Below are 71084 nucleotides of genomic sequence, written 5' to 3' on the forward strand. Positions count from 1 at the left end.
ATGGAATTGCATAGCTGCTATTGTACTGCTGGAATGTTTTCTTAGTTTCTTGTGTAGCATATAGTCATTCCACAATTCCATACATCATCCAGAGCTCATCAGGACAGGTGCACTCCTTAACTCCTTCCCCGCACCCACCTTGCCTCTGCCCACTTTCTCTCAAATAAATAAAATCTTCAAAATAAATAAAAATGAGGAGCACCTGGGTGGCTCAGTGGGTTAAAGCCTCTGCCTTCAGCTCAGGTCATGATCCCAGGGCCCTGGGATCCAGCCCCACATCAGGCTCTCTGCTCAGCGGGGAGCCTACTTCCCTTCCTCTCTACCTGCCTCTCTGCATACTTGTGATCTCTGTCTGTCAAATAAATAAATAAATAAATAATCTTTTAAATAAATAAATAAATATATAAAAATGAAAGTGTAGCTCATTCTAAGCGTGAGTCCTAGCCATGTGCTTCTTCAATAAACTTACTAAGTTGCACCATAAAACATGGCAAGAATTCTTTCTTACCATTGTGAAGTATCCCACAATTTTGTTAAAAAAAAAAAAAGCCAGGGATGCCTGGGTGGCTCAGTTGGTTAAGCAGCAGCCTTCTGCTCTGGTCATGAGCCCAGAATACTGGGATCAAGTCCCACATCAGGCTCCTTCCTCAGCAGGAAGCCTGCTTCTTCCTCTGCCTCTGCCTGTGCTTATTCTCTCTGACAAATAAATAAAATCTTTATTTAAAAAAAAAAAAGCCTATTCCTTCAAAAAGCTAGTGCAGAAGGCATGAGGTGAGTGTTGTGTTTTTTTTTTTTTATTTTTTTAAGATTTTATTTATTTATTTGACAGAGATCACAAGTAGGCAGAGAGGCAGGTGGGGGGGGCAGGCTCCCTGCTGAGCAGAGAGTCCAATGAGGGACTCCATCCCAGACCCTGAAATCATGGCCTGAGCTAAAGGCAGAGGCTTAACCCACTGAGTCACCCAGGCACCCCAAGGCATGAGTTTTGATTGAAAAGAAACATTAGGGGTGCCTGGGTGGCCCAGTCACTGAGTGTCTGCCTTTGGCTCAGGTCATAATCCCAGGGTCCAGGGGATGAGCCCTACATAGGCTCCCTGCTAGGCAGGAGGTCTGCTTCTCCTGCTCCTACTCCCCTCCCCCTGCTTGTGTTCCTTCTCTCTCTGTCAAATAAATAAATAAAATCATAAAAGAAAGGAAAAAAGAAAAGAAAAAAAAATTTTGCTTCATTCAGGAGGCCAGCCAGTAGGAAAAAGACAGACACAAGTCCAAAAAGCAAATCCAAGGACTCCTACAGGCCTGCAGATTTTAAAGGGAAGTTGAGTGTAGTGAAAAAGTAGGAGGGGAGCAGGTCGATCTGTAACACTTCTGGATAGGCTGCAGACTCACTGGTGCCTCCTACTGACATTATGGATGTGCCTGGAGGCTGTGTATGGGTGGCCTGGGGGAGGTTCTACAATAAGGTTTGGTAACCAGTCTTTGTAGGAAACAAGGCATGATGTATAGGTTTACAAAGAAGAGTCTAGTTCATCACTCACACAGGATAAAGATGCACGCTGAAACTTACAGTCTACTCAGTTGGCCAGAGGGGTCAATGCTCGACTTCTCTACAAGTTAAAGAAATGTCCTATAGGTTTATTCCATGGCTGCAAATGGAAATTATTTCCTTCTATGGTGAGTAGGAAATTATTTCCTTCTGTTGATGAGAAGAAGGCAAACTGGGAGCAAAGCATATGCTGATCCCCCTGTAACCCCTCTAACTCCCACTCCCAGGTGGGATAGTGATATTCCTCAGGCACTCCTGACTGTCCTAAGGCTAAGGGAAGGAAAAACAAATAGCTAATTTAACACAGGTGACAGTCCACAAGACCACTGAGTTTCCTTCAGATGACAAATATCTTAGTGATTTACAAGAAAAAGCATTCTTATCCATAACTTTCAGAGGGAAACTCAACTCTCTTAATGTTAATGCTTTAGTAGATGGAAAGACAACCTTAATTTGACAATGGCAGAGCCCAGAGTATTTTGTGGGTCCTCTTTAGAATATGAAAGTTCTTTTAAAAACCTACCTCCCTTTCCCTTATCTCAACTCCAAGTGCATGGGCTCCTTTTGCCTTTGGGTCTTGCCCCTGGGGTTTAATAAGACCATCAATTTTCACCAAAAACCTTTCAAGAATTCTTGCCCATGGGCTCTGGACCTCACCCCACCAATTCTCACCTACATTCCAAAACTCCATCAGAACCAGTCCCCGATTGAATTAAAGCCTAACTGGTAACCATTTCCTAGGAAAGTTGATTGTAAAGACTACATGTGTTTGAATGTCTCTTAGATCATGGTGGATTTCTGTCTTTACTGCTTTCTATTTATGTCCTCTACTAACTACTTAAATTACAAAATTGGGTAATTTCCCATTGTAAAAATTTTCTAGTGTTTTCCATGGATTAAAAATCACAGGGCAATAATGCAGCCTTCGGGGCATGAGCGGCAAGGCATGGTATTTCCATCCATTCAGCTAGTGTCCACTCACCAGGCACACTTCTGTAGCCTAGGATATGATGGCATAGGGCAGTGACACCTGTATCCTTCCTACCTAGACTTTTATGGCTGGAATGCCTCTGTGGTAAGGCAGAATGGTAATCAATTGCGATTTTTGTTTGAGGGACACCTTGTATTGATTTTGACACATGGACACTCTGACATGTCCTGCGTGGGACACCATCTGGGAGTCGGGGGATCTTGTTAAGGGGCCTCCTCTACTTCTCTAGGAGCATGGTGTTAGTCCCTAAGGACTCTCCCATGGGATACTTTTAAACCACTAGAAACCATGTGGGTTGCAAAGTTTAAGAAAGTTACTGCATGGACTTAGTAGGATCTATCAGTTAGATCTCTTTGCAGGAAACTCAGAAAATACATGTAAATACCCTGGCCCATCCCAGGCTTTCAGGGCTCTAAATCAGGGCATGAACCTAAAGGCTTCTTACATAACATGTTTGGTCATAAGCAGAACAGTAAACTTCCCCCTGACCTGCTGGATGGTAATTATCTAAGTAGGCCTCCTCCAAATAAACCCAGGTTATGGGATGAAAGGGGCCATCACGGACAAAGGGGACTCTGACTCTCTCTCTCACTGTTCCTCCTCCTAATAGATGTGGGGGCTTCTCCCTCACTCATTGCCCATTTTAATGGCTCTGAATGGAGGCAGCTGTGGTTGGTCTTCCTCAGGATGGGACATCTTTTTTTTTTTTTTAAGATTTTATTCATTTATTTGACAGACAGAAATCACAAGTAGGCAGAGAGGCAGGCAGAGAGAGAGAGGAGGAAGCAGGCTCCCCACTGAGCAGAGAGCCCAATGCGGGGCTTGAACCCAGAACCCTGGGATCATGACCTGAGCTGAAGGCAGAGGCTTTAACCCACTGAGCCACCCAGGCGCCCCAGGATGGGACATCTTAATGGCATTCCCAAACAACTGCTGAAACGCCCTTTGGTTTGGGGAAATTCTCTGTCATCTCTGGCCTGTCATGGACTGCCTAATTCCCCTGGTTGGTGGAAAATGCACGGCGCTTGATCCTCTGGCCAAGTGGATGATCTTGAGAACTGGAAACCCTCTTTCTGCTTTCTGGGAGCACTTCGCCTCCCCCTCCTCCCATTTCTGAACCACCTGGCGTGGGGCCTGCATTACTGGTTCCTCTACTGGCCTCCCTGCCTCCAGCACCATTGGCTCCTTCTCCTCCTCCTCCTCCTTGTGAGGAGCAAAGAAGACCACCCATGGACTTGGCACTGCCTGGTTCAGATTTCCCACCAGTGTTCCAGGTAAAAATCGGCAATGGGGAGGTACTTTGTTGGTTTAATTAAGATAGACATGTCTTTAAGGTTATTGGCATTAAATGTGAAACTTTTATCCTATTGGGTTTTGCTGAAGGTCAAATAAGCTCATGCTATACATATTCTGTTGCAGTTTGGTGGCAAAAGGATGACTTGAAATGATGGTTAACCTTGTCTGTCGCAAAGTTTTCATGGGCCATTGTTAAGAAACCTTTCAAAGTCTTTGGTAACCTGAAACTTTAGTTTTGCTTAGATGATAAATGGGATTGAATTCATTGGACATCTAGTTTTACTTCAAATGAGATAAAATAGTAAAGCATTGAGTACTGAATGTAGGTCTGTGCTTTTGACTTTTTTTTTTTTTAAGATTTTATTTGTTTATTTGACAGAGAGAGATCACAAGTAGGCAGAGAGGCAGGCAGAGAGAGAGAGGAGGAAGCAGGCTCCCTGCTGAGCAGAGAGCCCAATGTGGGACTCGATCCCAGGACCCTGAGATCATGACCTGAGCCGAAAGCAGCGGCTTAACCCACTGAGCCACCCAGGCACCCCGACTTTCTTTTTTTTTTTCTTTTAAAGACTTACTTGCCACACAGAGACACAGCAAGAGAGGGAACACAAGTGGGGTGGGGATTGGGAGAGTTAGAAAGGGAGAGGCAGGTGTCCCAGCAAGCAAGGAGCCCAATTTGGGGCTCCATCCCAGGACCCTGGGATCACAACCAGAGCCAAAGGCAGATGGTTAAAGGCAGCCATCCAGGTGCCCCTGTGCTTTTGACTTCTTACTGCAAAGGAACAAAGAATATTTGACTCTGTCATTAAACATTCTTTGTGCTTAACTGATTCATAAATTTGCCATCCAAAGAGTTCTGGTGTAACAGTTCACAGTTGATTACTACTCAGTCTTTGCTGGAGACTAAGGTTTTGAAGAGCTAAATGCTGCTAAATGTAATTAAGAGTGATAGAAATATGAAAAGTAACTCTATGCATAAGGAAGATTAGGGAATCTGAATACATTTTTTCTTGAAGGCAGAAGAAGGTACTTTTATCCTTTTTTTTAAAAATATTTTATTTATTTGACAGAGAGATCACAAGTAGGCAGAGAAGAAGGCAGGGAGAGTGGGGGGAAGCAGGCTCCCTGAGCAGGGAGCCTGATGCAGGACTCAATCCCAGGACTCTGAGACCATGACATGAGCCAAAGGCAGAGGCTTAACCCACTGAGCCATCCAGGTGCCCTGGTACTTTTGTCCTAAACTGATTCTTTAGAGAAAAGTGGCCTGGGAAAAATCTGAATGCAAAGGAAAAATTGTAGAAGGTTTTGAAAGGAAATCTTTGGAAAGGAATTTTAGGTGTGGTCAGGACAGACTAAGACTGAAACGCATGGATTTTAAAATACGTTAGTATAAGATTAAATGTGTGTTTTCCTTCTGTTAAAAAAGACAAAATTTTCTTGAATTATTATTCTGCTCTTGATGCGAAAATGTGAACAGTTGTTTTCGTCTTTCCCCACCTGGAAAAAAGTTTCTCTGTTTTGCCTTTATCAGGTATTTAAGGATACCTAATCCTATTTAGGCCGGTGCTTGAAAACTTTCTAAGGTTTTAACAAACTCCTCCAAGATTTAAATTCTAAACAAAGTCTTGTTGACTAACTAGGCTTGTTTGCTTGGTGTGTTACCTTTGGCATAAGGTCATCATCACTTGATACTATGATTACTACTGAAATGTTGTGTCACAGAAGGAACGATTTCCTTGTTAATTTTATAATGAACTCTTATCAGATCATTAACAGTGTCCACTTCTGAGTTCTTGTCATTTCAAATTGTTGCTATTCTCTTGCAAAATAAGTTTCTTCTACAAAGAGGTTCATATAAAGGACTTTTAGGACAAATATAGGTATTCAGTATCTGTAAGGTCACAACTGAAATAGGCAAGTATTTCCAGACCTAACTAAAAAAACTGCATTCAAATTAAATAAGAATTAGTAATATGGGGCTACATGAGCTGAAAAGATGATGATAGTTTTGTGCCTCTTGACACATCCTGGTTCTCTAATGTTTGCTCTTCCAGATTTAGGAAACTTTCTCTTAAGATATCTGTGACTTAAAAAGAATGCAATAAAGTATTGACTTGTGAACATGGAAGCGTTTAACTTTTCTCTCCACCAGAACTCTCTGATACTCAAAAAGTCTCAGTAAGTATTCTTTTTTCCATGCAGTCACCGTCATTTGCTTCAGTTCAGTAGAATGTGTTCTCCTAATGGGACACCACTGGAAACACTGGTTATTTTACCAAGGTTTTGATTGGAATGTCCTATTTGTGAGACACATCTAGACTCAGGTAGAACTGAACGGTTTTAAAGAACTGAGGTCGACTTTATGAAACCTGGAGCCCTAAAGCCCGTTGGAAATATTGGCCTGATCCCTTGCTTTCAGATTTCCCAGCAGCCTCATCAAGTGAGGAAAGATTGTCACTTTCTGGCAGGTGCAGGAACCTCAGGATATATTGGGGACCTTGTGAAGAGGGATATGTCCACATCTACAGGGCTGGCAGGCATGTCGGATGGCAAGTACTTGACGTGGCTTCTGGAGAGGCTGCTAGAGATTCCTTCTAAGAAGTTCCAGCAAAGCAGATTCTAAAAGATCTTTATGATGAGTCATTATTCTTGCTGAACTTATGTAGGCCAAGTTTGTGATAATTTAAGGGTAGAAACTGTTTTGGGGGGTGTGGAATAATGTCGGTAACAAAGGCAGAAGAAAATTTATTGCACTTCCTTAAAATCAACAGCCCACTGTCAAGTCCTTGAAACAGGCAGAGTGACCTTCCTCCAGGGACTCAACTCCCTGCTTAATATTTTGCCAAGGGAAATAGGCAATTTTAGCCCAATCCCAGGATTGGGATCCTGTAAGTCTCCTTTAAGATATAAAAACTCCTTTGGAAGCTTCTGTTATCTCTGCCCCACAAAATATATGTTTGCCTTCATCCTCCAAGCTTATGGCCCACAGATATAAATCTGTTGGGTCTCATGACTGAGATTTTACTCAGCAGTAATAAAGAGGCTTTCCTAACCACAGCTAGCTCCCTCAAGGTATTGGAAACCTTGTTTCCAAAATACCTGGGTGGCTTAAGCTATCTGTAACCACCTTGCCACATGAAAGTATATAATGAGCCACTTCTCATGACCCCAGGGCAGCTCTTTCTGCCCACAGGTCCTGTCTTCTGACTTTAGTGAAACCTCATTTTTGCACCAGAGACAGATTAAGAATTCTTTCTTGGCCATCGTTTTTGAGCCCTAATGTCTTTTCTACAGAGAGATGATACCAGACATTAAACTTTTAAGATCATGGAAAGTTGCCCCAACGGATTGGCAAACCATTGTTGGATATGCATTTCCTATTCCCTGCGAATATATGTCCCCTGTTTGAAATTCTATATCCTCCCTCCTCGCCCTGTCACAGTGGCACGGAAGCTCCAGTCACCTGTCTCTAGCTTCATGTCCTTCCGCTTCCCATAATTAAGATTTTTTTTTTTTTTTAGTTTCCTTAACTGTCTTATATCATTTTCATTATTAACATCTCAAAGAACTCAGAATGGAGCTAGAAAACCAAGTTTTCCTCTCCTAAATTCACTTCTGTTGTATGACCCTGATGAAGTTCTTGAACCTAGGTGAGGTTCGGTGGGGTAAGGTTCGGAGCCGATGGCTAAAGAAAGAATTCTTAAGACGTCTCTGGTGCAAAAAGGTGGTTTATTAGAGCACGGGGACAGGACCCGTGGGCAGGCAGAGATGCGGCTGCCCCGAGCCTGTGAGGAGTGTCTGGTTATATACACAGTTGGGTAGGTGAGGACAAAGGGCTGTTCAGAAGAGCTATTGGGGCAAAGAATACTATCAGGATATTGAAGGCCTGGTTACTATCAAGCCAAGGCCACTTTCCCCCTAATGAGGCACTAACATAAAGACAATTGGGAGTCTCCTGGTGGAATGTTACATTCCTGCTATCAAGCGTCCTTGTTAGTGAGATTTAGATTTTAAAAGAAATTTAACTTTATTTACTTTTCCTTCTACCTCCATCTCCTTCGGTTTTTTATGGAGGGGAGGGTGACGTTAGGGCTTGAGGAACTGAGTTATGTGTCTTTGGAAATTGGGCTATTGATAAGGTAACTTCTTTGTTGTAAATCTCAAGGACATTTGTAAACCAAGAGAGACTCCTGCCTTGCAGGACTGTGATCTCTGCAAGATAACCATTTGCTCTTCTTTTAGGGCAGTCAGGGGTGCCTGTGGAATGTCACACATATTACCAAGAGGAGTGGGTGGAGAGGGGGTGCAAGGCGCCAGCCCCTGCTCCGTTCTCAGCCAGCCTCCTACTCCCTCATCAACCCGACCTCCACATTTTAGACCCCAAATCTAATGTGAACATGGAGCTGGGGATCAAGAGGAACAGCAGCTTCATCGCTTCGCCGGCGAAGGAGACCTCAGCAAGTCAGGCCGGCAAACCTGCAGCACACCCCAAGGAAGGGGCTGGAGCTTGTAGGGCAATAAAGAATGTCACCAGTTTCTGCAGGAATGGTGTCTGTGCTTCCCACCCTGTTCACCATGTTGTCAGGGCAGAACCAGGTTCCTGAAACAAAAAAGGGCTGAGAAGGAGAGAAGGGAGGTTTGCAAAGGGGAGGTTTGGAGAGGAGAGGGAAAGTGTCATTTAGTTTGAAATTGAGTTTCCCTGAATCATTAATGCAGCCATTTTCATTTCTGTTCAGCCTGATGCTCTGAAGTGATTTCCATTTCAGTCACCGTGACAGCTGTAGGAAGACCACTTCATATGTTACAGTGAGAAACTTTTTGGTATTTTTTAGAATGGGTAAAATAACAAAAAAAGGCTAAAAGATGAGACTTCATGGAGAATGTTGAGGAATCCGAATTCCCCTATATTGCTGATGGTATGGTAAAAATACATTCAGTTTGGAATACTATTTTGGAGTTATATATGAAAATAAATATTTATAAAATAAGGGGAGCATTTTGTCCCCCTAAAATACATCTTTGGCCTAAGGGTTATATTATGCTGGTATTTTAAAGGAAGGGTAAAGGAAAAAATCTGAAACCCAGAATTTTTCCCTTTGTGAGAGACTTTGCATTGATAAGGGAAGACATCACTTGTAAGGGTGCTTCCTTCTGTGTAGCAGAAAGATGGAGGAGGTGTCAGTCTCCAGACTGATGACTGGAGAAGCCATGGAGCTAAATGTGGTCACATCCACAGCCTTGGTTTCCCTGCTTTGCGTGCTCTCCTTCCCAACTACTTCCCAATAGCATCATTTTGGAGACCAAGAAAAACAAGACTGTACCCACCTTGGGTCTAGCCCTGAGGTAAGTACAGCCATCTTGACAAAGCAAAAGCTGGCTCCTTGCACCCCCTCTCCACCTGCTCCGCTCTCCTCGACAGTATGTGTGAACAAAAGCTTAACTTGCAGAAATCACAATCCTGCAAGACCAGAGTCTCCATCAGTTTACAAATGTCCTAGAAATTTACAACAAAGAAAGTTAAGTTTCTTCTAAGCCTAAATCTCACTAACAAGGACTCTTGATAAGAGGAATGTGACATTCCACTGATGAAGTCCCAGAACCTAAGTCAGGTTCGGTGGGGTGAGTTTTGGAGCTGATGGCCAAGAAAGAATTCTTAGACGTCTCTGGTGCAAAAAGGTGGTTTATTAAAAGCTCGGGGACAGGACCCATGGGCAGGCAGAAATGCAGCTGCCCCAGGTTGTGAGGGATAGCAGGTTCTGTACCCTGTGGTTGGGGGAAGGTGAGGGGAAGGAAGGTTTCAATGGAGTTTTCATATGCTAAAGAGGGCCTACAAGGTGCCAGGATACCCGAGGCCTACTGGAGGCCTTGCCCTTGTGGCTTGATCAATGTCTTTAGGCCAGCCATTAACATCAAGATACTTTTTGGTGTGATGTCATAATCCTGCTATCAATCGTCTTTGTTAGTGAGATTTAGGACATTTGTAAACCAAGGGAGACTCCTGTCTTGCAGGATTGTGATCTCTGCAAGTTAACTATTTGCTTATTGTTCATGGCAGTCAGGGCTGCCTGAGGAATGTAACACATATGACTGAGGAGGAGCCGATGGAGAGGGGGTGCAAGGTGCCAGCTTTTGCTTTGTCTTTAGTCAGCCTCGTGCTCCCTCATCACCACCATGAAACTCCCAGTTGTCTTCATGTTAGTGCCTCATTAGAGAGGAAAATGGCCTTGGCTTGATAATATTGAGGCCTCCAATATCCTGACAGTCTTCTTTACCCTGATAGCTCTTCTGAACATCCCCTTTGTCCTCACCCACCACCGAGTCCACCCCTACTCTGCCTTTAAAAACTCTGAAACTGGTTCAGCGTCCAAGTCCCTACTCGGCTGTGTGGGGTATACTTGGGCCCAAGCTTAAGCACGTCAAATAAACCCTCGTGCAATTGCATCGGTGTCCTTGGTGGTCTCTCAGATGCGAATACTCGGGCTTAACAATCACCTGTGCAGTTTCAAGAAGGATCTTACCTGCTGCCCCTCCCCCTCACATTCTACCCATCCATTTGGTGGAAACAATAGTGTAGTGTTACTTAAGAGCTGCAGGAGTCCTCAGTGAGGCCAGGATGTGGGGTTATTTCCTTATATTTTTAATTTTTTTCTGAGAGTGGAGAGCAGGCTTTGGTCCACGGGGAGGTAACCAGGTCTCTGCTGCGTCAGTCTGGGAAGGTCAGGCCCATGGAGCGTCCGGTTCCTTTGCTGAAGCTGAATTTGTGGGCATTTGCGGGGAGGCGAGGCCCCCTGAAAGCTGAGAAGGAAAAGCCAAAGATTAGTCTCACGGTAGGAGCTCATTTGAATAGCTCCTGACACAAAGGACTAGGAATTTGGGTCATTTTTGCGTTTCAGTGTACTGCCTTCAGGGAAGCAGTTTTGATAAGAGAAATCTGTGTTCTTAGGAGGCTGACCCTTCCAGCAGGGAATCCCAATTCCGGCCCCGGGCCCATTCCGGGTTTTCCCCCCTGTCCTGCCAGCCATGACCACAAGAATGGCACAGATGCTGAAGTAAAAGTGCTTAAGCTCCCCCCTTTGTGCCCAGGGTCTGAGCCCCTGGGAGAACGGTCACCCACCTCTGTGCCCGCTGGTGTTAATTCCAATCCGCAAGGTCTCCCAGGGCTGCACAGTTCCTCAGCCAGGATCCAGCCCGGTCCTAGAACAGTTTACAGATGCACAAGCTCTGTTGGTGGCCTTAAGGGCATTTTCTCCAGATGCTGCTGTGATTTCTCCGCAGATACCTTGTGGGAAAGAAATCCAGAGGACAAAAGGGAAGGAGAAATGGCCAGTTCTCAGGTAAGCCTGGTGCCCCAGGAGAGGCCATGTCATGTTTTCCTCCTGAAATTCCTCGCTTTTAGAAATTGCAAATGTTAGTTCCTGTAGTTCTGATGTTTCTCCCTTCTGTTTTCACCTGATTTGAAGATCTTTCCAGAAATGATCCTCAAGGCCAGGTCTTCAGAACCCTTCTCCCCCGTATCCCGGAGCCTTCTCTCCCAAGTCTCCAGCCTGCCTTACAATAGGACAGCAGCAGCTGTCACTGGGAGTTAAAGTCCTGGAAGCACTGAAAATAGTTTCTGAGTGATAGACGCACGTGGGCGGGGGGCTTCAGTCTGAGATTCCTGCTGCTGCTGAGGTCTGGTCCAGGGCGGTCAGTGAGGGAAAACCTTTCTCCTTTAGGCCCTGTGTGCTTGCTTTTCTCAGCACTGTGTAGCCCAGGGGTCAGGAAATCAAGAAATAACCTCAATGGATTTGTGTCCAGAATAACTCTAGATGTTCTCTGAGAGAAAGTGTGGGAAGGGGGAGTTCTTGAGACTTCCTCTTTAGAATGTGAAGTAGGTATTTTATGTAAAATATACTGGTTAAAATACACTAGAGGGGAACCTGGGGGTTCAGTCAGTTAAGCCTCAGGACTGTTGATTTCCCCCCTGGGCCACAATCTCTAGGTCCTGGTGATGAAGTTATTGAACCTAGGTGAGGTTTAGTGGGGTGAGGTTTGGAGCCGATGGCTAAGAAAGAATTCTTAAGACGTCTTTGGTGCAAAAAGGTGGTTTATTAGAGCACGGGGATAGGACCTGTGGGCAGACGGAGATGCCGCACCGGGTTGTGAGGGATGGCAGGTTATGTACCCTGTGGTTGGGGGAAGGTGAGGTAAAGGGGGTGATGTTAGTCTCTAAGGAATTTTGGAAGCAAGGTTTCCAGAACCTTGAGGGGCTAGCTATTGTAGGGAGAAGTGTTATTCATTACTAGTAGTAAAAATCTTCTTGTGAGACCCTTTAGATGTGTATCAGTGGGCCATATGCTTGGGAATGATTCTTGACACTATCTTGGAGATTTAGAGATAAAGTTTCCCATTTCTCCTATCAAGTGTCCTTGTTGGTGAGATTTGGGTTTAGAAGAAATTTAACTTTATTTAGGGCTTGAGGAACTGAGTTATTTGCCTCTGGAAATTGTGCTATTGTTAGATAGCTTCTTTGTTGTAAATCTCTAGGACATTGGTAAATGAAGGGAGACTCCTGTCTTGCAGGGCTGTGATCACTGCAAGTTACTATATGTTTTTCTTTTAGGGCAGCCAGAGGTGCCTGAGGAATGTCACACATATTACTGAGGGGAGTGGGTGGAGAGAGGGTGCAAGGTGCCAGCTTTTGTTTTGTCCTCAGCCAGCCTCCTGCTCCCTCATCACTGTGTTGAGCTCTTTCTTTGGCCGCAGGCTCAGCTGGGAACTGCCTTGAGGTTCTGTCCCTCTCCCTCTCCCTGGCCCTTGCACTAAAGTGTAAATGAATCTGTAATTAAGATTATGCTGCCTCATAGGGGACATGGAGACTCTGTTGTCTAAATGTGGTGTCTCTGCTGGTCAGGTGGGGGCCCCCAAACCCGGGTCCATGATTGGGGTGGAGGAAGTCACGTGGCCTTGAAGAGTTCACCTGAGGCAGAACCATGCTCTTTGCAGTTCACAGAATATCCTGCGGGAGGCAGGAGGCAGGTGGCAGAGGAGAGAGAGGCTCTGTGCAAGGAGCAGTGGGTGAGGTGGGGGCTCTTTTTAGTGCGGGAAGGTGAGGAGTTAGGGGGCTCATGGAAGTTTCCCTCTTCTGGGCACTGTCCCTGGTTGTCAGTAGTTCATTGGTTAGTTTGGGCCTGTGGCTCCTTTGAGGTGAGTCCCCAGTGGGCCTGTCTGGGTTCAGCAAGGGGGTCACTGGGCCTGCTCTCCATGCCTTTCCTTAAGTCCCCTTGCCTCAAAGCAGCTGCTACAGAAACTGTAGGTGATTAAACTGTATATATATCCTCTGTTTTCATAATGAGATTCCTATTTCGAATTCCTGTTTCCAGACCACACACACACAAAAAATACCAGTGATGGTGTGTCCTTGGGTGTGCCTTGGTACCGAGATTATTTTCTTTCCTATGCTTGGTGTGAACTGGATTTATTGTGTCGCTGCTCTTTGCGAGATCACTCCCCTGCTATGTTCATATTTTCTCTCCCAGTCATTTGTTGTAGGGAACGTGGATGTACTTAGCAGTACGCAGAGATCATTACAGTTCAACTGGAAATGTCTTTGTCTGAGTTTTCTCTTGCTTGTAGCTTTTTTCTTTTTTTAAGAATTATTATTTGAGAGAGAGGCTGAGAGCGCACATGAGCAGTGGTGGAGCGGGACAGGGAGGAGTAGACTCCCTGCAGAGCGGGGAGAACAATGTGGGGCTCCATCCCAGGTCCCTGGAAACCGGACCTGAGCTGAAGGTGGACGCTTTAACCAAGTGCCCTTGATCGTAGATTCTGAGAAAAACCAAGTCAGAAGAGGTGTGCATAACATTAAATTTCCTTCCATTTGGTGCCTTTGGTAAATACTGAGTAGGGAGAGTAGGACATTCTTCCTGAAATTCACAACTGCCTTCACATATGTTCATGTTTAATTAGAGGAGAAAAGCAACCTTAGCTTCTCAGTAACCAGAGTTCCAGGATTCTGAGAGTTCTCCTTTTGGAATCTTCTTTATCTCCTTCCCCCAAATGCATGTTGGCCATCATCCTCCATGCATGTCCCCCACTGATACAGATCTACAGGGGCCTCCATCCAAGGTTTCACTCAACAGTAGTCACTTACTACTTACTAGTAGTAAGTAGTCACTTACACTAGTCACTTACTACTACTCATCATCACACCAGCTGGGCCTTCAAGGTTCTGGAACCTTGATTTCAGCTTCCTTCATGATGGCTGCCCTCCTGAGCCACACACCATTTTAGTGCAGACTGAGTACCTGCTCACATTCCAGTGCAGCGCCTCTGACCCATGGGGCCTGTGCCTGTGCATCATCAGGAAGACCAGAGCTTTGATACCAAAGACATCTCAGGAATTGTTTCTTCATCATTCACTTCCGCACCCCAAGATTTCACATCAGAAATATCTCATGATTCCTTCTGGAACATTGGTTCTTCTCCTGCATCCCAGCAGTGTGCACTGGACAAGGAGCACGCTCACCTCTCTGTAGTTGGTAGGGTTGACTTCTCGGAGTGGAGGTTGTCAATCAGTCCTGCCCTCTGTCTCATGGGTTTTTCTTTTATTCCACACTCATGTCCTGGAGCAGGGAAAGTCAGGTCTTGCGTTTAGCTGGTGACATTAACTCCCACTTTCATGTTAGGGACCATCGTGCAGTATGTCAATGGCCACTTGGTGACTGTGGTATTTATTGTAGGGACAGCTGGCCTTCAGGGATGTGGCCGTAGAACTCTCTCAGGAGGAGTGGGGATGCCTGACCCACACTCAGCGGCGACTGTACAGGGATGTAATGTTGGAGAACTACGGACACCTCTGCTTCTTGGGTGAGGAAGACTCCTTCTAGACTCCCCAAACCACACTCTGGGTTTTCTGTTTCCTGTGAAGATTGTCTCTTGGACAATTCCTGTTTGAATAACTGGAATTCAGATCCAGACAGAGAGGGGAGTGAGGAGGGGTTTGTACATGTAGAGAAAAGCCATCATCATGTGTCCTTTTCATCTTTAGCTTCTCAAGGTAATACCCCCACTTCTGTAGATGAGTTGCAATTCTAAACACTTAGTGGCAGAGAATGGTGCTGCTCACATGTTAAACTGAAATTTCCCCTTCTTACTATGTCTGTTGCTTGGAAGTGCAGGTCAGGATGTGAACATTGGAAATGCCTCCTCTGTGTTCTTTTTTTTTTTTTTTTAAAGATTTTTTATTTATTTGACAGAGAGAGAGAGATCACAAGTAGGCAAAGAGGCAGGCAGAGAGAGGGGGGAGGAAGCAGGCTCCCTGCAGAGCAGAGAGCCCGATGTGGGGCTCGATCCCAGGACCCTGGGATCATAACCTGAGCCGAAGGCAGAGGCTTTAACCCACTGAGCCACCCAGGCGTCCTGGAAATGCCTCCTCTGTGTTCTAAAGGGACTGTTGGGCAACAGCTTTTGGAAATCATTTTCTAGAATTGTACAGTATCCTCGCTTCTGTGCTGAACACAATCCTGATGGAAAGTTAGAATCTCTGGCGATACTCATTTTCCTTTTCTCTCGTAAACAGGTCTCACTGTGTCAAAGCCAGACCTGATCACTGTTTTGGAGCAAGAGAAGCAGCTCTGGGATGTGGAGAGAAAGGAGAGCGCAGGCTTCCATCCAGGTAGGTGAGGATAAATGAGGCAGATGACAGAAGGGAGGCCCAAGTCTGAAGGAGGAACATAGACCTTAAGCTATGGTTCCACTAGCTGTCCTTGAATGAAAATCAGTTGGAGACATGCCCGGTTTTATTTCTCTCGTGCTCCCAGAGGGACATCTACTCTCCTACATTATCAAGTTCTTGCATCCTATAGGGATTCTCCTTCAGCTCCAGTGATGGTCTGCCACATCCACAGGAAGGGCCAGGAGACTCTCCTTGGAGGGGGAAGCACCCCCCCACCCCCGACCCAGTCTGAGAGCTTCTCCATTGCTTTGAGGGCCCTGGAGAAGGCATCCTGTTTCTGAGGACCTCTATGTAATGGCCTTTGTCAGTTCTGGCTTTCATCATGAGACAAGTAGGTCAGGGTAGTTGTATACACACTGGGTTTTGGTTCAGAAATTCCAAGAATACTGGAGACAGATTTCTAATGTTTTCTGGCTTATGCTTTCTAATGTTACGGAGGCTTTATTCTTATTCTTACAAAACTGACATTTAGTAACTGCATCAGATAACAAACCACCTCCCTAAAATGAGACAATGTGCAGTTCTATTTCCCCCTCTGTGTTCATTCCTCAGTGGTGAAATAATGCAATGTCTCTGTTTCCTAGCCTTCTCACATAAAGAATGTTATTGGGGAACTAGCACATTTAGAACTCAGTACTTGGAACCTTTAAGAAAGTCTCACTTACTATGTAAGTCAAAAAAGGATAAACTTTATGCTTTTTGCCAATAAAATTATGTATATTTGATTGTGTTTGTGTATCATTCATACATGCTCTGATTCCTACTGTTAATTTTTCTCCCTGGGGAGTGGTGAGTGAATGTTATACTATGTCTAGGTGAGTTGTCATCAACATAGAATTAATTTCATCATGTATTTGTGGGTGAATTGTTTTCTTTCGGCATGAGAGAAAAGAGTTTCTGGAATTAAAAGTAATTTTGAAACACTTTATACCGGTGTATCATATCATGTTTTGGTAGGAAATAAGAAAGATTTATTTTAGGGCGCCTGGGTGGCTCAGTGGGTTAAGCCGCTGCCTTTGGCTCAGGTCATGATCTCATGGTCCTGGGATCAAGTCCCACATCGGGCTCTCTGCTCAGCAGAGAGCCTGCTTCCCTCTATCTCTGCCTGCCTCTCTGTCTATTTGTGATCTCTCTCTGTCAAATAAATAAATAAAATCTTAAAAAAAATAAAAAGAAAGATTTATTTTATCTTTAATTATATTACACTATGATGTGCCTTGGTACCTTCCTTATTAACTTTTGTGTCTTCTGTGAGTATTTTCATTGCGCGCTTACCTTAGAGATTCCGTAAAACAACTTAGAGGTAAAACAATGCTTTTGAATCTCAATATTGTGAATTGTACCCAAAACACTTCTTCTTGTCTCCACCCCTGCATCCGCTTTGTTAACCGATGTCACAAATTCTAATATTTATGTTGTGTAGTTTATGACGTACATGAACGATTTTTATACTTTTTTAAAGACAAAATGCTGTGGCAGAAATAAATGTGACCTAGGTAATTCCAACACTACAGTTTTGTATAACTGTCTAAATACTTATGTTTAGTGGAGAACTTTAGGATCCCATCTGGTTCAGTTTCTGGGTAGAATCCTTTTATTTCATTGAGAGAGCGTTCCTTTAATGGTTCTTGTAGGACAGGTCTACCATAAATGTAGAGGGGTCTTTACTTGGGAATGTCTTCATTTCTACATCTGTGGAAAAGAGTTTTGCCTGGTAAAGTATTCTTGGTGGTATTTTTCAATCTTTCAGTAGCTGAGTACATTATGCAGGCCCCATTCTTGTTGGGACTGCTGGGAATCCCACACTGCTTTTCTAGGAGCTCTTCACAAAGTGAAGTGCATTTGCCATGCTGTTTCAAAAGTCTCTTTTCATCTTTTTTTTTTTTTTTTTTTGAATTTTAAATTTTTATTTTTTTAAAAGATTTTATTTATTTATTTGACAGAGAGAGATATCACAAGTAGGCAGAGAGGCAGAGAGAGAGAGGAGGAAGCAGGCTTCCCACTGAGCAGAGAGCCCGATGCGGGGCTCGATCCCAGGACCCTTGGATCATGACCTGAGCCGAAGGCAGAGGCTTAACCCACTGAGCCACCCAGGAGCCCCTCTTTTCATCTTTGATATTTGATGGGTTAATTATAATCTGTCACTGGTTCATGTCTTGACATTTATGCTACTTAGAATTTAGCAAGCTTGAATTGTCTCTTGTACCCTCATCTCCTTATGGGGTCCCCTTAATGTGCATATTGGACCACTTGTTGGTGTCCCACGAGTCCCTTAGACTCTCTCCTTTTCCACCTATTTCTTTGGTCCCCGCATTAGTGAATTTAGAAAAAGTGTTTTTAAGAGTTCTGATTCTTTCTTCTGCTTCATCAAGTCTGTTGCTGATCCCTTAGTGTATTTTTAAATTCAGTAATTGTACTCTGGGGCTCTCAGTTTCTGGTTCCTGGATGTTACACTTTTTGTCTCTCTGGGTTTACATTTTGGTCATGATCTGTTTTCCTGATAACACTTAGTTACCTGTTGTCTTCTCTTTTTCCTCCATGTGGATTTTTATCATTATAACTTGAGGTGCTTGCAGTTTGTTGTTGTTTTGGTTTGGTTTGGTCTGGTTTTGGTTCAGTTTGGGTTTTTGTTGTTGTTGTTGTTGTTTTTGCAATATATGGGTGTTTATTAACTTAGGGCCAGTTTTGGAGATTTATTTTGTTCCTCTGATTGGAACATAGTTTTCTTTTTCTTTGAATGTGTTGTGATCTTGGATTAGTATTTAGGAAATTAAAAAAAAAAGTCTAAGGGCCTAGGATTATAGACTTGTTTTCTTCAGGAGAACACTAATAATAGCAATTCTGGGTTCTGTCACACATGTCCCAGGCATTTGTCAAGTCTGCGTTCCTGTTATTTCCCTGTTTCAGGAAGAGGAGTTACTACTTTAGAATGAGTGATCCCCGACTCTCTCTTTGCCTTCAGCTCTGTTGTCTCTTCCTTGTTTGAGCAGGAGTTCACCTGTCTGAGTAGCCCCCACACTTGCCTCCACAGGTGCCCTGATTCCCCCTCTGTTTCCCGTGTCAGGCACATGAAAAGAAGCCAGATCATAGAATCTGCAAGTCACTCACTTGTCTCTGTTAGTGTCAGATTTAGTAATGAATAAAGGAAATGTGTGTTGTGTATGTTGTGTGTTGTGCATGTTGTGTATGTGTGTCCAGTCAGTACATGACCACAAGCACAGAGGGTTTCTGAGAGTGACTTCTGTGGGGATAACTCACGATTGACCTGTGACTTGGTTCCTGCAGAGGTTGTGCAAATTGTCCTGGGTCAGAATCACTGGGAGCACTTGTAAATATTGGATCGCTGTGCCCAGGCTTACATTACTGTGTCAGTAGCTCTGGGCTCAGCCACCCATCTTTCCTTTCTTACTCCATCTCAGGTGGCTGTGTAGGGACTAGACCTTGAGAATCTATATCTTGGGACACATTCACAGTAGTGTTTCAGGAAAAGTAGTAGCCCATGTGTAATGTAGTGAGATACACAGGTGTGTAGTCTTGGTTCTCCAGACATGAAAGTGGACTGGTGTGTGTTGGGCCTTTCCTGTGTTGTACCTTGGATGCCTGACCTTTGTGTCTACTTCTGAGTATTCAACCAGGAAACCACTCCGGCTACCTATGTGTGGTGTGGGCTGGAATGTTCACTTTGAAGTATCCGTTCATGGAAGCTGTTCTGTGTGAGGACGGCTGTGTGAACGATTGAGTGTCAAGGAGAAAAGGAACAATCCAATCATGGGTCACCTTCTAGAAGGGCATATGTACTGTGTGCTTCCTGTTCCTGTGTAGGGCACCCAGATTCAAACCCTGACTTGACCAATAGTGAGAGGTTCCCTATACCTTTTTTTATCTACGTGATTTCTTTGTGTTAGAAGACAGTAGTATTACCACTGACCCATAAACTCTAGAACATTGAATACATTAATAGCAGATACAGCATCAGTAACCGTGAGACAGACATTGTATGCACTGTGCAGAGGAATGTGTCAGATAATAGTGAATTTTTTTTAATTTATCTTGATCTTAGGAAAAAAATTTTTAAACCATACCACAGAGATAGAATCCCTTGTGTTTCTCTGAACACATCATTATATTTAAAATTTTAGCCAGAAATGTATTAGAAATTAACATATTCTATGGTTTCTTTCGTGATTGAGGTTTTCTTTTCTTTTCTTTTTTTTTTAGATTTTATTTATTCATTTGACAGACAGAGATCACAAGTAGGCAGAGAGAGAGGAAGGCAGAGAGAGAGGAGGAAGCAGGCTCCCCGAGAAGTGGAGAGCCTGATGCGGGGATCGATCCCAGGACTCTGGGATCATGACCTGAGCGGAAGGCAGAGGCTTTAACCCACTGAGCCACCCAGGCGCCCGTGATTGAGGTTTTCTATTTTTATTTCCCCTCTTGGCTAATAAAGTGAAATGTATTCTTAAAATTTGTATTATGCTTTTCATTTCCCTACACAAATCATTTTAAGATTTTGTTTCTTTATTTGAGAGAGGGAGAGAATAAATACAAGTTAGGGGAGGGCCAGAGGCAGAGAGATAAGCAGACTCCCCACTGAGCAGGGACTCCACACAGGGCTTTTTCCCAAGACTCTGTACCAGGACCCAGTTTTTAGTCAGAAGCTTAACTGAATGAGCCACCCAGGCTTCCCTATACAAGTCATGTCTTGTTATAGATTCTCATGGCCATGATCTTGTATCAGACTTCTCTGTTGTTTTATCTTTATGTCTTCCCCATCTAGTGGTGTTAGCAGTCTCCCAGGACCACACACCCAATGTCAGTTGTGATATCAAAGATCTTCCATAGGCCTCTGTGCTCAGATCAATGATTATTCCTCTTTTCCCATAGAAGACATGCCTCCAGGAGCTGGGCAGTTGTCATAATCTTTGTGGTGCAGGCTGTCCCTGCAATCATGGCAACCTGATAGATGTTGTACCACTGTCACTCTTTACTTTGCTGGAGATAGGATAAGTTCTACAGCTTTTATTGCCAGACAGGGGAGCATAGGCAACTCACTGGAGATTGCCTGTAATGTTCTGACCCACACTGACTGCCTTTGGGTGAAAAATTTGTGACATGACGTTGGATGTACACTTCTTTGTTAGGTTGACAGAGTGGCCAGTGATGTGTCCCTGGTGGCACAGTGTGCATCTTGGGGGTCTTCCAGACCTTCACAAGTGGCCCTATGGCTAATTATTGGAAGCATCTTAAAGTCAAACCTTCCAGGTACAATGACTTTGTGATCCACACTGCATGTGACTGTATATCACTGCCAGGTGAGCAGCAAAAGATCATGAAGGAAAATGTATTGGTTGCTGTTGTGGATACCTGCCCCGAACCGTACATTCATATATGTACCTCCTACAGTCTTGTCACTATTCCTTGAAGTCATGTAGTGATGTCATGATCTGTGTGAGCATTTCCTTGGTTGATGTTTTAGTAATACTTGTCATTCCACACGTTTGTGTATAAAAAAGCTTGGGAACATAGTGAACGCATCTGGCTCTTGTGTAGAGGACAGATGAGTTTATTGTACAGGAAAAGAGATGTTTCTTTCTGTGACAAAGGATGTTCCTTGACGATACTAGGGTTTCCTATGCTCAGAGTCTCACAGAAGTGACTCAAACCCACCTCATGTGCAGCGTCTCCCGGTATCAGTTGCGGGTGCGCAAATGGCCAGTGGAATTAGTGTGATGAAGACGTTTATGATGTTTGCTGAGTCACAAGTCATGAGATGCTTAGACTTTGACCTGGGAACCTCTTGTCGTCTGCCAGGATTGGGAAATGGTTACAGGCCACCTGGTCACAGTTTAGAATGTGTGTCATCTTGGGCTTTTCTTATTCTTGTGATTATCCATGGACTTTACTCAAAACAAAACAGATATTCATGAGTGTGTTTCTTGTTTGTTCATTTACATTTACATTACATTACATTACATTTGGGACACATTTACATTACATCAATTACATTACATTTGGGATAGAACAAGGAGGGCACTGGAGTACTCAGTACTACCCCAGGAGTACTGGGGTACTCCTGGAGAGAATGCTGGCAAACAACCTGGGGGCTCACAGCATGGAAACAGCCATCTGAAGAACACCTGGGGTGCACAGTGGGGAGAATATTCAGTAGTCTAGGAGCACATTCCTGAGAGGAAACATTCAGTGACATGTGGCTCCCAGAACATGGGAGTTTGATGACACCATTTCCTTCTCCCATCTTGTAGCATAAAGCAGAGCCCCACTCAGTGAGGACACTGGTTGGCTGCTTTGTTTGCACCAGGCCCCACCCCCTGTGATCTGAGGGGACTGCCCTTCTCAGTGAGGCTTGTCTCAGGCTCAGCAAGGTGTGCCCCTGCCCAAATCAGGTCTCCTGATCAAGGATTCTGCAGGGCGACAGTCCTGGTGGAGTTGATGTCAGGTCTCCTTTCACAAGCAGAGCAGAGCTCACCTAGTTCAAAGTGGCCACATTCAGGCCAGGGACCAAACACTGCCCGTAGCAGGAAAGGAGAGCCTCAGCAGACCCCTGGCCTGAAGGATACGAAGGAGACATTTTTGAGTTTTCTAATGAACAGAAGAAGTTAGAGAGTTAGACAAAAGCCAAGATGAAAGGATTTATCCCAAACAAACCCAGCAGGTAAGGCCAGGGCCAGAGAAGCAATGGAAATAGTAGTAAGGAGCTTGATGGAGAATTTAAGGCAGCAATCATAATGATACTCAAGGAGCTGAGAAAATAGTGAGAACTTTACTACAGGGATAAGAGTTAAAAAAAAAAAAAAAGTTGGTTGTCTGGGTGGCTTACTCTGTTAAGCCCCAGGCTCTTGGTTTCTGCTCAGATCTTGATCTCAGGGTCCTGGAATCCAGGCTCAAGTCTGCCTCTGCACTCAGCATGATGCATACATGTGATTTCATCTCTCTCTAGCTCCCACCCAAACTCTTACGATCCCCATCCCCCAGTATATGTCTTTTTAAAAATCAAACTAAGGTGAACAATGCAATAACCTAGATTAGAAATAGGCTTGATGTTAAGAGAAGGCTGGCAGAAACAGAAGAATGACTTTGTCACATAAAAGGCAAAATGAAGGGAAATACTGAATTGGAACCAAAGGAGGGAAAAGAATCATGCAACATGGGATTTAAAAAAAAAAAAAATATTTATTTATTTGACACACAGTGATTACAGGCAGGCAGAGAGAGAGGTGGGAAAGCAGGATCCCTGCCAAGCAGAGAGCGCTATGCAGGGTTCAATCCCAGGACCTTGGGATCATGACCTGAGCCAAAAGTCAGAGGCTTAACCCCCTGAACCACCCAGGTTCCCCTAACACAAGATTTATTTAGGGAGCTCATTGACACCATCGAAAGTAGTAAGATTCCCAGGTCTAGGGATTTTCTGTGCTTGGAGAGTATTTCTTCTAAATTCAACCCTCAGGCTTCTTATTGGTCTAAGATGATTTCCAAATTCTTTGGTTCAAGGTTAGTAATTCATTCTTAGTAATTTGTCTGTTTTTAGGCATTATCTTTCTTTAGTTCTAAATTACCCTATTGTTTTTGTTTTGTTTTTTTATGATTTTGTTTATTTTGGGTGCCTGGGTGGCTTGGTGGGTTAAAGCATCTGCCTTCAGCTACGGTCATGATCCCTGGGTCCTGGGTTCGAGTCCCACATTGGGCTTTCTACTCGTCAGGGAGCATGCTTCCCCCTCTCTCTGCCTGCCTCACTGCCTACTTGTGATCTCTGTTAAATAAATAAATAAAATCTTTAAAAGAAATAAAAATATTTTGTTTATTTGACAGAGACATAGCAGGAGAGGGAACATAGGTACGGGGAATGGGAGATGGAAAAACAGGTTTCTTGCTGATCTTGGAGCCTGAGCAGGTCTGGAGCCCCATATGGGGACTCCATCCCATGACCATGGGATCCTTGACCTGAGCTGAAGGCAGAGGCTCCCCGTATTTGTTATTATATAGTAGTTTGTGTGATTTAGAGTTTTACCACTTTTATTTTTTATCAAAATGGGCATTACTTTCAGTGTTCTGTTAGTATTAATGTGCTATCTATTTATTTCAGATTTTTCTTTGTAGTTTTCATTCCTATACTAAGTTTCTTTCAAAAAATATTTTATTTATCTGACAGAGAGATCATAAGTAAGCAGAGAGGCAGGCAGAGAGGGGGGTAGAAGCATGCTCCCTGCTGAGTAGAGAGCCTAATGCGGGACTCGATCCCAGGACCCAGGAATTATGACCTGAACTGAAGTCAGAGTCTTAACCCATTGAGCCACCCAGGCATTCCTCTCTACTAACTCTCATCTAATTGTTTCCTTTTTTAGTTCTTCTGGTAGAAATTAAGTTGCTTGTTCCAACATTTTTGTTACCTGTATTGTATAACATAACAAAAATGAAAAACAAAGTGTACTCAGGAAACTGGCAGAAATAAACAAATAATGACCAAAAACAGTAAAAAAATTAAGATGATTTTTACGGATTTCTGTAATCATGCCATGTGTGAACATAGATAGTTTTTACTGTTTCTTGTTTAGTTTACATTCCTTTACTATATTTATGGTTGCATAATTGTTCTGAATAGAGAATCCAGTACTCTACTCAAAGGCAGTGGTGGGGTCAATTCATTACCTGCTGATCATAGAGGAGAAGCTTGCAGACTGTCCCTACTGAATAGGTTTCAGCTTTTCATACATCTGTGGCATTCATTAGGTAGGGGTTTACTTCGTTCTCTAGCTTAAGTGTTTTTAGTATGACATGTTGTCCAATACTCCCATATTTGTATTCTGTCTACCTTATTATGATCATGTCATTTTTGCCCTTTGTTTTGTTAATGTGGAGTCTTGAATTTATGGTTTTCTGTATGTTGGAGCACCCTTAATTCCAGATCTGATTCCCACTTGATGATCTTGTAAAAAGGGAAAATGTGCTGTTGATTCAGATTGCTATTTATTGTGGGCTTTGAGTGAATATTCATCACAGGCAGTAGTTTGTAAACTTTGTTGTTTGTAGTGTCTTTGTCTGGCTTTCAAGAGCTGGTAATGCTGGTATCAGAGAGAGAGTGTTCTGCTAGTTCTCCTGATCATCACTCCTTGGAAATGTTTGAGGAGATTTGCAGTCCTTTCTCAGTCAGTATCTGTTTGAATATCCAGTGAATTCATTTGGCACACAATTTTTGTTTGTTGGATTTTTTTCTTTTATTCCTCTTTCCTTCTGGTTTGTGGTTATAGATCAGTTTTGGGGTGTTTTTTTTTTTTTTTTTTTTTTCTGAATACTGGAGTCTAAATTTTTTATACTTTTTTTTTTCTTTTTTTAACATTCATACTCATCTTTTGGTGTGAGTTTGTGTTCCCCGATTATCCACTGTTGCCTCTTATTTGATTCCTATAGTCAGTTATGCTCTCCTTTTAGTTGCACTTTTCTTTATTCTATATTTAGTTCATGGGCTATCAATGTTGTTGATCTTTCTGACAAACAACTCTTCCTGTGGTTGATACATTCCTATCTTTACTTTACTATAGTTGGTTCATTTCAGTATTCTGTTTCAATATCCACCGTTCTGCTAATTTTGAGCTCATGTGACCCTTTTCCTGATTGTTAGAGATACAGGAAATTGATTTGTCCTACACCATGATGATACCACAGAATTGTCTATTAGACTCTGTGCTCAGTACGTTGTGTGCCATGTTGTGTGTCCATGGAGAAATGAAGTCCTGATGACTCCTTCTCAGCCATCTTTCTGACTTTGTCTGATTGACTTGATGCCTCTGTATTAGAAGTCATCAGTATATTCTTCCAAATGTAGTAAGTGCAATGGTTTTACTTTTATTTGGTATCTTTCAGCTGTATCTTCACATGACAACCAGAGTTTCCTGCTAAAGCAGAGCATACAAGGTTCTTTCGAAAACCCATCAATGCACAGATACAAACATAGTGCTATTGAGATTTTACACTTACATAGAGAAAGGGACAATGATGGGGAGAGTGACGGGCATCAAAGATTTTAGAGAAGACAAATCCAATCCAGGTCAACTGACTTTCATGAGAATCTCACTGCCCCAAATGGTGAAGGATATAAATGTCTGTGGAAATCTTCCCTTTTGAAGTTAACAGTTCCTGCAGAGCAGTATGCTTCTGTCAGCACAAGCTCCAGTCAGATATTCCATCATAGTGATTTGTGGACAGACCATTCGACACATCTGGAGAGTAACCTAGTCCATGCTGAGAATAATGATTTGAGCCATTTGGAAGATAGGATTGGCCTGACCTTAAATCAGAGATTCAGAAATGAAAAACCAAGTGCTCAGTGGGATCCATTGGATAGGGGCTTCACCGAGGAGTTAAACCTGCAGTATGACCAGAGGCTTCTCACTGGAGACAGAGTTGCTCAGTGCACTGAATCTGAGAAAACATTGAACCAGGGCTCCCAAGCTCACAAATGTGTCAGGACTAGGTTTGTGAAGAACCATTATGAATGTGATAAATGTGGGTAAGGCTTTCATCCAAGCTCTAACCTCTGTATATTCCTTTCAGGAGACAGTCCTCACAAGGATAATGAATGTGGGAAAGCTCATAACCAGTCTTCCAGTGTTGCTGATCATCAGAGAATTGATGAGGGAAAAAGCCCTTTCACATCTAATAAACCAGGGACCATGTTTAGTCAGTCATCAAGACCAAATAGAAACAAGATAATTCCTAGGGGCAAGAAAACTTGTATTTCTAAGGAATGTTGTAAATCCTTTGACTGGCACTCGACATTATCTCAGTTCCTGCAAATATGCAAAATATGTAAATGCAAGGAATGTGGTAAAACTTTTAAGGACCCTTCATCAGTAAAGGGACATAAGCCAATCCATACTGGAGTGAAACAGTACAAATGGGCAAAGAGTGTGAAAGCGTCTACATTGCCCTCCACCCTTCCTGGAAGTCACCAAACTCCTACTGGAGAGAAACGTTACCAATGTGAAGTATGCGGCAAGACCTTTAAGTGGCGCTGCGACCTTACTCAGCATCACCGAGCTCATACTGGAGAGAAACCTTACCAATGTCAAGAATGTGGCAAGGCCTTTAAGTGGCGTTCAGACGTTACTCGACATCACCAAGTTCATACTGGAGAGAAACCTTACCAATGTCAAGAATGTGGCAAGGCCTTTCACCGGAGCTCAGGGCTTAGCCAACATCACATAATTCATACTGGAGAGAAACCTTACCAATGTCAAGAATGTGGCAAGGCCTTTATGTGGCCTTCCCAGCTTACTCAACATCACCGAATCCATACTGGAGAGAAACCTTACCAATGTCAAGAATGTGGCAAGGCCTTTCACCGGAGGTCATTGCTTACTGTGCATCACAGAATTCATACTAGAGAGAAACCTTACAAATGTAAAGAATGTGGTAAGGCCTTTAACCAAACTTCAGCCCTTACTCAACATCACCAAATTCATACTGGAGAGAGTCCTTACCAATGCCAAGAATGTGGTAAAACCTTTAACAAGTGCTCACACCTTGATCAGCATCACAGAATTCATACTGGAGAGAAACATTACAAATGCGAAGAATGTGGCAAGGCCTTTTACCAGCGCTCACACTTGAGTAACCATCATAGAAGTCATACTGGCAAGAAACTTTAAAAATGTAAAGACTAGGACTAAGGATTGTAAAACCCTTACATCACAGACCTTGCATCCGATATAACTAGAGAATAACTATACACATGTAAAGAAGTCCACCCTCTCTCTCCCTGAAACTCACATCGTAGTTATCATATGGGAGCAACATGGTAAAATGTGATGAATGTGGTGAGACTTTTAACTGGAATTCAGTCTATACTCAATGTCCCAAAATGCACACTAGATTTAAATCCTAGAATCATGATGATTGTGGAAAGACCTTCATTTTAATTTACATGTTCACAAACACAGAAAGTGCTAAAGAAGGTAAATTGATTCATACAAATAATTAGAAAACTCTCTGAACATCTAATGACAATAAATGTCACAGATATCAAGTAAAAGGAGTGTATCAGTTCCTCTATTCAGACAGTACTCATTAGTCCAAGGAAAAAGATCAAGTTAAACACTTGGAAAATGCATATGCTGTTACGTTGGAAAGATTCAGTGGGGGAGTTTTTACAAGGGTACACTTAGTTTCGATGTGCATTTTGTTACATTGTGCCTTTTTGAGGTTTGTGACCAACAAATATTAATGTATTTTATTCTCAAATCACTTCTGGAGATTGACTTACTCGTACTGGGTGTATGAATCCGTGAGCCTGATTTTTGCTCCATCAATGGCAATCGATGCCCTGCTGCATCCGGGGGGACTCACGCATCTCAAATTTTCCTTGGAAGATGAGAACTGTGTAATACACAACATGAATGAAGAAAATCTAAACAGAGACCCTGCTTAGGCTTATAGCATTGATGTAAGTTGCCATGAAATAGGTGTTCAGAACAATATTTTTCTCCATTTACTAAAACTAAAGAGGGGTATAGGTGATGCACTCATGTGGGCATAGCTTTCAAAAGTCACATGGTAGAGTAGCTGTTGGTGGTGAAGAAGCCTTCTGGACACTGGGGTAGGCAGGATCAGCAAGGTGTGTGCTGTGGTTGAACTCAAGCACTCCTCTCCCAGAGATAAAGGCCCAATCAAGATTTGAGCCACTGTAGATAGGGGACCATTCAGGGAAGCAGCTGCAGTGCATTGTGGGAACATCCTGTCTACTCAGTGCCATGTTCAATACAATCCCCCGCTCTGGCTCTGTCTGCTGTAGTTTTGGAATATAGGTGAGCTTCAGTGGGGTGGGGTCTGGAGCTGATGACCAAAAAAAAAAAAAAATTCCTGAGGCATCTTTGGTGCAAAATGTTGGTTTATTAAAGCATGGGGACAGGGGGAGGGCAGTTGCTGCTACCAGGGTCATAAGGGGTAGCTGGTTTTACACTATGGGGTTGGGGAAAGGTGAGGAATAAGAAAGCTTTCAAAATGATTTTCTTCTTCTTTTTTTTTTTTTAAAGATTTTATTCATTTATTTGACACAAAGAGATCACAAGTAGACAGAGAGCCAGGCAGAGAGAGAGGGGGAAGCAGTCTCCCCGGTGAGCAGAGAGTCCCATGCGGGGCTCCATTTCAGGACCCTGGAATCATGACCTGAGCTGAAGCCAGAAGCTTTAACCCACTGAATCACCCAGGCGCCCCCATCTCTATTTCTTGCAATACCTTCCCTCCCATGACCCATAGATAAGACTCCCCCTCCCCCAGAACTTCCCTAAATCTGTTTTAGTCGGAATGGCATATTCTGGACTTAGACTTGGGACTCTCTAGCACTGCACCATGGCTCCAGATGAAAGCATGTGCCCCATGTGCTACACTGAGTGGTATTTTGATGTGTCTATGAGGTACACATGCGCATATGACCATGTTATGTGTGTCATAGATACCCCATAAGAAACAGAAATCTATCCCAATAGGAATCATGTGGTAGCCCAGGGAAGAGACAGAAAATATTCAAGATGAAGAATTAGCATGTAGAGGAGGAGAAGTGTCCTGAGTTTCCCTAGTGACTCCCTAGATGTAGAAGTTATCTCCAGATCTCCAGTTGTATTTGCCCTCATTTTTATTTCCAGCTATGTAGGAATCACAACCATTCTTTCTTGCCTGTCCTATGGAGAGAGTGTCCTCAGAAAAGACTTCATTGAGATTAGAGAGATGGAAAGCCAATGGGTATTAATTCCAACATGAATGATGTGGGATGTGAATCTAAGTAAAATTTGAGGAAGGTACCATCCTTCAAGAGAAAGACAAGACCTATTGAAAGGAAATGTAAGGAACTCTTTCCCATGTGGGGAGGGACCTGGAGGTGGCTCCTTTTAGTCACTGCAAAGGCACAGGGAGCTCTTGCTGGTGTCATCTGATGAATACAAGTAATGGGGAAAAGAAATGGAAAATGCGGGTTTCTCAGGAGTAGGGAAGTCCTCTTTTTTATCTTGTCGATTTGATCACCTCCTGAGGACTAGTACTGTTGGAGTCAGTGATTACTGTGCTATCCCTGCCCAGATCCGTGACAAGGGATGGAGGAGGTTGTTGGAGGATGCAATCACGTGGGCAGCTTTAAGATGTCACACAGTAGAATAGATGTTTGAGATGAAGAAGCCTTCTGGACAGTGGAATAGGCCAGATCAGCAAGGTATGTGCTGTGATTGCTCCCTTGTTTGCTATGTAGATCACCCTAGTCAAGGTCAGATCCAGTGTGGTTGGGTGATCCTTCAGGGAAGCTGCTTCACTGCTGTGTGGTACCTTCTTCCCTTTCCTCAGCATGGTAGTAAGTGTAGTTCTAGGCTCTGCCTCTCTCCATGGCTCGGATTTGTTGGAGTAGCCATTCAGCAGTGAGAGGCAGTGAGCATTTCTGCCTGTAACAGTCCAGCCCAAATGTTGCAAGAAGGGATACAGATCAGAAGCACTGATTTCCATTGCTGGCCACAAGACAACTTCAGGTACACAAACAGAAGCAGGATCACACACCTTCTCAGAGTCTGTGACTTATAACCAGAAGAGGACTAGTCCTCACCAAAATGAGGTTATGATACAATTCAAGCAACAAATTTCTTTGGTTTCATCACATGCCATTTTATTAACAGTGAGATCTTCCCAGTCAGATACCTTATTTCTCTACACTGCAAACTGAAAGCACCATATTCAAGAAGGATTTCGCTTTTTCCGTACCCTTCTCTCTCTGCCTGCCTCCCTGCCTACTTGTGACCTCTCCCTGTCAAATAAATAAATAAATAGATAGATAGATAGATAGATAGATAAATAAAATCCCTTTTAAAAAGCAGATTTTATTTGAAAGGGAACACAAGCAGGGGGAGAGGGAGCAGTAGCCTTGCCACTGAGCATGAAGCCCAATGTGGGGCTTGATCCCTGGACCCTGGGATAATGACCTGAGCTGAAGGCAGATGCTCAATGACTGAGCCACCCGGGTGCCCCCACAGGACAGACTCCTAACTGTCGAGAACAACCTAAGGGTGGTTGGATAGGGAGTGGGTGGGAGGGGCGGATACAATAGGTGATGGGTTAAGAAGCACACTGGGATGACTGGTCGGTGGTGTATATAAGTGGAGAATAGAAATTCTCCTGCTGAAATTAATACTATGTGCAAATGAAGTAGAATCTAAAGAAAACTTGGAGCTACAAAAAAGTAACTTAAGGTCATAAAATTGTTACTTCATGAAAAGATGAGACATAGAAACAAAAACACTCACTTTTAGCCCAGAAGGCTGACTTAACAGCCTGCATAGTTAGGATAAGGATCTAGCAAGTGCCGATAAGTGCTGGTTGCTACATTCTTATAGGCTCTCATGACTCTGTCCATTCACCAATAAGCAATATGGAACTTGACGGAGTTTTGGAATATAGGTGAGGTTCAGTGGGGTGGAATCTGGAACTAATGACCAAGAAAGAATTCTTGAGATCTCTTTGGTGTAAATTGGTGGTTTCTTAAAGCACTGGGACAGGACCCCGAGGCAAAAAGAGCTGCTCATTTTCCTAATGTGTCACTGATTATATAACTGGGAACTGGGGAGTTGAGGACAAATGGGGTGTCCAGAAGGACTGTCATATGGGAAAGAACACTCTCAAGAGAATGGGGACCTGGTTATTGTCAAGCAAAGGCTGTTTTTCTCTCCAGTGAGCTACAGATACAAAGACCGTCACCAACCTCCTGGAGGACTTGTATTCTTCTATCACACATCATTTTGATTTGGTTTCCCGTTTAAAAGAAATTTAATTTTACATACCTTTCCTTCTGCCTCAGCCTCCGTCAATTTTGTGGAGGGGAGGGTGATGTTAGGGCCTCAGGAAAATGAGATAATGTGTCTCTGGAAGTTAGGCTATAGATATGATAAGAAAGCTTCTTCCTTGTAAATCACTAGAACATGTGTAAACTGAGGATGAAAACTCCTGTAGTGACAAGGAAAACCTGTGTTCCAAGATGGCCGACCTAGGGAGCTAAGCAGTCCCAACTTCCACCCCCCGGGCTCTTCTGGGTTCTCCTCTCTGCTCTGCTTCTTGAAGGTGCGAAAAGTACCAAGTATGTAGGAATAGGATGTACAGATTACCTTTGTTTGTGATACATACCAAGAATCGATTAGATGGAGGACCTTGATCAGGAAGACTGCGGACACCAAAGATTAACTTTTTACATCCTCAAGAGTTGTCTACCTGGAGGGGCAAAGCATTATTTGAAGTCGATTTCATCTTTCCATTCTCCTGTTAGTTTATGACTCCTGTTTGCAATTCTAAATCCCTCCCTCCTTTTTTTAAGTCACTGCATGCAAGCTTCCATTGCCTGTCTTTGAGCCTCGTGTTTTTCAGGCTCTCATAATTAAGAATTTTTTTTTCTTCTTCTCATGAATCTGTCTTACCTCATTTTAAGTATTCGACAAACCAAGGAATGGAGAATGGAGTGAGGAAAACAAATTTTCCTCTCCTCACATTCATTCTGTTGTGTGAACTGACCTCCACACTTCAGCCTGTAAGGACCTATTTAGCAAGAGGCTTCCATTAAGGTTAAATAATAACCTTGTTGTTTAACCCTGAAATTGTCCCTGCTCCCCTTCCCCCAGGGGACTTACTTAAAAACAAGTCCCAGAAACCAGCCCCAGGTAACAAAGCTCAAATACAAGTAAGTCTGGCCAGGTGGAGACATCGATCAGTGGGGGGATGCATACTGTCTTCCTAGTTACCAAGGAGTATGGGCCCTGCCTTTTGGGTGCCAATTCTGACCAAGGTGATAGGCTGGTTCAAATGTCTACTAGGCTAAATTGTCATTCAGTTGGTCACCTAGCATGTCTGTGAAGCTTTCTGTGTGTGATACAGTCTCATTAGCCACCTGAGCATGGCCAGGCCCAACCGCATGGCCTTTTCCCTTAAAATCTAGTCTTTGAAACAGATAAAGTTCATCCTCTCTCATAAGAGGTGCGTCCCCGAACGTTCAGTTTGCTTGGTGTGGAATAAAGCTTTGCTTGACCTTTGCTTCATGTCAGTCTCACTCCTTTAATCAGAGACCCATTTTTTGGGGGGACCTAACAAGCCCCAAAACAGGATGTGCAGACAGAGCTGGGGGTCAAGGGCAGCCATAGCTTCAGCCATAGCTTTGCCAGCCAAGGAGGCCTCCGCAGGTCAGGGCCATGAAAAGTGCAGTCCATCCAGAGGAAGGGGCTGAGTTTTTGTAGGGAGATGCTGGGTAATGGCCAGTTTCCAGAGGAATTGTATCTGTGCTGCCAGCCCCGTTGACCATGCTGTCAGGGTGGAACCAGGTTCCCAAAATGAGGGGATGAGATGAGAAGAGGGAGGTTTACAGAAGAGAGGGAAAGAAAGTTGCTTAGCTTGTACTGGAGTCTCACTGAAACATTAAGGCAGCCGTTTGGATTTTTCTTCAACTTGATTTTTTTTTTTTAAAGAATGTATTTATTTATTTGACAGAGAGAGATCACACGTAGGCAGAGAGGCAGGCAGAGAGAGAGAGAGAGAGAGAGAGAGGAGGAAGCAGGCTCCCTGCTGAGCAGAGAGCCGGATGTGGGACTCGATCCCAGGACCCTGGGATCATGACCTGAGTTGAGGCAGTGGCTTAACCCACTGAGCCACCCAGGCACCCCCAACTTGATATTTTTAGGCACCAGGACAACTGTAGTAAGACCTTTTCCTATTTTACAGTTGAGAAAGCAGTCAATATTTTCTAGAATGCATAAAATAGAATGTATACCCCAAATTTCAGTGAGAATGCTGAGAATTAGATTTCTCATATTGGGGCACCTGGGTGGCTCAGTGGGTGAAGCCTCTGCCTTCAGCTCAGGTCATGATCCCAGGGTTCTGGGATCGAGCCCTGCATCAGGCTCTCTGCTCAATGGGAAGCCTGCTTCCTCCTCTCTGTCTGCCTGCTGCTCTGCCTACTTGGAATCTGTCATATAAAAAGAAAAAGAATTCTCCTATTGCTGATTGGAGGGTAAAATCATACATTCACTTTGGAAAATTGTGTGGCAGGTGGTTATGAAAATAAACATTTACCTATGGAAGGGGAGCAATTTGTCCCCTACAAGGTGTCTCCTAGGTCTCAAGATTATTTTAGACTGGTATTTTAAATAAACAGCGGATAAAGGAAAAGCTCTGAAATCCTGTGTTTACTTTGAAAGAGACATTTGCATTTATATGGGAAAGTTTGGTCTGTCACGTGTCTCCCTCTCATAGCAGATAGAGGGAGAAGGAGGCAGTCTCCAGAAACTCTGGTCGTGGAGAAGGCAGGGCTCGATCTGTGCTCCCAGCCCCAGCCTTGGTTCCCCTGCTCTGCGTGGTGTCCTCCCAGATGCTTCCCTATAGGATCAGGTTGGAAGATTCAAAAGGATCCGATCTGTTGGCCTCCCCCTCAGAGTCTGTCTGTCGGTTTGGGTGGAGACAACATTGTTGTGTTAATTATGGGCTCCAGGTGATTCTCTGTGAGGCCAGCAATGAGCACGAGGGCTTCGGCTTATTTTATGAGTGGAGAGGGGGCTTTGGCTCCTGGAGGGGTAAGAGGGTCTCTGCTCCATGAGTCTGCAGGGTCAGGTCCCTAGAGAACAGGGTTCCTACACTGAAGCGGAATTTGTGGACGTCTGTGGGAGGGGAGAACCCCCTGAAAGCAGAGAAGGAAAAGGCAGGGATTGCTCTTCCTGCAGGAGCTCATGGTTTCTGATTAGCTCCTGCCACAAAGGCTAGGAATTTGGGCCTTTTTTGCATTTTAGGATCCTGCCTGTAGCTGAGCCATTTTTTGGGTGAAGAGTCTCCCTCAGCGATGTTAAAAGCAGTTCCTGTGATGCAGCTGTGATTTCTCTGCAGAAACCTTGTGAGAAAGAAATCTAGAGGACGACTGGAGAGCAGAAATGGCTGGGTGCTCCGTAAGTCGTGAGTCCCAGTTCACAGGTCACGTCATCCTTTTCTTGGGAAATTCCTCTTGTTCAGAAATTGCGAATCTTGATTTCTGTAGCTCTGATGTTTCTTCCTTATATTTGTACCTATTTTTAAAACCTTTTCAGAAATAATACTCAAAAGTTAGGTCTTTAGAACCCATCTCCCCGGTATCCCAGATCCTCCTCTGCCTTCTTAGAACCTGCGTTTCAATAGGCCATCAACTGTTGTCACTTTGAATTAAGTCCGGTAAGTATTGAAAATATTTCCTTGGGATATCAGCGGAGGAATGTATTTTCATTTATGTCCCATGGGAATGCTTGATCAGCTCAGTGCAGCCCAGGGTTAAGAAAATGCAGAAATAAACAGGATGGATAAGAGATCCAGAATCACTCAGAGAATTGGCAGGATAATCCCAGGGAGTGAGTCTTGCTCCTTAAAATGTGAAAAACAGGGACGCCTGGGTGGCTCAGTTGCTTAAGCAGCTGCCTTCGACTCAGGTCATGATCCCAGTGTCCTGGGATCGAGTCCCACATCGGGCTCCTTGCTCAGCAGGAAGCCTGCTTCTCCCTCTGCCTCTGCCTGCCATTCTGTCTGCCTGTGCTTGCTCTCTCCCCCCCCCTCTGATAAATGAATAAAATCTTTAAAAAAAAAAATGTGAGGGACGCCTGGGTGGCTCAGTTGGTTGGACGACTGCCTTCGGCTCAGGGCGTGATCCTGGAGTCCCGGGATCGAGTCCCACATCGGGCTCCCAGCTCCATGGGGAGTCTGCTTCGCTCTCTGACCTTCTCCTCGCTCATGCTCTCTCTCACTGTCTCTCTCTCTCAAATAAATAAATAAAATTATAAAAAAAAATGTGAAAAACGGGCACCTGGGTGGCTCGGTGGGTTAAGCATTGTGCTCTTGATTTCTGGCCAGGTGGTGATGAACCTGGTGTTTCTCTGCTTAGTGTTCGTGGGGGTGTGCAGGGAGTGTAAGATCATCGCTGTTTCTTCGAATGTGTACTTGTATTACTTTTGCAAGATTTCTCTGGTGCTAATGAGTTCTGTATATTAATTGTAGCTGTGATGTACAGGCAGTCATGAGATCTAACCCAAATGCAGCAGTTTGCCCTTATGTGATGGGTCTAGAACCATCCATAGAGACCATAGAGACCATAGGTCAGCCTTCTGGCCTCCAGGTGAATATTTTTTGCTTCTAGCCCTCATCCTTGTAGACTCAGAAATAAGAGCTGTTCCCTTTCTGTCATTCTGTGTGTTTGTGTTGACAATGTGAATAAAAGACAGAAATCATCATGGGCAAAAAGATTTATGTATCAAATCATTGAAAATGTTTCTTAAAGTAGTCGTCATGACAAGTTTCTATTTTGTCACTTTTCCTTTGGGTGTAACCACTTTCTAAATCTCTGGGTGTGTCCTTGAATGTACAATGGCAGATCAGTGCTGGGTGAATCAGTTCTTGTTTCCCTCATTCTTCTCAGGTTTGACCCCTGCTATGAACACTGCTTTAGGGTCTCTCTTGCTTTAGGGTCTCTCTGCATAATGACCTCTGTGTCATTTTAGAGCGACTCTAGGTCAGAACACCTTGGTGAAAACTTGATCCCTTGCATGTCACTGGATGTTTGACAAAATATTCCTATAAAAATAGAATAATGTATTTATTCTCTGAGATGGTTATTACACATTTTCCCTTAATTTATGAACAACTGTTAGGAGCTCTCTAGAAACTAGGAAATGGTGAGAAAGATTGTTGTCTTTCTTGCTTTGGCAGTAGAATCTATAATTGGTATAAAACTCACTCAGGCGTGCTTGGGTGGCTCAGTCGGTGAACTGTCCGACTTTGGCTTGGGTCATGGTGCCATGAGTCCTGGGATGGAGCCCTGTGTTGGGTTCCCTGCTCAGGTGGGAGTCTGCTTATTCCTCTCCCTTTGCTACCAACCCTCTATTCTCCCCGCCAGCCTTGTTCTTGTGTGAGAACTCTGTCTCTCTCTCAAAAAAAAAATGAAAACCAGTTTAAACAAGCAAACACACATTTCTGTTCCAAGTCCTCCAAGAATTCCTCCTCAGAGTTCTACCTCTTTGTTACTCCAAAATGTATCCCTTGGTGGTTGGGCTATTGCTCTCTTAGAAATGCAGACTCGCATCCCAACCCAGTCCTCCAGAACAGGATTTGCATGTATATAAGATTTCCCCTGCCCTCTTAGAATTTAAAGAGTACATTTGTAACCCACTAAAACATCCCATCTAAGAAGCAGACACTACTTACACTGTATGATGTTAACACGGTATAAAAAAATGTGTATGCCTGTGTTGATGCCTCTGTTTAACAGGTTATTTTGGATGAACACACAGTATTTATACTGATTTTGTGGATCCTGTGTCCTCCTCTTACCTCAAAGCCAGAGAATACATTAGTGCCTGTTACTGGGTTGATAATTATCTTTCCATACAAAGGAGGATAGTCTCTGAAGGCAGAACAAATTGTCCTATTAAAATGGGACTTAACAAGGCTTCACTGCTTGGTGAGTCACAGAAAGTAACGGGATGGGGCGATGGTGGTCACACAATGGAAACTTGATTTGCCTTAAAAAAAAAAAAAAAAAAAAAAAAGGCAGCGTGCATCACAGGGAATAAGTTCCAAATAAGACACTGACAGAGCAAGGGGGAAGGATTTCCTGTTACTTGGGGTTAGGGTGGATGTTCAGAAAGTGGAGTCTGGTCCTGTGTAGAGCTGGGCAAAAGGTGACACAAGAGTCTCAAGAAAAAACTTCTCAGGCCTCTGGGGGGCTCAGTCATTAAGCATCTGCCTTCATCTTGGGTCACAATCCCAGGGTCCTGGGATCGAGTCCCACATCGGGCTCCCTGCTCCATGGGGAGCCTGCTTCTCCCTCTCCCACTCCCCCCAGACTGTGTTCCCTTTCTCGCTGTCTCTCTCTGTCAAATAAATAAAATCTTAAAGAAGAAAAACAGAAACCACTTCTGTACATTCTCTGTATGTTATGGACATGATCTTTGAGTTCCTTTTTGGGTAGAGATTTTAATACTAAAATAAAGGGAACTGTATAGATCATTCCATGGGTTACTTCTTGGTGCATCTGCTTAGGTGTGAGTCTGAGGATAAGCTCAAATTGGGCCAGCCTAAGCTCTTCCTCAGGACAGTTCATACTTTTGCTGGATAGTTTCCATTTCTTTTGCAGGAGACTGGGGGTTTTGAATGAGGTAAAAGATAAGGTGGAAACATGAGGGTAAGTAAAATATGGGACAGAGATTAGGGGGTACAAACAGGTAACCGGAGAAGGTCAGGTCTTGGGTCTGGCTGGTGACATTAATTCCTATCATCTTGGGGACCATCGTGAACTCTGCCAGTGGCCACTTGGTGACTGTGGTATTTATTGCAGGGACAGCTGACCTTCAGGGATGTGGCCATAGAATTCTCTGAGGAGGAGTGGGGATGCCTGACCCACACTCAGCAGCAACTGTACAGGGATATGATGTTAGAGAATTACAGACCCCTTGTATTCTTGGGTGAGAATAAGTCCTTCCAGATTTCCAAACCCCCTCTGGGTTTTGTTCCTTCTTGTGAAGGTTGTGTCTTGGAAGACTCCTGTGTGAGTGACTGGAATTCAGGTCCAGGCAAAAAGGGAAATCAGTTGGGATTTGTAGATGGAGAGAGAAATCTTCCTGATATGTCCTTTTCAGCTCTAGCTTCCCTTTCTTCATCACTTCTGTAGATTCCTGGTCTTTCTAAACACTGAGTGGGATAAAATGGTGCTGTCCACGTCTTCTACTCCAGTTTCCACTCACTGTTGTGTAGGTGGTACCTGGAAGTGGAGGTCAGGATGGGTACCTCCCGTGTGTTCTAAAGGGGCTGTTGGGCAACAGGATGTGGGAAATGTTTTTTCTAGAATTCTGCAATTTTCTCTCTTCTCTACTGAGCACAACTGTGATTGAAAGAATCTCTAGTGATACTCACTTTCTTTTTTAATAAAAAACAGGCCTCATTATATCCAAGCCAGACTTTGTCTCCTTTTTAGAACAAAAGAAGCAGTTCTGGGATGTGATAAGAAAGGAGACAGTAGTCATCCATCAAGGTAGGTGGGAATGAATGAAGCGGGTGACAGAGGTGACATCCAAACGTGAAGGAGGATGATGGACCTTAACGTGTGGTTTCAATTTCCTTGAATAGACATTAGTTTGGGAAGCCTGATGTTGTTGGTCTCCCTGTCACTGAGGGACATCTGCTATTCAAGATTATCAGGCTGTTGCATTCTCTAGGGATTCTCCTTCAGCTCGAACTCTGGTCCACCACATCCACAGTGAGGCCAGGTAACTGCCCTGGGAGTGGGAAGGCCTCCATGACCTGAGAGCTTCTCCGTTGCCATGAGGGACCCAGGGAAGTACCTTATTTCTAAAAACCTTAGTGTTGAGCCCTTTGTAAGTTCTGTTTTGCTTCATGAGAGATGCATGTGAGGGTAGTGGTGGGCATAATGGGATTTGGTGCAGAAATGCTGGGAGCACTGGAGACAGACGTCCCTTGTTTTCAGATTTATGCTTTCCAATGTGACAGAGGCTTTCATCTGAATTATATTTTTAGTATATGTGCTGCCGAAGCAAGCACTTTCATCTGAATTATAGAACATTGAGACTCAGTAGCATTATCAGATCAGAAAGTACCTCCCTGAAATGACAAGATCTAGTCCTTTACTCCCCTTCAAAAGTTGGTTTTACTTCATATGAACTTGTTCATGGTATCTCCCCTGCAAGGTAAGTTTTGTATGAACTAATAGCAGAAATTTTTCCACTCTGTATTCCATTCCTCAGTGGTGAAATTTTTCCACTCTGTATTCCATTCCTCAGTGGTGAAGTAATGTAATGTATCTGTTTGTTTCCTAGAATTCATACCTAAATAATGCTAAGGGGGTCCCAGAACATTTGGAACTCAACATTTGTAGCCTAGCCTATAATACAGTCTCAGTTGTTGCCTTATTTATTAATAATTGTGTCATTTCATAATTTCATTTTATATAAAGTTATTGTGACTTTGCCATGTTTGTTTTTGTTTTTTAATTAGTTGTAGTTGAGATTCATTATTTGGCAGACAGAGATCAGAGAGGCAGAGAGAGAGAGAGAGGAGGAAGCAGGCTCCACGCCTAGCAGGGAGCCCGACGGAGGGCTCAATTCCGTGACCCTGGGTTCGTGATCCGAGCCGAAGGCAGAGGCTTAGCCCACTGAACCACCCAGGCACCCTGAGATTCATTTCTGATGTTTCTTTAGATCCCAAATCCTGATAGGATGTGGACATGTGCTTTATAAGAAGTGAGGTAGATAATTAGTACAGTCCCCATGTTTAAGAAAAACTTCTGTTTATGAATGTAGTTTTACATCAGGGAAGGTCAGTCATTAGATTTTTGTTCTGCTCTCCTCATAATAAACGTGAATTCATCCAAATACTTATGTAAAGGCTTTGTCAGTATATTTTAGAGTGTTGGTGGTATTGTTCATCTAGAAATGAAAGGATTTTGCTTGCTGTTCTACAGAATGAATTATACATTTTCCATCTGCTCTGTTAATAACATGATACATTTTTAATGTCTTATAAGTCCTTATTGGTAAAATTTTTCATTAGATGCTTTTCTGGTTGATATTAATGACTATTCATTGCAATTTGACTGTCCATGAAGACATGACAATAATTCCAGTGCTTGTTTTTTATGACTTGTGTCACAGTCACAGTTTAAAAATACAGTGGTTTTCCTTTTAAATAACTTATCCTTTTTTATGTAAAATGTTTTGGATTAAATTTGGACTTAGTCTGGTTTTGCAATTCCATGATCATGTGCTTCTTTTTGTCTTGGACTTCCCATATCACAAAGTCATTTGGGTTTCCTTTTTACCCATGTGTTTTATTATAGGGTGACAATTTTAACTCCATAGATTTTAAGACAATGTGAGTTTTCCTCAAATCTAAATTACTTTTAGGCTCTTTGCCAATAAAATTATGTATGTGCCGGTCTGTATCAATATTACGCATACATACAATGTTACTCCTCTTGTGTAGTTGGTTGGTCAGTGGTCAGTGTATGTTGTATCATGTCTATGGAGTTGTTATAATAATAGAATTCATTTCATCATCTGTTGGTGAATTTATATTTTCCTTGCATGGGAGAAACACTTTCTTGAACTGAAAGTAATTTTTTAAAAGATTTTATTTATTTATTTGACTGTGAGAGAGAGATCACAAGTAGGGAGAGAGGTAGGCAGAGAGAGAGAGGGAAGCAGTCTCCCCGCTGAACAGAGACCCCGATGTAGGGCTGGATCCCAAGACCCTGAGATCACCACCCCTGTAAAAAGCAGAGGGTTGACCCACTGAGCCACTCAGGTTCCCTAAAGAAAGATTTTCAAGTAACAGCACCAACTAAGAGGAAGCACATGTATGTGTGTATCACAACTGTGTCTTCAGAAGGAAAAGGAATATTGGTTTCGAGGAGTACATTTCCAGGTTTCAAAATTGGTGATTTCCTAGTAAGCAAAAGTATTATATATTCATATTAGGAATAGTACGGAACTTTTAGTTCCTAAATCTTGAGTATCTTGGTTTGAGACTCTCTGCATGTAAATCCTATCTTGTGTACCTCGGTGTTAACTTGTGCAGGATCCACTCTGCTTCTCTTCTCCCAATCTGCAGAATCTTAAAATCTCAAGGATTTTAAGAACAGTTTGCATGAAATGACTTGGTGTTCAGAATTTAATGTGCACATGGGAGGAATTCTCCAGGGAACACATTACATTCCATGTAGTTTAATTGATATCATTCACTCTTTCCTTTGTGATTGGACAAGTAAGATTTCTTGAGTTGCTATTCTTTTCCTTTCTTGGAAGTGACATCATCCAGCTTGGTCACTTCACTGTAACAGTTTGATTAGGTGAAAATGTAGAGACTTCGGGGCACCTGGGTGGCTCAGTGGGTTAAGCCTCTGCCTTCCACTCAGATCATGATCTCAGGGTCCTGGGATGGAGCCCCACATCGGTCTCCCTGCTCAGCAGGGAGCCTGCATCCCCCTCTCTCTCTGCCTGCCTCTCTACCTACTTGTGATCTCTCTCTCTGTCAAATAAATAAATAAATAAAATCTTTTTAAAAGTTGAAAGAAATTTAAAAAAAAAAAGACTAATGTGTATGCATAGAAAAGAAGATGTGTATTTTGTTTTATGTACACAGTGAGTAGATAGGTGCTCAGGCCTGATAGAATGGCTGACACACTAGAGTGCACTCTCATCTTTTATTTCTTCTCTGCGATATGGTCCTCCCTAGGCATTTTGTTCATACTAGCTCTCTCATGGCCCCAAGATACCTGCCCCCCCCCCAACACCAGCCATCAGTCCATGTTGAAGGCAGCAAAGGAGACAGTGTAAGTCTGGTTTCACTTAAGAAATTTGAATTGAGGGGCTCCTGGGTGGCTCAGTGGGTTAAAGCCTCTGCCTTCGGCTCAGGTCATGATCCCAGGGTCCTGGGATCGAGCCCTGCATCGGGCTCTCTGCTCAGCAGGGAGCCTGCTTCCTCCTTCTCTCTCTCTGCCTGCCTCTCAGCCTACTTGTAATCTCTGCCTGTCAAATAAATAAATAAAATCTTTAAAAAAAAAAAAAAGAAAGAAAGAAATTTGAATTGATGCCTTTTCGTGTTCATTCAGGGAAGTCCATCCTCCCCAAGGCCTACTCCCACCATGCCGTGGACCAGAACTCTGTCATAGGAGCCAGTCTAAGTAGAAATGTGGAAGTGTAGCACAGGTGGACATAGAGATGTTTGCAAATGGCTCTTGTTCTGTGAACTGGTTCACAGCATCTGAGAGAAAGGTAGTCACGCTTTGCACTGAAACTGTTTTTTAAAAAGATGCTAACATTTAGAGTATCCTTAATCTTAATGCTCAGAGATTTTATGCTGCATGCAAATTGAATGCTAATGAGCTCCTGAAGCCTGCAATTATTTATGGTCTAATGGTAAAAATCCTCATCTACAGATTGACAGTGAAAATGCTGTATGCCATCCCAATATAATACATGACATGTATCGATGTCTCGTGTGCATTTCATAACTTAGTTGATAAAATATTTACATAAGTGCCCCTTCATTTTAATTATATTGCCTTTATACAAGAATGGGACCAGAGGTGTGTTTGGGGTGATCCCAGAAAGCTCAAGGAGAGTATTGAGAGAAAGCAGGGATAGAAAAGAAGGAAGCCAAGATAGACTTCGTTAGAGTCAGATTAATTTATGAAAAAAGAAAGTGTGTGTTGTGTATGTTGTGTGTGAGTTGTCTAAGTGTATGTCACAACAGTAGCATGATCACAAGCATAGAGGGATTCTAAGAGTGACTTATCTGTGGACAACTCTGGGAGGACCCATGACATTTTCTTCAGAGGTAATCAGATTTTGCCTGCATCAGAATCACCAGGACAGTTGGAAATCTTGGATTGCTTTGCCTATCCCTGTATTACCATATCAATAATTCTGGGGTTTAACTCCTGAATTTCTTTCCTTAGGCATTCTCAGGTCCCTGTCTAGGGAACAGATGCTGAGAACCAGTGTCTGGGGACACATTTAGAGCTCACTTCCTCAGGAAGGGTGTTAGCCTATGCAAAATGTAGTCAGGGGACAGGTCCATAATCTGGTTCTCCAGGTGTGAAAGTGGATTTCTGTGTGTGCTGGGCCTTCCCTGTGTTTTGACCTTTGACAACTGTGTCTGATTCTTAAGTAGTCAACTGGAAAGCCACTCAGGCTACATGTGTGTGGTTTGAGCTGGAATTTTCATTTTGAAGTCCCAGTTTACAGAACCTGTTTCATGTGAGGGCTTCTGGTTCAGCCACTGAGTGTGAAAGATGAAAAAGAATGCAAGCACAGGTCACCTTCTGGAAGAGCATTGGACCAGGGTGCCTCTTGTTGATATGCAGGGTATCCAGGGTCAAACCCTGAGTCTACCAATATTGAGATAGTCACTCAACCTTCTTGTATCTGAACCATTTCTGCCAGCAAAAGGACAATAACTTTAGCACTAACACAGAATTAAGGATATTAAATACATTAAAACAGATGAAGCATCTGGCGTTTGGGTGGCTCAGTGGGGTAAGCCTGTGCCTTCAGCTCAGGTCATGATCTCAGGGTCCTGGGATCAAGCTTTGCATTGGGCTCTCTACTGATCAGGGGGCCTGGTTCCCGCCCCCCTCCCTGCCTGCCTCTCTGCCTACTTGTGATCTCTCTCTCTGTTATCAAATAAATAAATAAAATATTTTAAAAATACAGATAAAGCATCAGTAACCATGGGACATACATTGTAGGTATTATGCAGAGGAATATGTGAGACTTCAGTGAATATTCTGCATTTTCTTTTTCATGAGAAAGGTAGCCCAGCAGTCCTGTTCCATGCGGAATGCTCTCCATTTGAATGTAGCTTTTGAACTTCGGAAGAAAGCTGAGTAGCCTGCATGCGTGTGAAAACTGCAGTGGTCTGTCTGGTCCTGGAATCCTGTGGAATTGCTCAGGCTGATATCTGTACCTTTTCCTTTACTGGAATGGAATGAAGGCACCTTTGAGAGGTTTTAGTCTCAGTCATCTGAACGTAGCCAACTATTTGTCATTCATTCTAGAGGTATCCCAGGGACCATGGCAACTTCTAGTTTAAACATTTGCAGGAATTTGAAGATTTTTTTTTTTTTTTGACAGACAGAGATCACAAGTAGGCAGAGAGGCAGGCAGAGAGAGAGGAGGAAGCAGGCTCCCCGCTGAGCAGAGAGCCCGATGTGGGACTCGATCCCAGGACCCTGGGATCATGACCTGAGCCGAAGGCAGCGGCTTAACCCACTGAGCCACCCAGGCGCCCCATTTGCAGTAATTTGGTTTCTAATGTTATTTTATGCATTCCCAGAGGGTCAGACATGTACCCATTGGCAACTGTGGGCCCCTGAGAGTTTTCCAAGCCAGCGCTGGCAAGTCCCTGTTCGGTGGATCCCCAGGTTACGTACAGACATTCCACAGTTCACTGTTCATCCTGCAGAGACAGCTTATGTTCCACACTTGGGCCATGCTAGTGGCTCGCTGCTCTCCTCAGTAGCCATATGACATGGGCTCTGTGCTCACCCAGGGCCTATGTTCAGGCATCCTGGTATGGTAGCAACGGAAGCTATGGTCAGCAGTGGAAAGTGACTGCCTGCTTGCAGGCCTGCCCAGACAGAGGGATAGAATGTCCTTAATGCTCTAGTGCAATGTGTTGGTGGTGACCAAACACAAGCCTAGCTGGTGACAAACCTTGACCATCTGGCCCTGCACATGAGCAGGGTCCCTGGGGTCTCTCAGTGTGACTGCAGGACGGGACACGGTCTAGTCTGGCAGTCTTCCAAGATCTGATCACCTTTTTATTTATTTATTTTTTTAATTTGACAGAGAGAGATCACAAGTAGGCAGAGAGGCAGGTAGAGAGAGAGAGAGAGAGAGAGAAGCAGGCTCCCTGCTGAGCAGAGAGCCCGATACGGGACTCGATCTCAGGACCCTGAGATCTTTAACTGAGCCGAAGGCAGCGGCTTAACCCACTGAGCCACCCAGGCGCCCACCTTTTTATTTTTTTAAGGTTTAATTTATTTATTTGTCAGAGGGTCCACAGGTGGGAGGAGCTAAGCAGAGGGAGAGGGAGAAGCAGGCTTCCCGCTGAGCAGGGAGCCTGAGGCAGGGCTCCATCCCAGGACCCCGGGATCATGACCTGAGCCAAATGAAGGCAGACACTTAACTGACTGAGCCCGAGGTGCCCTTGATCACTGGTGGCTGTAGCCCTGCCCCCCTTACCCATGTCTGTGGTCCTCTGGTCCAGCACCAGCTTCCTCCCAGGGTTCCCCATGAGGTGAGATCTCAGCGGGCCACCCAGAAAGGGGCCTGCCATTTGGGCAATGCTGGATGCCCATGGGGGGTTGTTCTTGGTGGAGCAATTGTAGTTTGTTTGGGTCCTTCATGATAGGGCTCTGCTGGTCCTAGGGAGGTACCTTGTGATCAAAGTGAAATCAACTCCTCTTAGTTTTGTAAGGACCCTCTTGGTCTCTGGGATTCAGGGGCTGCTTTGGCCTCACCCCTGAGTACTGAGAGTTGCCATGGAGGTCTGATGCAGACAGGTGCTAGTTTGATGCCATCATCCCTCTGCGATGGATGGTTTTGTGTTTCAAGCTAAACGTATTTCTCTATATACCAGTGTTTATGTGTGTATATTTTTACCCAACTACTCCTTTGATTTCTCTCCATTTTTCGTGTATCTCTAGAGAGACACAAAGCCTGCTGTGGGGCTCAGTCTCAAAACCCTTAGATCATGACCTGAGCCAAAGTAGACTTTTACCCAACTGAGTCACTGATGCAGTCCCACCCATAATTTTTATTTTATTTTATTTTTTATTTTTATTTTATTCATTCATTCATTCATTCGTCCATCCATCATTTATTCATTCATTTATGGAATTTAGAACTGTGGTATTGAAAATATGGGCATCAGTTGCACACCTGTGAGTAATATAGAAACTTAGACCCAACCCAGAAATCGAAATCAGAATATAAATTTTAACAAGGCCTCAGTTGATTGTCATACACAGTAACATTGGAGAAATACATGTCTAGATCATCTACACTCTTCCCTTATTCTATGCTTATCTTTATGTCTGTAGTATATTATTTTGATAACTGTGACTTTATAGTATGCCTTAAATCACGATGTGTGCTGTTCATTTTCCAGATTATTCTGGGTATGTGTTATCTTGTGACATCCATGTAAAGTTAGGATGCATTTTGTTCTTTCTGCAAAAATAGCATTGGGAATTTGATAGAGAGTACATTAAACCTGCAGGTCAATTGAAGTTTTATTGATAGGTCAATAGTCTTAAGTATCTGAGTGAAAGAACATCGATGTGTTTCCACTTATTTCTTCTTTCAATTCCTGCACACTATTTGTAGTTTTCATTGTTTCAGATTTGATATCACTATGTTGAATTATAAGCATTTTATCTAGGGGGATGTTCCTCTAAATGTATTACGTCTTAACTTTTGGAATTCTTTTTTTAATGTAGAAACAACAAATTTTTTATGTGTTGGGTTTGTATTCTCCAGTGTTGTAATTTTTTTTTAGTTTTCACAGGTTTCTTTTTTATTTTTTTAAAGATCTTATTTATTTATTTGACAGAGAGAGATCACAAGTAGGCAGAGAGGCAGGCAGGGAGAGAGGAAGGGAAACAGGCTCCCTACTGAGCAGAGAGCCCAATGTGGTGCTCAGTCCCAGGACCCTGGGATCATGACCTGAGCCAAAGGCAGAGACTTTAAGTCACTGAACCACCCAGGCACCCCTTTTCACAGGTTTATAACAAAAAAGATTCCCAGGAGAGGAAAATGGCCTTGGAATAGGGGGTGCTAAACACATCACATCTCAGGAACACAAATATGTTCCAAATCACCCTCAGTATTCCAGAAATGGCCATGAAGACTGACAGATCATACTCCCCAAGTTACAGGAAAGAAGACACCACATCATAGAAGGCAGAAAGTTTGGAGACATGGTTGAGGGAGGGAAGAATTACAGTGCTCTGGAAGGCAGAGATCTCTGGTTGTGGGGAAAGTGGCATGACAGAGGGAACGCAAAAGGAGAATGTTTCTCCAAAGCCCCTGGCTTGGAAAACAAGTGGGTTGAATTTCATGAGTTGTTGGAACTGGCAGGTCTTAAAGCCTAGAGTTTTAAAGGTCAGCAGGCTTGGCTGGGATAGAACCAAGAAGGTGCTATGCTACTCCTGGAGAGAAGGAAGGCAAGCAACCTGGGGACAGACAACCTGGCAATAGTGATTAGAGGAATGACTGGGGGACACAGTGGGAAGAGTATTCACTAGTCTAGGAGTGTTTCCCTGTGAGGAAACATTCAGTGGGTTATGTGTCTAAAAACACAGGAGTTAGATGGCAGCATTTCCCTCTCCCACCCTGTAGCATAATCTCAGAGCAGTGTCCCAGTGTCCCAGTCAGTGAGGACATTGGCTCTCTGGCTTGTTTCCTAAGCCCCAGGTCCCTGCCCTCTGGTTGGACTGACCATCTCAGTCTAGCTTACCTCAGGCCCAGAAAGGTGGGCCCCTGCCCACACCACATCTCCTGAGCAGAGAGTTCTGCACAACCTCCGTTCTGGTGGAGGTGATTTCAGGTCTCATTTCAGAAGCAGACCAGAGCTCACCTAGGTAAAACTGACCACATTCAGACCAGGGAGCAAATACTCTCTACAGAAGGCAAGGAGAGCCTCTGCAGACCACTGACTAGAAGGATGTGGCAGTGCTGCTGCCCCCCCCCCCACCCCGGAACAATTTGATACTTAAACTGTAACCCCTGGAGGATTTTACTAGTTACCAGGCACATTTAGATATGGCCTTAAGAAATACATATACTGGCAACAGGTCTTTGGGGGAGAAGGCCGATGTACGACCATGAAGCTGGGCAGCTGGGGATGCCCGGCTCGCTCAGGGCGGAAGGCCGCCCTTTCACAGAAGTTGGGCAGCCAGAAACGCCCCTCCCACCCAGGGCGGAATGCGACCTGCTGACCTGCTTCAGGGAAGCCGAGCACCCAGGAAAGCCTGGTCAGCTCAGGGTGGAACAAAAACCGCCTGCTTCCCTTTTTTGTTGTCGCTCCTTTCTCTTCCCAGAAGCGCCCGTTGTTAGTTAGATGAGTCCTTTGAATGTACTTGTTTAACTATAAACTTGATCCTCCTCTTTGCTTGTCTGCAAGACAGGATTAACGTTTGACCTTCATCAGTCCTTCTATTGGCTATTGTTTTCTATCCAATAAAAGTGAGACTGTGGAGTTGCTCGTGGCAGCAGTCCTTTTCGACTGTTGTCCCCTGCTCCCAGTCTCTTGCAGCTGACTTGTTTGTGCCTAATTCTCTCGTCGCCAACTGGAAGCGGCATAGCAGGACACATCACTGGCTTTTCTAACACAGAGAGGAAGGCAGACTTAGACAAAATGCCATGATGGAAGAATTTATCCCAAAAGAAACCAAAAAATACGGCCATGACCAGAGATGGAAGGGATGCAGTTATCAGTAACATACGCAATGGAGAATTAAAGGCAACAATCATAGAGATACTCACAGGTTTGAGAAAAGAGTGCTGAGAACTTCACCACAGAGTTGTGTTAAAAGGGAAAAAAATGGAGCATACGGGTGTCTCAATTATATCTGATTCTTGGTTTAAGCTTAAGTAGTGATTTCAGGATCCTAGGATCCAGCCCCAGGTCAGTGTCGACATTCAGTGTGCTGTCTACTTGATATTCTCCCTCTCCCTCTCTGGAGCTCCTACTCATGCTCTTTCTCTCCATTTGTAGGTAGTATACACCTTTAATAAATGAATGTAATAAATAAATGAGTGAATGAAAAAATAAGTAACATGTAGTTTCCAATCAAACGAAAACATTCATAGCAAATACACAAGCATAGCGAGTGAGCCTAGAACAATGTGTGTATAGTGATAAGACTAATGTGTGTGCAGTGGTAAAGATTAACGTAGAGAAATAAGTTGTAAATATTTTAAGTCATGCAGAATATTGCAAAAACATGTTGACGACGTGCATGTGTGTTTTGATGTATAAGTATATGAAAAACAAGTGATGTCATATGTTTATGAAGGAGACTTAGCACAGCATATAAAAGAGGCATCAGGTTGGACTGAGGTGAAGCGAGTTCCCTGTCAGGAGAACATCATCGCCAGTGTTACCGATGCCCCGACAGTCTCGTTTCCGACCACTCGGGGGTTCTCAGTCACAACTTATGCGGTGACCTCTATGTCTAGATTGTGAGGCGACATCTCCTTCATTGTAACAACTTGACGAGCTGCCAAACCGCAACGATTGTGGTGCGGACCTCGTCCCGATAAAGATCAAGTGAGTTACATCTTAAAAATCTCTCATCATTCTTATAAGCCGCGACCTCCTGGCGGGACGCAGGGGCTTGCTCACGACACCGTTTCTCTCTCAAATAAATAAATTAAAAAAAAAAAAATCAATGAGATTAACAATGCAATAAATGAGATTGAAAAGAGGTTTGATGCAATAAACAGCCAGCTGGAGGAGAGGACTTTCTAACGTCAAGGACACAAAAAAGGAAAATAATCTGAGCAAAAGAGAGATTTGATTTAGGGAACTCAGTGACTGCATCAAATGTTGTAACATTTGGTTACAATGTGCTGGGAGAGTTTTGTTTCCAAATATAACTGAAGTTTTCGTTTCTGGTGTAAGAAGAGTTCCCATTTATTTGGTAGAGGGTTGATAATTCAGTCTCAGTGACTTGTGCAATTTTAGGAATTATCTATTGTTGTTATTGTTTTTATTGCTAAGTTATCTGATTTGGTAGTATATAAATGCTGACTAAGTTAAAGCACAGCCAGTTTTAGTATTTCAGGTAAACTGGGCATTACATTTATTGTTCTGTTACTGTTACGGTCTCTATTTTATTTATTTCAGATTTACCTTTGTTACTTCCTTATACTACTAAATTTCATCTAAGTTTTTTCCTTTCCTTGTTTCTCATGGAAAGTTAAGTTTTTTGTTTTTTTTTTTAAGATTTTATTTATTTATTTGACAGACAGAGACCACAAGTAGGCAGTCAGACAGAGGAGGAAGCAGGCTCCCTGCTGAGCAGAGAGCCCGACACGGGGCTCCATCCCAGGACCCTGGGATCATGACCTGAGTCAAAGACAGAGGCTTTAACCCACTGAGCCACCCAGGTGCCTGAAAGTTAAGTTTTTAATTCCAACTCTCTCTCTCTTGTTTTTAAAGATTTAATTTATTTATTTGGCAGACAGAGATCACAAGTAGGTAGAGAGGGAGGTAGAGAGAGGAGAGGAGGAAGCAGGCTCCCTCCCAAGCAGAGAGCCCAAAGTGTGACTCGATCCCAGGACCCTGAGATCATGACCTGAGCTGGAGGGAGAGGCTTATAGCCCTGAGCCACCCAAGCACCCTTCCAGGTGTTTTTTGTTTTTTTTTTTTCAAACTCAGCCATGTATTGCAAAAAAAAAAAAAAAAAAAAAAAAATTGAAAATGGAAAGTGTTGCAGACAATGTTTAGCAGAAATAAACAATGCAAACAATAGGAAAAAAACACGGAAAAATTAAATTAGGATTCTTTAGGGTTGTTTATAGATCATGTCATCTGTGAACACAGATAATTTTACTTTTTCTTTTTTTCAGTTTGGATTCTTTTTATGTGTCTTTTCTTCCCTAGTTGATCTGATTGTAATGTTCAGTACCATGTTGAAAGGCAGTGATAGGGTTACTTTATTACTACATTAGAGAGAAGATGCTTACAATCTTTACCTATTGAGTATGTTGGATTTTTTTCTATTTGGTTCATTTCAGTTTTGTGTTTAAATAACCATCCTTCTAATTTTACACTCATGTGGCACTTTTCCAGATTATTTGAGATGCAGGAAGGGATTTGTGCTAGAACATGACAGTATCACAGAATTTTCTATTAGGGTATGTGGTCAGTATGTTGTATTCAAAGGTAAGGTGTCCATGGAGAAAGGAAATTCTGATGATTCCTTCCCAGCCATCTTTCTGACACTCTCTGATTGACCTGAAGCTTGTATGTTACAAATCATCAGTATATTCATCTGAACATTGTAAGTGCAATGAGTTTACATTTCTCTTATTTGACATCTTTCAGCCATATCTTCACATGACACTCAGAACTTCCTGCAAAAGCCGAGCATAGAAGCTTCTTTCCAAAAAGTGACTATGAGTAGATACAAAAATAGTGCTCTTGAAAATGTATACTTAATGACAGCCTGATGATGATAGAGAGAGGGAAGGGCATCAAGGATACCATGAAGGACACGGCCCATCTGAGGCAACGGCATCTAATAAGTCTCAAAATGACCTGAATAGTGAAGGATATAAAACATCGTGGAAAACCTCCCTTTTCAAGTCAGCTGCTTCCACAAAGCAGTTTGTTTCTGTCAGCAAAAGCTCCATTCAAGTATTCCAACATAGCCCTTTATGGAAAGACAGTTTGGAAATCTGGAAAGTTATCTATTCCATGCTGAAAATAATGATTGGAACCATTTTCAAAATGGGATTGGATTGATCCCATCAAATACTTCTGAAAATCAGAGATTGAATAATGAAGAACAAAGTGCTAAACGGGATCCATATGAGAGGGGCTTCACTGAGGAGTCAACCCTCCAGAATGACCAGAGCCCTTCCAATGGAGACAGCATTGCTCAGTGCCCTGAATCTGAGAAAACGCTTAACCAGGGCTGCAGTGTTCAGAGACGTGTGAGGACTCAGTTTTCAGAGAACCAGTATGAATGTTATGAAGGTGGTGAAGTCTTTCATCAGAGGTCTAGCCTTATTACACATGAGAGTATCCATTTGGGAGAAAATCCTGATGAATCCAGTCAGTGTGAGAATGGTCCTCAGCAGTCCTCCAGTATTGGTGATGAGCAGAGAATTCATGAGGCCAAAAACCCATTCAGATATGCTAAACATGGTCCCACATTTAGTCAGTCATCAAGACTAAGTAGAAAGAAGACAATCCCTAGTGGAAAGAAAACACCCATTTTTAAGGGATGTGGTAAAGTCTTTGGTACTCAACCCAATCTCAGCATCAGCAAATGAATACTGAACTGAAATCATACAAATGTGAAGAATGTGGTAAAACCTTTAAGTACTGCTCATCCCTACGGAAACATAGGCAAATCCATACTGGAAAGAAACTCTACAAATGTAAAGAATGTGGCAAAGTTTTAAAAATTCGCTCAACACTTACTCAACATCATAGAATTCATACTGGACAAAAACCTTACAAATGTAAGGAATGTGGTAGGTCCTTTAACCAGCAGGCATACCTTACTCGACATTGCAAAGTTCATACTGGAGAGAAGCCTTACAAATGTCAAGAATGTGGCAAGGCCTTTAAGGAGCGCTCACGCCTTGATCAACATCACAGAATTCATACTGGAGAGAAACCTTACAGATGTCAAAAATGTGACAAGGCGGGACGCCTGGGTGGCTCAGTTGGTTGGACGACTGCCTTTGGCTCAGGTCATGATCCCGGAGTCCCGGGATCGAGTCCCGCATCGGCTCTCAGCTCCACGGGGAGTCTGCTTCTCTCTCTGACCTCCTCGCTCATGCTCTCTCTCACTGTCTCTCTCTCAAATAAATAGATAAATAAATAAAATCTTTAAAAAAAAAGAATGTGACAAGGCCTTTAAGTGTTATGCAACCCTTAGAAATCATTTCAGATTTAATACTGGAGAGAAACCTTACAAGGAATGTGGCAAGGCCTTTAAACAGCGCTCACACCTTGCTCAACATCACAGAGTTCATATTGGAGAGAGACCTTACAAATGTCAAGAATGTGACAAGGCCTTTCACCAGAGTTCATCACTTACTGCACATCACAGAAATCATACTGGAGAAAACCCTTACAAACGCAAAGAAATGTGGCAAGGCCTTTTACCAAAGCTCACACCTTAGCAAACATCATAGAAGTCATACTGGCAAGAAACTTTAAAAATGTAAAGACTAGGAGTAAGGACAGTAAAACCCTTACATCACATCACAGACCTTGCATCTGATATAACTGGAGAATAACTATACACATCTAAAGAAGTCCATCCCTCTCTCTCCCTGAAACTCACAACATCTTAGTTATCATATGGGAGCAACATGGTAAAATGTGATGAATGTGATGAGACCTTTAACTGGAATTCAGTCTATACTCAGTGTCTCAAAATGCACACTAGAGTCAAACCCTAGAAAGATGATGATTGTGGAAAGACCCTCATTTTAATATACACATTTGCAAACACAGAAAGTGCTAAAGAAAGTAAATTGAATCATACAAATAATTAGAAAACTCTGATTGAACATCTAATATCAATAAATGTCACAGATATCACGTAAAAGGAGTGTATCAGTCCCTCTATTCAGACAGTACTCGTTAGTCCAAGGAAAAAGATCAAGTTAAACACTTGGGAAATGCATATGCTGATACGTTGGAAAGATTCAGTGGGGGAGTTTTTACAAGGGTACAATTAGTTTCGATGTGCTTTTTGTTATATTGAGCCTTTTTTTGAGGTTTGTGACCAACAAATATTAATGTACTTTATTCTCAAATCACTTCTGGAGATTGACTTCCTTGTACTGTGTGCATGAATCCATGAGCCTGACTTTTGCTCCATCATGGCATTCGATGCCCTGCTGCACTCGGGGGGACTCACGCATCCCAGATTTTCCTTGGAAGATGAGAACTGTGTAATACACAACATGAATGAAGAAAATCTAAATGGAGACACTGCTTAGGGCTATAGTATTGATGTAAGTTGCCATGAAATAGGTGTTCAGAACAATATTTTTCTCCATTTACTAAAACTAAAGAACTTCCTGAATATTAGACATATAACGTTTTCCTGATTGCTCTCTAAGGAGAAAAGGGTTGAGCACCAGTTAACTACTAATGTATCTTCATAATAGCAATCTTTAGAGAATAGGATTGGTCGTGGTTGAAATGAAGAAAACCACCTCGATAAAAGAAGGAGGTTATCTAACTCTTCCCTACCATGCCATACACATCTGTTAAAACTGTCAGCAGCACTGGAACTTAAGGAAGTCACTTCCACATCATGATATCAGCTATCGGGGTTAATGCTTATATTCTGTATTTTGAACAAGTGTAACAGTGAATTTGAAATGCATAACATAGTCTATGTGTGAACTTAATGTTCTTTAATTAACCAAACATGATGGTTTTTAATATGTTAACATGAATTTCTGATGAGTTTTGTGTTGCCCTACCACCATGGTGAACCTATCTCTCTTTTTTTTAGATTTTATTTGACAGATAGGGAACACAAGCAGTGGGAGAGAGGAAGGAGGTTCCCCACTGAGCAGGGAGCCTGATGCAGGGCTAGATCCCAGGACTGGGGCATGACCTGAGCTGAAGGCAGATGCTTAACGAATGAGCCACCCAGGCGGCTCCTATCTCATTTTACTGAAAGTTGTAGGCAACTGGTGTTATCTGTCACCTATTTGGTAATGGAAGGGAATAATAGTCTTAGGAATCCATTCTCTCAGTGACCTTAACATTGAAATGATGTGTGATTTCCCCACCTAGTTTATTTACTGTATCATTTTCTCCTCCTTGTGCTGACTGTGATATTACGGATATATTACAGGTTTTGTGGGGGATATTTTTGACATTTTAGGTCACCTGATCCATGGTGCTGCTACTTGCCATCCACTTTGTGTACTCAGCACTTTTGCAGGGACCTTAAGTGATCACGTGCCCTGCTCACTAGTGTGTTCCCTATGATGTGGTTTTGGAATATAGGGGAGGTTCCGTGGAGTGGATTCTGGAGCCTATGACTGAGAAAGAATTTTTGAGATGTTTTTGGTGCAAAATGGTGGTTTATGAAAGTATGGGGATAGGACTTGTGGGCAGAAAGCGCTGCTGCCCTGGGGTTGTGAGGCATGGCTGATTTCTATCTATACAATGGGCTTGGGGGATGTAAGGGAAAATGGAGGTTTTGAGAAAGAACATTCATCAGGGGATCCTGGAGGCCTTGCTCTTGTCAAGGTTGTTTACCCCTCTCATAAGGCATTACCGGTAAGGTAGTTGGGATATTCCAGAAGCAGTATTACAATCCTCTTATTCAAACCCGTCCTTTTTAATAGGCTGCAGGTTTAAAAGGAAATTCAATTTTATTTACATTTCCTTCTGCCTCAACCTCCCTCAATTTTAAGAAGAAGAGGGTGATGGTAGGGCTTCAGGATTCTGAGTTATGGGTCTCTGGAAGTTCGGCTATAGATAAAAGAAAACTTCTTCCTTGTAAATCACTAGGACATTTGTAAACCGAGGAATACTCAGGTCTTGGAGGATTGTGATCTCTGCAAGGTAACTATTTGTTTCTCCTTTAGGGCAGCCAGGAGTGTCTGAGGAATGTCCTATATATCCCATGGTGGGTAGGGATTCATGGGGTGTCAGTTCTGCTTTGTCCTAAGCTTGCCTTCAGTTCTCTCATCACCTAGACAACACTCTGTAGAGTCACAAGGTAATGTAACTTGAGACATGACAATCAGATCCACCTCTGTGGGCAATCCTCTGTCCCTTTTCCCAAGCATTTCCCATCCTGTGTTCTCCTAGAGAAGATGCCCACAGAGCTTACTTAAGCTGCCTTTAGTTTGAATGGCCAAATGTGAACTTGAACTGGGACTCTCAAGCACTCCACCATGACCCATAATAAAGGCATGTTCTCCATTTATTGGTGGGGGTGTTGGTTTGAATCACGTGCCCATGTGACCATGCTGCATAGGTCATCAATAACCAGAAGTAGGAGAAACCTCACAAATGGAGTGACACTGTAGACCAGGTCACAGATTGAACATACGTAAAATGAAAAAAATGAGCATATTGACTGCAAATGTCTCAATTTGCACAATGGACTCCACGGATTTAGAAAAATAATTTCTATTTGTTTTATTTCCTAGTTATCTCTAGATTTATAGTACATTTTTGCTCATTTTTTCCCCCCAGCTAATAGGCATCACAAACATCTTTTTTGCCTGGGTTGTGCAGGAGTGTCTTCACTAAACACTTGAGATTAGAGAGCTGGAAGGCCAATGGGTATTAATTCAGACATTAAACCCTGGGATGTGGCATGTGAATCTATGTAGAACTTGATGAAATCACTATCCTTAGAAGCATAAGTCCTATTAAAAGAAAATATAAAAATTGCATCTACTGTGGGTAGGGGCCCGGAGGTGGCTTTCTTCAGTCACTGCAAAGGCACAGGCAGCTCTTGGTGGTGTCGTCTGATGAATACATGTAATGGGAGAAAGGAATTGGCAAATGTGGTAGGTTTCTGAGGAGTAGGGAAGTCCTACTTTATCTTCATGATTTAACTGAATTCCTATTTGTTACTGATGATCGGATGCCGTCGGATCATATTTACCAAAATCGCCCAAACCTAATTCGGTAGCACTGGATAAAGAGGGGTATTGGTGATGCGCTCATGTGGGCATAGCTTTCAAAAGTCAGGTGGTAGAGTAGCTGTTGGTGGTGAAGGAGCCTTCTGGACACTGGGGTAGGCAGGATCAGCAAGGTGTGTGCTGTGGTTGAACCCAAGCACTGTTCTCTCTGGGATAAAAGCCCAGTCAAGATTTGAGCCACTATAGATAGGGGACCATTCAGGGAAGCTGCTGCAGTGCATTGTGGGAACTTCCTGTCTGTACTCAGTGCCATGTTCAATACCCTCCCCCGCTCTGGCTCTGTCTGCTGTAGTTTTGGAATATAGGTGAGCTTCAGTGGGGTGGAGTCTGGAGCCGATGACCAAGAAAAAATTCTTGAGGCATCTTTGGTGCAAAATGTTTTATTAAAGCATGGGGACAGGAGGAAGGCAGAAAGAGTTGCTGCCACCAGAGTCATGAGGGGTGGCTGATTTTATACTATGGGGTTGGGGAAAGGTGAGGAATAAGAGAGTTTTCAAAATTATTTTCATATGTTGAGGACTCACAGGATACTTGAGGCCTTGCCATTGTCTAGTTAGGTTGTTTTTCCCTCTTAGGAAGGCATTACCGTAAAGATAGTTGGGAGTTTTCTGGAGGAACATTACATTTTGACCTCTTCAAGCATCTGTCAATGGGCTACAGACTCTAAAGTCACTTAAACGTTGGTACATTCCGTTCTGGAAGCTTGTTAATTGATAGAAGTGCTTTGTTTTTGTAAATTTCTAGGACATTTGTAGAACAGAAGGATACACATGTCTTGCAGGATTGTAATCTCCATAAGTTAACTATTTGCTTTTTCCTTCAGCGAGGAGCCCCTGAGGAAAGTCACATGCATCCCATGGAGGGGGGAGTTGAGGGTGTCAGCTTCTGCTTTGTCCTCATCTTGCCTTCTGGTCCCTCTTCATGTCCATGACATGGATTTGTTGGAGGAGCAGTTAAACATGGGATATTAATCCACCTACAAAGGAATGTAACCCTGCCATTTGCCACAACATGGGTGAGCTAGAGAGTATTATGCTAAGTGAAATAAATCAGAAAAAGACAGATACCAGATGATTTCACTTCTATGTAGATTCCAACAAACAAAACAAGTGAGCAATGAGAAAGAGAACAAGAAAGGGAAAGACAAAGTAAGAAACAGACTCTTAACTATAGCGAGCAGGCTGGTGGTTGTCAGAACAGAGGTGGGAAGGCGGATGCGTTAAATGAGCGATGGGATAAGGAGTGCACCTGCAAGGCTCACTGGGTGTCGTATGGAATTGTACACTCTTGTACTCCTGAAAGGAATATTGCCTTGTATGTTAACTAGCAGGAATATAAAGAAAAACCTTTAAAAAATGATTTTTAAGATGGGAGAAACTTTGTGTCTTGGGTCACCAAAATATACTTTTGGAAAAAAATTGAAACATTTATCCTTTCTCCCTTGCTGATGCTATCAAATTAGGAAACTCCTTTGGACTATTCTTATTTATATATATTTTTTAAAGGTTTAATTTATTTATTGGACTGACAGAGATCACAAGTAGGCAGGGAGGCAGGCAGAGAGAGAGGAGGAAGCAGGCCCTCTGCAGAGCAGAGAGCCCAATGCAGGGCTCCATCCCAGGACCCTGAGATCATGACCTGAGTGGAATGCAGAGGCCGTAACCCACTGAATCACCCAGGTGCCCCGACTACTCATATTTTTCAGCCAACGTGTATATATTTGCATAATTTCAATAAGCAATTGTTCTGCTTATGACAAGACACACTGACCAATGCTGCTTTTAGGAGTTCCTAGTGGCCCAGTGGGTTAGGCATCTGCCTTCGATTCAGGTCATGATGGCAGCATCCTGCGATTCAGCCCAGTGTCCATCTCCCTGCTTACTGGGGAGTTGCCCCTTCCCCTACTGATGCTTACTCTTTCTCTCTTTCCCAAACAAATAAAATACTACAACAAACAATTTAAGAAACCCTCGTTATATCACCAAAGCTTTCCGTAGGATGTCCTAGCTGGAAAGAGCTGCATAGACTCAGACATGACTCAAGAACTATAAGGGATTAAGATTCACTTTATGAAACAAATGAAGCCCCCTTAGAAAGAACATCCTGAGACCTTCTTGACAGAGTTCCCAGCAGGCTTACTGTGTGAGTCAAGAAGATCATTTCCTATCAGCTTCAGGAAACTAGAGCTATTTGAGGGACTCCAAGAAGAGAGGAGTTCACCCAAATCCATAGGTGTTCCACGCAATGTCTGGTGGCAAGGATTTGGCTTGTCTTTTGGCCCAGAGAGGCTGTTAAGAGTTCTGTCTAGAGGTGCCTGGGTGGCTCAGTCAGTTAAGCATTTGCCTTCAGCTCAGGTCCCAGGGCCCTGGGATTGAGACCCACAGAGGACTCCTTGCTTGGCGGGGAGCGTGCTTCTCCCTTTTTCTCTGCCTGCTGTTCCCTCTGCTTGTGCTCTCTCTGTGTGTGTCAAATAAATCTTTGAAAAAAAAAGTTCCATCTAAAGATTGAATATGCAACATTCAGCAAAGCTGCTCTTAAGGTCTGTAAGTCAAACCTCTGTTCTTGGGGCACTTACTTAAATAACTAGGCCAAGTTTTCTTTCTTGAACTAGCCTTATTTTCCAATAAAATTTGTGTTCATTTGGTTGTGTTTTTTGGTAACAATGAGAGTGATTATAGAGAAAAATATGTCTCAGTAATACATGTGTGTAGATAAAAGATTCTAATACTATTCATTATAAAGTGGAATAGATCCTGATTTTTTTTTTTTTTTCCTAGTGTCATCCAATGCCAGGGTCCAAATCCCCAAGTACTTTAATCTTTCTGTCAAGTTTCTAACTTTAATCATTTGAGGATGAAAACTGCCTTTTTTCCTGAAGCTCTGTAGACTTAGTACAAAGGACTCGATGTAACAAAATGGTCCTAATAGCTCATGTAGAAACAGCCTTAGGGCTGTGGCTCCATGGGCCACTAAACACATTGCCAGATGCATTTGAACTGGAAACCAGGAAGATCTGTCCGGTGGTAGCTACCTGCCCTCAATCTATCTAAAGATAGTTCAAGACTGACATTCAGATGTCTCCTCAACGGGTTAGCCTTAGAAGTATGAAATCAGCCTCATTTTTTTTTAAAGAGTTTATTTATTTATTTGACACAGAGAGCACAAGCAGAGGGAGAAGCAGGCTCCCCACTGAGCAAGGAGCCCAACTTGGGGCTTGACTCCAGGACCCTGGGATCACAAAATGAGCCAAAGGTAGGTGCTTAATTGACTGAGCCACCCAGGCACTCCTTAACTTTCAATCCAATCATCAATCACAGTTCTTTTGTTTTCATATAAAAGCCTCCTTTTATTACATTACTTGTACCATAGGGTACATTTGAAAATACACGTGTGTCATGAAATGACTTTGACTCAACTAACCTATTGTCAGGCCTGGATCATTGATATGAAACAATCTACATGTTCAACTTTCAATGTGTGAAACTCCCAAGGAAGTTTCAGATGGGGGAGCTGAAGGGAGTCAGGCAGCCTCCCTGTCCTCCCAACCCCCGAATGTGCCACCTTGGTCTATGGATTATTTGACTTCAAGGTACTTGAGAACCTCCAGGCTCAAGAGAACATTTTCCCCCTCCCTTAAGCACCCAGCAGAATTATTGGGGTTCTTCCCCAGCATTAGGGTTATTAGCAGAGAAAAGTTTGTCTCAGGGACTGATCCTTAAGGTAGGACAAATACCTCATTACAAACTATGTGCTCTTATCAGCCTGTAAAAGTGTTTTCCTGTGCTCTGAAACTCCAGGCCCTGCTTCTTTTGCCTTAGTTCATGATCACACTTGTAACTCTTTTTTTTTTTTTTTAAAGATTTTATTTATTTATTTATTTAATAGAGAGAGTGAGAGAGAGCATGAGAGGGGAGAAGGACAGAGGGAGAAGCAGACTCCTCGTGGAGCTTGGAGACTGATGCGAGACTCCATCCTGGGACTCTCGATCATTATGTGAGCTGAAGGCAGTGGCTTAACCAATGGAGCCACCCACGCTCCCACACTTGCAACTCATCTGGCCTGACAGTTTCTAGAATATCCATGTCTATGTGGATTCTCTGTATGTACACTGATTTAATTTGATTTTCTCCACTCTATCTGTTCCTGACAGTTTCTTAGTCTAGCCTAAATGGATCCTTAAGGGGACAAGAATTCTTGTTCTCTGACACGGTTTGATTCTAAGGCCTCAGTTCCTGGTTTCTTCCTTTTTAAGGTGTAAAAACAAGATGGAACAGTAGGAAGTATTTCTACAGAAGTTGACTTTTTAAAATATTTTATTTATTTATTTGACACAGAGAGAGATCACAAGTAGTCAGAGAACAGGCAGAGAGAGAGGGGGAAGCAGGCTCCCTGCTGAGCAGAAAGCCCAATATGGGGCTTGATCCCAGAACCCTGAGCTCATGACCTTAGCCAAAGACAGAAGCTTAACCCACTGAGCCACCCAGGCACCGCTACCAGTTATTTTTTTTAAGTCATTTAAAATTTTCTTTTTTACATTTATGTTATATATATATATAGTTTTCATTTTTGGTTTCCTCTCATTGTATCCAATTTTATTTCTGTGTATATGTATTTTTCTTTCCTATTTTGGGATCCTTTTTTTATTTCTTATTTTGGATTTTCTTTTACCAAGCCAACCAAAATAAACCCAGGATCTAGTTTCTGGTTCAAATTGTCTTCTATTCTAATTTTTGTTAGATTTTATTTTTTCCCCCCAACCCCCCCCACCTTTTTTTGTTCCTTTTCAGATTAGTGTATATTTTTTTCCGATGTCATTGTTGCTGTTTCTGTGGCTTTTCCCCTCATTCATCTATCCTTTTCTGGATGTAATGACAAGATGGAAAAACTCATCCCAAAAGAGATAACAAGGGACACTACTCACTACCATGGATTTAATCAATATGGTATAAGTACACAGAACTAGAATTCAAATCAACAACTATAAAGATACTAGCTGGGCTTCAAAAAAGCAAAAAGACACTAGAAAAATTCCTAACTGGAGAAATAACCAAAATCTAATCAAGTTGAAATCTAAAAGGCTATTACTGAGATGCAATTTAGGAACGAGGCTCTAACTGCTATGGTAAGTGAGGTAGAAGGGAGCATCAGTGACATAGAAGACAAAATGGAGAATAAGGAAACTGAGAAAAAGATAAACAGCTATTGGATCACAAAGTGAGGATTCAAGAAATCAATGATACCACAAAGTAAAACGAGTATTATAATTGGGATCCTAGAGGAAGAGGCGGGGTGCGGGGGGGAGGAGAAGGTTTATTTGAGCAAATTATAGCTAAGAGCTTACCTAATCTTGGGAAGGAAATAGACATTCAAGTCCAAGAGGCACAGAGAAACCCCCCATAAAATCAATAAAAATAAGTCAACAAGGTTGACCTAGAATAGTGAAGCTTGCAAAAATCAGAGATAAAGAGAAAATCCAGAAAACAGCTCAGGAAAAGAGGTCAGTAAACTACCAGGGCTGGCAGCATACCTAACCACAGAGATTTGGCAGGCGAGAAAGGACTGGCAAGATAGAGTCAATGTACTAAATGAAAAAAATATGCAGCTAAGAGTAAGCTAAGAATAATTTATACAGCAAGCCTGACATTAGGAATAAGAGAGATAAAGAGCTTCCAGGTGGAACAAAAACCACAGGAGTTTGTGATCACTAAACCAGGCCTATAAGAAATATTAAGGGGATCCTCTGAGCAAAGAGAGAGTCCAATAGAAGAAACACTCAAAATAAACAGACATTTTACAAAAGAGTGACTTTATAGGTAATATGATGGTGCTAAATTCTTATTTTTCAATAATCACTCTGAGTGTAAAGGGACTAAAAAGTTCCAATTAGAAGACACAGGGTGGTCAATTCAATTCAAAACAAAACAAGACCCATCAATATGCTGCTTAGAAGAGACTCATATGAGAGTCAAACACACCTCCAGATTGAAAGTGGGGGGGGGGGTGTGGAGAACCATTTATCATTCTAAGGGACATTGAAAGGAAGCTGGAGTAGCAATCCTTATATCAATCTAGATTTAAACCAAAGACTAGTAAGAGGTGAAGTAGGACACTATATCCTAATAAAAGGGTCTATCCAATAAGAAGACCCAACAACTGCAAATATTTATGCCCCTTACTTGGAAGCAGCCAATTGTATAAACCAAATAATAACAAAATAAAAGAAACACATGGTTATGGGGCACCTGGGTGGCTCAGTGGGTTAAAGCCTCTGCCTTCAGCTCAGGTCATGATCCCAGGGTCCCAAGGTCTGGATCTCTGCTCAGTGGGGAGCCTGCTTCCTCCTCTTTCTCTGCCTGTCTCTTTGCCTACTTGTGATCTGTGAAATAAATAAATAAAATCTTTTTAAAAAACTGAACAGGAAGAAGCAGAACACCATAACTGGCAAAGAAATTAAAGCAGTAATCTAAAATCTCCCAAAAGCAGGGATCCAGGACTAGAGGACCTCTCAGTGGAATTTTACCAAACATTTCAAGAAGAATTAATTTGTTTTCTTCTGAACCTGTTTCAAAAAATAGCAATGAAAGGAAAACTTACAAACTCATTCTATGAAGCCAGCAATATTACCTTAATCCCCAAGTCAGACAAAGACCCCACTAAAAATGAGAATTACAGACAATATCCCTGATGAACGTGAATGCAAAAATTCTCACCAATACACTACCCACTACGATCCAACAATATATTAAAAGTTTTATTAACCATCACCAAGTGGGCCTAATTCCTGGGCTGCAAAGATGGTTCAATATCCCATCAGTGTGATATACCACATTAATAAAAGAAAGGATAAGAACCATATGATCCTCATAATTGATGCAGAAAAAGCATTTGTCAAAATATAGGATCCCTTCTTGATAAACACTTTGCAGTGTGGGGATAGAGAGAAAGTACCTCAATATCATAAAAGCCACATAGGAAAATCCCACAGCAAATATCTTGCTCAATGATGAAAAACAGAGCTTTCCTCCCAAGGTCAGGAACACAGCAGGGATGTCCACTATCACCACTGCTGTTCAACATAGTATTAGAAGTCCCAGCCTCAGCAATCGGACCACAAAAAGAAAAGAAAGAAAAGGCATCTAAATTGGCAAAGAAGATATCAAACTCACTCTTTGCCGATGACATAATATTTTATGTAGAAAGCCCAAAAGAGGGGCTCCTGGGTGGCTCAGTCGTTAAGTGTCTACCTTCAGCCTGGGTCATGATCCTGGGGTCCTGGGATCGAGCCCTGCATGGGGCTCTCTGCTAAGTGGGAAGCCTTGTTTTCCCTCTCCCACTCCCTCTGCTTGTGTTCCTGCTCTCGCTATCTCTGTCAGATAAATAAATATTCAAAGAAAAGAAAACCCAAAAGACTCCACCCAAAAATCTCTAGAATTGAATCAGGAAGTAAAGTGGCAGAATATAAAATCATTGTAGATATTAGTTGCATTTCCATACACTAACAATGAGACAGAAGAAAGAGAAATTAAGGAATCTATGCCATTTACAATAGCACCAAAAACTGCTGCTGCCCCTCAGAATAATTTGCTACTTAAACTGTAACCCCTGGAGGATTTTATTAGTTACCAAGCACATTTAGATATGTCCTTAAGAAAAACGTATACTGGCCAAAGGTCTTTGGGGAGAAGGACGATATACAACCATGAAGCTGGGCAGCTGGGGATGCCAAGCTTGCTCAGGGTAGAACGCCGCCCCTTCACAGAAGCTGGGCAGCCAGGAACGCCCGGCCTGCCCAGGGTGGAATGCCACCTGCTTCAGGTAAGTCGAGCACCTGGGAACGCCCAGTTAGCTCAGGGTGGAATGAAAACCGCCTGCTTCCCTTTTCCATTATCGCTCCTTTCTCTTCCCAGAAGCGCCCGTTGTTAGTTAGATGAGTCCTTTGAATGTGCTTGTTTAACTAGAAACTCTATCCTCCTCCTTGCTTGTCTGCAAGATGGAATTAACGTTTGACCTTCGTCAGTCCTTCTGTTGGCTATTGTTTTCTATCCAATAAAAGTGGGATCGAGCCCCATGTCGGGCTCTTCGCTCAGCGGGGAGCCTGCTTCTCTCTCTCTGCCTGCCTCTCTGCCTGCTTGTGATCTCTGTCAAATAAATAAATAAAATCTTTAAAAAAAAAAAAAAGTGAGACTGTGGAGTTGCTTGTGGCAGCAGTCCTTTTCGACTGTTGTGCCCTGCTCCCAGTCTCTTGCAGCTGACTTCTTTGTGCCTAATCACCTGCTGGAAGTGGCAAAAAACCCTAGGATACCTAGAAATAAACCTAACCAAAGAGGTGAAGGTCCTGTACTGAGAAAACTATAGAACACTCATGAAAGAAATTGAGAAAGCCATGAAGAAATGGAAAAATTGTCCATGCCCATGGATTGGAAGAATAAGTATTGTTACAATGTCTATGCTACATAGACCAATCTACATATTCAGTCCAATCCCTATGAAAATACCATCAACCTTTTCCTCAGAGCTTTAAAAATAATGCCAAAATTTGTATGGAACCAGAAGAGACCCCAAGAGCTAAAGGAATGTTGAAAAAGAAAACCAAACTTGGTGGCATCACAATTCTGGCCTTCAAGCTCTATTATAAAGCTGTAATCACCAAGACAGCATTGTACTGGCACAAAAAACAGACACGCAGATCCGTGGAACAGAATAGAGAACCCAGAAATGAACCCTCAACTCTATGGTCAACTAATCTTCGATAAAGCAGAAAAGAATATCCAATGGAAGACAGTCTCTACAGAAATGGTTTTGGAAAATTGGATAGCCACATGCAGAAGAATGAAACTAGACCATTTTCTTAGGCCATACACAGAAATAAACTCAAAATGAATGAAATACCTAAATGTGAGACAGGAATTCATCAAAATCCTAGAGGAGAACATAGGCAATAATGTCTGTGACCTCAGCCAGAGCCACTTCTGTCTAGACACAACTCCAAGGCAAAGGAAACAAAGGTAAATATGAACTATTGGGACTTCATCAAGGTAAAAAACTTTACAGTCAACAAAACCAAAAGACAGCCAGGGACTGGGAGAAGATATTTGCAAAATGTCTTATCAGATAAAGGACTAGTATGCAAAATCTCTACTTATCAAAGTCAACACTCAAAGAATAATCCAATCAAGAAAAGGACAAAAGACACAAAGAGCTCTTTCTCCAAAGAAGACATACAAATGGCCAACAGAAAAATGAAAAAGTGCTCAACATCACCCAGCATCAGGGAAGTACAAATCAAAAAAACAGTGAGATACCACCTCACACCAGTCAGAATGTATAAAACTGACAAGTCAGGAAACAACAGATGCTGGCAAGGACGAAGAGATACGGGACCCCCTTACCCTGGTTGGCAGGAATGCAAACTGGTGCAGCAGCCACTCTAGAAAACCATATGGAGGATACTCAAAAAGTAAAAATAGAGCTACCCAATGCCCCAACAATTGCACTACCCTGTATTTATCCAAAGAATATAATCATAGTGAAACAAGGGGCTCCTGTGCCCCAGTGTTTCCAGGAGTAATGTCCCCAATAGCCAAAATATGGAAAGAGTCCAGATGTCCAGTAACAGATGGATGGATAAAGAAGACATGGTATATATAAAAAATGGAATACTACTCAGCCATTAAAAATGAAATCTTGCCATTTGCAGTGATGTGGCTGGAACTACAGGGTATTATGCTAAGCAAAATAAGTCCATCAGAGAAAGATAATTATCCTATGATTTCATTCAAATGTGGAATTTAAGAAACAAAACAGGATCATAGGGAAGGGGAGGGAAAAATAAAATAAGAGAAAATCAGAGAGGTAAGACAAACCATAAGAGACTCATAACTCTAGGAAACAAATTGAGGGTTGCTGGAAGGGAGGTGGGTGGAGTAATTGGGTGATGGGCAATAAGAAGGGCACATGATGTAACCAGCACTTGGTGTTGTATGTAACTGATGAAGCACTAAACTCTACTACTGAAGCTAGTAATACACTATATGTTCATTTATCGGATGAAAAAAAAAAAAAAAAAACTGATCTCTGTGCTTCAGACCCAAAATACAACATGAACACAGAGTTGTGGATAAAGAGGAACATTGCTTTGCCAGCCAAGGAGGCCTCAGCAGGTCGGGCCTTCAAACCTGCAGCCCACCCCGAGGAAGGGGCTGGGGTTTGTAGGGAAATATGCGATTATGGCCAATTTCCAGAGGAAATTGTGTGTCTGTGCTATCACCCCTGTTCATCATGTTGTCAAGGTGGAATTAGATTCTTAAAACAATAGGCTCAGAAGGTAGGAAGGGAGGTTTATAGAAGAGAGAAAAAAGCTTATTTAGTTTGAAATGGAGTCTTGCTGAAGCAGGAATGCAGCCATTTTTGTTTTTGTTTTTTAAATTGAGAATGGCAAATCCAAGCCTTTCTTTTTTTTTTTTTTTTTCAAAGATTCCATCTATCTATCTGAGAGAGAGAGAGACAGTGAGAGAGAGCACGAGCGAGGAGAAGGTCAGAGAGCGAAGCAGACTCCCCATGGAGCTGGGAGCCTGATGCGGGACTCGATCCCGGGACTCCAGGATCACGCCCTGAGCCGAAGGCAGTCGTCCAACCAACTGAGCCACCCAGGCTTCCCAAATCCAAGCCTTTCAGGTCTATTTATTTTATCTATTTATTTTATTTATTTATTTGAGAGACAGAATGAGAGAGGAGAAGGTCAGAGGGAGAAGCAGACTCCCCATGGAGCTGGGAGCCCAATGCGGGGCTCGATCCCAGGACCTGAGTCGAAGGCAGAGGCTTTAACCAACTGAGTCACCCAGGCACCCCGCCATTTTGGTTTTTGTTCAACTTGATGATTTTTTAAAAAGATTTTATTTATTTATTTGAGAGAGAGACAGTGAGAGAGAGCATGAGCAAGGAGGTCAGAGAGAGAAGCAGACTCCCCATGGAGCTGGGAGCCCGATGTGAGACTCGATCCTGGGACTCTGGGATCATGACCTGAGCCGAAGGCAGTCATCCAACGCCACCCAGGCATCCCTCAACTTGATGATTTGAAGTGGTTCTGGTTCAGTCACCAGGACAAGCATAGGAAGACAATTTCATATTTTACAGTGAGAAGCCAGTCCACATTTTCTAGAATGGGTAAAATAAAGAAAAAAGATAAAACACCAAATTTCAGTGAGAATGTGGATGAATTAGAATTCTCATATTGCTGATGAGAGAGTAAAAAGTAGATTCACTTTGCAAAACTGTGTGGTACTTACGAAAATAAGTATTTATCTACCAAAGAGGAGCATTTTGTCACCCTAAAATATCTGATCAGTGGGGAAGGCATGGATCTAAATGTGCTCACAATCATCGACTTGGTTCCTGTTCTGTGCCTGGCCACATCTCCAAATGCTTCCCCATAGGCTCCGGTGTGGAGTTTGAAAGATGATTATCACCTGAGCCCTCCCTCTCCGGTTCTATCAATTGGTTTGGGTGAATAAAAACAGTGTTGTGTTAATTGTGGGCTCCAGGTGATACTCAATGAGGCCAGGTGATCCTGAGTTAAGGACGAGGGCTTCCTGTTTTTTTTTGTTTTTTTTTTGAGAGTTGAGAGCAGGCTTTGGCTCAAGGAGAGGTCAGAGGGACTCTCCTACAAGAGTCGGGGTGGGTCATGTCCATGCAGCACACGGTTAGTTCCTATGCTATAGCAGAATTTGTTGGCATCTGTGGAAGGGGAGGCTCCCTGAGTGCAGGGAAGGAAAAGTCAGAGATTGGTCTTCAAGTAGGAGCTGCTGACAAAATGGATGAGGAAGCTAAGACTTCTCTCCATTTCATGGTCTGGTCTTCAGGTGAGCAGTTTATACGTGAAGAGGTTCCGTTGGTATCTTTAAGGGCATTTTTTTTTTTCATGATATTCCTGTGATTTTTCCACAAATACCTTGTGAGAAAGAAATCTAGAGGACGGGGCGCCTGGGTGGTTTAGTGGGTTAAGCTGCTGCCTTTGGCTCGGGTCATGATCTCAGGGTCTTGGGATCAAGGCCCGCATCGGGCTCTCTGCTCAGTGGGGAGCCTGCTTCCTTCTCTCTCTGCCTGCCTCTCTGCCTGCTTGTGATCTCTCTCTGTCAAATAAATAAATAAAATCTTAAAAAAAAAAAATCTAGAGGACGAGGGGAAAGAAGAAATGGCCAGTTCTTGGGTAAGTCTTGAATCCCAAGTCAGAGACCATGTCATGTTTTTCTCCTGAAATTCCTTGCATTAGAAATTGCAGATGTGGGTGCCTGGGTGGCTCAGAGGGTTAAGCCTCTGTCTTAGGCTCAGGTCATGATCTCAGGGTCCTGGGATCGGGTCCCACATTGGGCTCTTTGCTCTGTGAGGAGCCTACTTTCTCCTCTCTCTCAGTCTGCCTTACTGTCTACTTGTGATTTCTGTCAAATAAATAAATAAAATCTTAAAAAAAAAAAAGACTTAAAAGAAAAAAGAAATTGCAAATGTTGGGTGCCTGGGTGGCTCAGTTGTTAGGCAGCAGCCTTCGGCTCACGTCCCAATCCCATGGTCCTGGGATTGAGCCACGTGTCGGGCTCCCTCCTCAGTGGGAAGCCTGCTTCTCCCTCTCTCACTCTCCCAGCCTGTGTTCCCTCTCTCGCTGTCTCTCTGTCAAATAAATGAATGAATCTTTAAAAAATAAAAGAAGAAGAAGAAGTTGCAAATGTTGATTCCTCTAGTTTTTAAGTTTCTGCATCATGTTTTCACCTATTTATAAAACCTTTCCAGAAATGACACTCAGGGCTAGGTCTTTAGAACACTTCTCGCCTATATCCCAGATCCTTCTCTCGCATGTCTCCAACCAGGCTTCCAGTAGGGCCATCAGTGTTTGTCACTGAATTAAAGTCCTGTGAGTGTTGAAAATACTCTTCGATGACAGATCCGCAGAAGAAGGTGATGAGTCCATGTTTCCTATTGCTGCCGAGGTCTGTTCCTGGGATCTCGGTGAAGGAAAACGTCATCTAGGTCCCACCTGGATACTTTACCAGATTTCTCTAGCCCAGAAGCAAAAAACAAAACAAAACAAAAACAAACAAACAAAAAACCACATACAAATACCCATGATGGATATGAGGTCCAGAATAACCGGCAACATTTTCGGACTGCAAATAGGTGTCAGTGTGAGTCTTGTTCTTGAGAATGTGAAAAAGATGCTCTACTTAAATATGATAGGGGGGGCACCTGGGTGGCTCAGTGGGTTAAAGCCTCTGCCTTCAGCTCAGGTCAAGATCCCAGGATCCCGGGATCGAGCCCCACATTGGGCTCTCTCCTCGGCAGGGAATCTGCTTCCTCCTCCTCTCTCTCTCTCTGCCTGCTGCTCTGCCTACTTGTGATCTCTGTCAAACATATAAATAAAATCTTTTAAAAAATATATGATAGGGGATGCCGGCGTGGCTCAGTCATTAAGCATCGGCCTTCAGTTCAGTTCATGATCCCAGGGTCCGGGGATGGAGCCCTGCGTCGGGCTCCCTGCTCAGTGGGAGGCCTGCTTCTCCCTCTCCCACTTCCCCAGGTTCTGTTCCTCTCTCTCTCTCTCTATCAAATAAATAAATAAAATATTATAAAAAAATATGATAGGCATCTGGGTGGCTTAGTTGGTTTAGTTTTGGACTCTTGATTTCTGATCTGGTTTTCATCTCTGGGTCCTAGAATGGAGCCCCATTTCTGGCTCTGCACTCAGAGGTGAGACTGTGAGATCCTTTCCTCCTTCCCCTGCCCCTCCCCTCCTCTCTCTAAAATATAAAAAAGTCTCTAAATTAAAATTAAAATAAAAATAAAAAAAAAATAACTTCCCCAGTAGCCTTTTTGAAAGAGTTCCACTCCCAATATATTTCAGGAAAACCAATGGATGCCTCTTTCCATGGCAGTGGTTTGGGTAGATATGCAGGATATACCTTTAAGCTCTTGGGGTTCCCTATGCTCATGGTCTACAGATGTGACAGAAAACCACTGCATGTGCAGCATCTGCCTGTATCAGTTGTAGGTGGGGGAGCTGACAAGTGAGATTAGTGTGATGGAGAAGTTAATGGTTTTTGCTGTGTCATGAGCCATAACATACTTTGTACTTTGCTAGGAGCTTCCTGTCTCTCTTTTTTTTAATATATATATATATATTTACTTATAAAATATTTTATTTATTTATTTGACAAACAGAGATCACAAGTAAGCAGAGAGGCAGGCAGAGTGAGAGGGGGAAGCAGGCTCCTTGCTGAGCAGAGAGCCTGATGCAGGGCTCGATCCCAGGACCCCGGGATCATGACCTGAGCCGAAGGCAGAGGCTTTAACCCATGGAGCCACCCAGGCACCCCTATTTATTTATTTACTTTTAGTGTTCCAAGATTCATTGTTTATGCACCACACCCATTGCTCCATGCAATACGTGCCCTCCTTAATACCCACCACCAGGCTCACCCAACCCTCCTCCCCAACCCCCTGCTAAAACCCTCTGCTTGTTTCTGAGTCCACAGTCTCTCATGGCTCATCTCCCCCTCCAATTTC

General features: G+C 43.0%; 1 protein-coding gene across 1 annotated transcript; it reads left to right on the plus strand.

The window, feature by feature from the left end:
• Window positions 1–10561: 10561 nt before the first annotated feature.
• On the plus strand, window positions 10562–28359 carry LOC122911694 (putative zinc finger protein 66). The gene is made up of 5 exons (XM_044256663.1): window positions 10562–10654; window positions 11103–11161; window positions 14549–14675; window positions 15388–15483; window positions 26110–28359. Exons 2-5 carry the CDS (start codon window positions 11147–11149, stop codon window positions 27204–27206), a joined length of 1335 nt encoding a protein of 444 aa, XP_044112598.1. The 5' UTR covers window positions 10562–10654; window positions 11103–11146; the 3' UTR covers window positions 27207–28359.
• Window positions 28360–71084: the final 42725 nt, after the last annotated feature.

Source organism: Neovison vison, chromosome 7 (genome assembly GCF_020171115.1).
Source record: "Neovison vison isolate M4711 chromosome 7, ASM_NN_V1, whole genome shotgun sequence".
Taxonomy (NCBI): domain Eukaryota; kingdom Metazoa; phylum Chordata; class Mammalia; order Carnivora; family Mustelidae; genus Neogale; species Neogale vison.

Bases quoted from the DNA above. Each gene is read 5' to 3' on its own strand.
- LOC122911694 (XM_044256663.1), top strand. The intron at 14,676-15,387 runs GTGAGGAAGACT...TCTCGTAAACAG, and splicing joins CGGACACCTCTGCTTCTTGG to GTCTCACTGTGTCAAAGCCA. The intron at 15,484-26,109 runs GTAGGTGAGGAT...TATTCCTTTCAG, and splicing joins GAGCGCAGGCTTCCATCCAG to GAGACAGTCCTCACAAGGAT.